Consider the following 72,089-nt stretch of genomic DNA (forward strand, 5'->3'; position numbering starts at 1 on the left):
GGGATCTTTTATAAGCACCATCCAAACAGACAGGATAGCACATACCACGGCCTTTGATATACCAGTTGTGGTTCACTAGCTAGAACGATAAATAGCCCAGTGGGAACACTGACAAGGATCGATCCTAGACTGACCACGTATCAGGTGTGTGCTTTACCACTGGGCTACGTCCCACCCCTGTCATGAAATATTATTGTCTTGTATGGCCTCGCTAAATTTTCTACAATTTTACGCTCGCTAACATTTCCTGATTTACAGTAAATAAATATCACTTATGCAGAACTACAATATGCCAACACATACAGGGTGTGTGAATACAGGACAGAATTAACATACAAACATACACAATAAGATATACGGTATATGAAACACCTGAATGATGTAAAACCTGAAGTGGGCCAAATGTTTAAAACACAAATAGGACCGCATGAATACAACTCTGACATAACATGTTTCATATAACTCTGACATAACATGTTTCATATAACTCTGACGTAACATGTTTCATATAACTCTGACATAACATATTTCATACATGTATATTAAAGCGAAACTGTCCTAAGTTTGCAGCCATTGTAAGATGTTTACCGGCCTCGGTGGTGCAGTGCTTAAGCCATCGGACTACAGGCTGGTAGGTTACAGGGTTCACATCCCGGTACTGGCTCCAACTCAGAGCGAGTTCTTAAGGGCTCAATGGGTAGGTGTAAGGCCACTACACCCTCTTCTCTCTCTCACTAACCACTAACCAACTAACAACTAACCCACTGTCCTGGACAGACAGCCCAGATAGCTGAGGTGTGTGTGCCCAGGACAGCGTGCTTGCACCTTAAATGGATATAAGCACGAAAATAAGTTGAAATATAAAGTAAGATGTTTGCGATAACAAATCCTTGTTGGTGACTACTATTTCATACTAAATACATTTTCTTGTTTAGAATACCAGTGTCTGTATATCGAATGTGTTTGTGGTCGTATACTAATGTTTGTAGCACTCAGATTTTACTTTAATTCGTGATATATATTTTTTTGTACGTACGAAGTTATTGGAAGGTCAAATCCAGTCAAGCATTAGGGTGGGATGTAGCCCAGTGGTAAAGCACTCGCTTGATGTGTGGTCAGTTTGGGATCGATTTCCGTCGGTGGGCCCATAGGGCTAATTTTCATTCCAGCCAGCGCACCATGACTGGTATATCAAAGGCTGTGGTATGTGCTATCCTGGTTGTATGATGGTGCATATAAAAGATTCATTGCTACTATAATGGAAAATTGTAGTGGGTTTCCTCTCTATGACTGTGTCAAAATGACCATACATGTATATTTGACATCCAATAGCCGATGATTAATAAAAAATCAATGTGCTCTAGTGGTGTCGTTAAACACACCCCCCCCCCCCCCCCCCCCCCCCCCCCAAAAAAAAAAAAACAACACAAAAACTATAAGCATTAATTATAGGACAGCAACAAACACCTTGTAAATATAGACACTGATATTTTAAATAAGAAAATATATTTCATATTTGTATGTTATGTCATCGTAAAGGTTTATTGGTCGGAAACATTTTACAATGGTTATAAACTCAGGACTGTCCCTTTAAACATTTTACAATGATTGTAAATTCAGGACTGTCCCTTTAACCAAAGTTGGTTAATATGTATAGTAATAAACATGTGTGACATATCAACAGACTGATGAATATAAAATTTATGTAGGATATAATGTATGAAAAACATGTAAACATAGGGCTGCAACATATGAAAACGGATGCCTACATGATAAATCTAGAATTGTTAGCATAATTATATAATAAATTATGGCATGCTGCTGGCACATCAACATATATTATATGTTTTGTAAATGCATGCTGCCAACCACATACACTTAAACAGTGGTCTTATGTCTAGCATAAAACCGATGTATTACGCATTGTAGTATATTACAGGTGTGTTATATTGCCAATATATTAATCAAGTTACGTATTATATACAACGGGTGAGCATATGTATATGACTATGAATTTATAAATTTGTCACAAATTTGGCTCATATATATAGTCAAAGACATACCATATATCTTCGCCTATAAGTCGAGTGTCTAATTTCAAGCCCTGAAAATGTAATTTTTTATTGGCCCCTTTACAAGTCGATCCATGAAAAAACATTGAAGTATTGAAGTATTTCTTATTTTCAGCACACGAGAACCATAACTTCGCTCATATGTACGATATCTGAACAAAAGAAAATTATTTTACAAAGTTTGGTTTTCCCCGTTTTGTACATCGCAATATACGTTAATTAGTCTGTAATCTGGTGGTGTTCCTGTCAAAATTAAAACATGAGTCAATTAAAGGCATATAATCTAGTAATGTTACAGTCTAAATAATGGAGATCCAAACAATATGTCTGGTGATCGATGTTACTGACAAACTACAATGATATAAAAAACACAGTCTTGTAGTGTTACCGTCTGAATAACTGATATCAAAGGCATGGTTTAGTGGTGCTGCTGTCAGAATTATGAGATCAAAGACACAGTCTGGTAGTGTTACCGTCTGAATAACTGATATATCAAAGGCATGGTTTGGCTGTGTTACTGTCAGAATACATGAGATCAAAGGTGTACATGTAGTCTGAATACTGTCAGGATAATGGAGTTCAAAGACATATGCCTGGTGTTTTAGTTACTGTCAGACATAGTCTGGTAGTTTTACACCGTCAAAATACATGAGATCAAAGATATATATGGTATAGTCTGAATCCTGTCAGGATAATGGAGATCAAAGACATATGCCTGGTGATGTTAATAGCTTACTGTCAAAATACAAGAGATCAAAGATATATAGTACAGTGGGTTTACTGTCGGAATAATAGAAATCAAAGACACATGTCTGGTGATGTTACTGTCACAATAACAGAAATCAAAGATACATGTCTGGTGATGTTACTGTCCGAATAACAGAAATCAGAGATACATGTCTGGTGATGTTACTGTCCGAATAACAGAAATCAGAGATACATGTCTGGTGATGTTACTGTCCGAATAACAGAAATCAAAGACACATGTCTGGTGATGTTACTGTCACAATAACAGAAATCAAAGACACATGTCTGGTGATGTTACTGTCACAATAACAGAAATCAAAGACACATATCTGGTGACGTTACTGTTGGAATAACAGAAATCAAAGACTCATGTCTGGTGATGTTACCGTCACAATAACAGAAATCAGAGACACATGCCTGGTGATGTTACTGTCGGAATAAATTACACAAAGGAACATATATAACTATAACGAAATTAAGTAACATGTAAAAGCTAGTAAAAGAAACAATTGAAATAAAATAAAACAACTAAATTTGTTTTTAAATAAAAAATAAAAAAATAAAAATACAATTAAAATATTATACATGTATAAATATTTTTAAAACCCCCCCAAAACTTGCAAAATGACAGAACTGGCAATCACAAATAGAAGTGATCCTACAGCCATGAACATGTCGAATTATAATTAAAAACAAAACAAAAAACTAAACAACAAACAACCCTAGCTGGCAACAATAAATGAAAGTGGTCCACTTTTGAGCAAATTGCAATAAAAATAAAAAGAAAGCAACACAAGATGAAAAAAACACACCAAAAAAACACACCCAAAAACCCCAACACCTGCTAGCACTAGAAATAAATATACTGTAAAACTACTATATTTTATAACATATTAATACTGTCTGTACTACACTGTTTTTACACAATGTTAATAATATCATTATAATAAAGAAACAACATAGATAAATTATATATGTATTGAAAAAACTTTTAAAAAAACATACTTGTGTAAAAACATTCAAAAACAAAAGACAAAAACAACACAACAAAACTTTAAATAAATAATACAAAATTCAAAGAATCACATATTGTTCAGGCCGGTGGGGATTGGTGAACTGTAAAAAAGAGGAAATCTAGAAGGGTCCTGAAAATTCTTGAAATCCTAGGTTAAAATCAGTGCCATCTGATACATTTTGGAGAAAAGGACGATTAAAATGTGAGGAAACACAACATTCCATGAGAGGAAAACAGCTGATCCGAGGAGAATTCCCACCCCTGACTGTTCTTTTATCCCCATAACAGAAGAAAAACAACAACAAAACTTTAAACAAATAAAAGAAAATTCAAAGAATTACATAGCTCTATGGTGTGCTTTTATCCCAGAATAGGTGTTTTTAAACAGAGATGAAGTGTGCAGCCAAAATATGGCAGTAAATGTTAAACCACGAGTATTTATGCTCCTGAATTTCTCTAGTTATTTAGCTCTGACTATAATATAAACTGTATTGTAAACTGATGGTGAGTATGTTCTGTATTATGATTGGTTAATTACATTCTTTTTCCAGGATCAAATGAAAATAACACCAGGAAAGCTAATGATGTCATTAGAAAGTGACGTCATTAGCAATTGGAACAGGCCAAATTGACAGTTCAAGGGTCTACAGTTAGATTGTAGCCCGGTATTTTTTTCAAGAAATGCAAAATACATGTATACAGTTAGTTCCGTAGAAAAACAATTCAGTTTACAATGGACATAATCATATGGAGTTTTTATATTTGTGGGTGTTATTGTCTATTTGATGCCCGTAAATGTTTCATTTTTCACCTCAGTCTAATGCCTTCGGTCAAAAATGACATTTGTTGGATCAAATAGGCAATAACAACCGCAAATCTAAAAACTCCATATGGTTATCTCCTAATTGTTTCAAGTATCCATGCAGACACCCCTATTGATGTCACATAATTTTATTAAATACTGTGACAAATCCAAAATTCGCTCGGACAATAAACGAAAGCCGAAATGAGCGATTAAAATGGACACAGGGGATATAAATTGGACAACAAATGAAGACATGATTTTTAAAAACATTTTGAAGAGGAATAATATTCATCCATGTTTCAGTCGTATACAAGGGGTGGGACATAGCTCAGAGGTAAAGCGCTCGCTTGATGCGCAGTCGGTTTTGGATCGATCCCCGTTGGTGGGCCCATTGGGTCATTCCTGCCAGTACACCATGACTGGTATATCAAAGGCCGTGGTATGTGATATCCTGTCTGTGGGATGGTGCATATAAAAGATCCCTTGCTACTAATGAAAAAAAGTAGCAGTTTTCCTCTCTATGACTGTCAGAATGACCATATGTTTGACATCCAATAGTTGATGGTTAATAAATCAATGTGCTCTAGTGGTGTTGTTAAAGAAAAAAAAGAAAACCTATAAAAAAAACCCACCTTTAAACCAAATATCAAATAGTATTCACACCAGTGATGTCAGAAGGCTGTCACTACCAATAAAGGGGAGACAACTTCCCTCAATCATTACCAATAAATATATATGAAAAGTTGTTGGAAACATGTTACAAGAAATGATTTATTAATGACGCACTCAAGACATTTGTATTGACAGTTACATGGCATCAGACATGCTTAAAGACCACAGATAATGGGAGAAGAAACCATAAGCCATCACACCATGCATCATCCAACAGACAGGATAGCACGTACCATGTATGATGGCTTTTGCTAATCCAGTAGTGTGGCTGGAAAATAACCCAATAGATGTACTGACAGGATTTATCCAAGAAAAATGTTACCAAAAAACAAAGAAGATAAAGCACATTGATTTCATTAATCATCGGCTGCTGGATGTCAAACATTTGGTAATTTTGACATAGTCTTAGAGAGGAAATCTGCTACATTGTTCCATTAGTAGCAAGGGATTCTCTATACATGTATGCACTATCCCACAGACAGGATAGCACCTACCACAACCTTTCATATATCGGGCGTGGAAAGATGTTACAATAACAGCAAACTCAACATAGTCTCTTCAACAACTCCATCATCATGGCTGTCTGGGACTGTTCTTTGGATGAGTTATACATAGGCAGCTAACTTTAGGCAGAAATCTAAAAAACAGTGCTAAAACTGTCAACCTTTTTGTCTTTTATCCCTGATTATCATACACAATTTGCAAGTGTTCAAAACTTTATTTACACACAGCAATATGGGTTAATATATACCCTTAGGGTTCTGCCAAGTATTCGGTGGTGGATATAGGCCTTAGCACCACTTTAAATTTCTGACCACGACATCATTCGAAGAAACGACCTTAGCACTAAGTTCACCTTAAGTGCATTAAGTAGTTATGCAGGTAAGGTGATCTTAGAGCTAAGATCACTTCGTAAAACGGTGCCCTGTACATCAATCTCTGAAGCGATCTTAGTGCTAAGATCATGTTAAGTGCACAAAGTAGTAATTCCCTTATCGTGATCTTAATGCTAAGATCACCTTAGGTGCATAAAGTAGTTATGCCTTATGGTGATCTTAGAGCTAAGATCACTTCGTAAAACGGTGCCCTGTACATTAATCACTCTAGCGATCTTAGTGCTAAGATCACCTTAGGTGCATAATTATCATATGCACTTAAGGTGATTTTAGCGTTAAGATCGCTTAGCGGAACAGGGCTCAGATCTATAGTGCTGTCGACCGTACTAACATGCTTGATTTCAGCATAATAAAGTCATGAATTTCAAACCTTAGTAAAGATTAATGCAGACCTGGGCCCCATTCCACGATGCGATCTTAGCACTACTATCGATCTTAGCACTACTATCCCTGTAAATACCTACCATCGCGACCGTAATGGTTTCCACGATCACCAGCCCGTTCCACGATGTGGCGTAGCTTACTATCATCGTAAATTAAAGTAAAAATTTAAAATAGTTACGAGGCAGTTGTAATCCACTAAAGTAGATGTCAAATGGCAGTTAAATGATGATTTTATCATTTTCTAAGGATACTAACTTTTTGTGCAAAAATGGATGTAATACATACCAAATACCTTTTATGAAACTCGGCGGTCGATGAAAAACATTCTAGGCCATACGACCGTTACACGAAAATACGGGAGAAAACTCTCCGTCTTATGCATTCGGCAATTATCACTTAGCAAATAAAGTGACAAAGTTACTTTATGGATGTCTGATACCAATGAATACATCCAAGATGTTCTGAAAAGTCCGTAACCAATTTATTACATATCTAATTCACATTTCTTCACAAAGAAGATTTTAATAATTAAAGGGGCACATACGACTACCATAAAGTTGCTTTGTGGAATGGCTGTAAAGTTTATGGTGCCAATTTACTGCAGTTGTAAAATTCATTTCAAGTCACTGCAATTAACCGTAGCTACGTTATTTTGTGGAACAGGGCCCTTGCCATATAAGGGGAGCTATCACACTGGCTCCCTATCACTCCCCTGAGACAAGTTCAAGGAGAGTAATTTTTAGCTCCCCTTAGCATGTGAATTTATATTGTTTCAATATGGTAATATCTTAAATGGCTCCCTACAATCTAAGTTAGGGGAGCAATTAATCACTCCCCTCAGTTGTTTTTCATGACAAGTCTGCTAGTGTGACGCGGTATTTTCACCACTGAAACATTTCAAGGCAGAACTCTGTACACTGTCATTGTTCTGTGAGTATCTACATGCACACATGTACCATGCGAATGTGTATATGTACATTTTATATGTCATCATTTTAAATAAATATATCTTTGTTTCCTCTTCAGTGTAACTGGTCTAGAGCAGCTGCTAGTTTCAACATGTCTATTAAACCCAGGTTCAACCGCTTCTCAAGGCACTGGTAGAAATATTCGGGCGCCTGAAATAAATATATAAAACTTAGTTAAAGTTTGTTTTGTTTAAAGAGACATTCCTGAGTTTGCTGCAATTTTTAAGATGTTATTGACTAACAGAGACGTTTTGACGACTGTAATTACATATCAAATATATTTTTCTGCATAACATATTAATGGCTGTATATTAAACGTGTTTCTGGTCGTTCTAATATTTTTTCTAAGTTAAAATTCATTTTATTCACAAACTGTTTTTTTTTCGTACGTACGAAATTATTTGAAGACAAAATCCAGTTTGGGCTTTTTACAAATATTAAGACGACCAGAAACACATTGAATATACAGACACTGATATTCTAAACAAGAAAATATATTTAATATGTAAGTTGAATCGTAGAAATATTTTATTAGTCGGAAACATCTTACAATGCAGCAAACTCAGGAATGTCCCTTTAATGATCGACACCACTAAAGCCTATTGATTTTTATTATTATAATTATTATTGATTGTGTAATTTTGAATATCACCAGGCAGGCTCTGACATGGAATCCACAAGGCAGAAGGAAAAGAGGCTGCCCAAAGAAGACATGGCGAAGGGACCTCCAGGGGGACACCAAGAAGACAGGATACACCTGGAAAACTTTAGTCAATGGCCTGGGCACCAGAAGGGACAACGGGCATAAGTAAGTAATTGAGAATTGATTAGATGGTGTTAAACTGATGCATGGACAGATCCATGATTTGTTGTAGGCGGAGGGGGTCTGCATAAAACTGTGTGTACTTAAATAAAATTTGCATATTAGTGGTCAATGCATGGAGGTCCAAACTCCGTCAACTTCCCCACCCTGGATCTGTGTCTGTGATAATCGATGAAAAAATTCCAAGTAATTCTAAAAACAGGCATCAAAATAAGTCGAGAACGGTGTTTCAGGTTACCACATGTAAGAAAAGTCGAGAATGGTGTTTCGTTCTCGACAACAATTTCAACGTAATAGTAGTTTTGTTTCCGAATGTACACCAGGCAATGTATTCCAGACTTCCGCATTTCATTTTCTCGTAAAGAATAGTATTGATGTTCGCGCACACTTGTGCAATTGCAAGCAATTATAGTCATTCCGTGTTTAAGCAGCGTCCACTAGATGAATTTACTTCCGCGTTTTGTTTTCTTGTACGAAATTGCACTGATGTTTGTGCACACTTGTGCAATTGCACGCAATTTCGGCAATCTGCATTTAAGCAACACCCACTAGATAAATTTACTTCCGGATTTTGTTTCTTGTACCAATGTTCACGTGCAACAATACAATTTCAGAAACGTCTGCTTTAAAAGTAGTAGTAACAGGAATTCAATTCTAACTTTTATATAGTTGTAGTAACCTGTAAATGAGTTACCAGACACAATGCTTATTTCGATGCCTGCAAACACTAGGTACGTGTAATGTCGGCATGCTAAGCTATATGTAAAATCAATAGCGGTGAGACATCTCAAGATATCTGAAGAAGTAATTCCAACACATGTGAAGCATATTGAAAGTCTAGTCACCTCCTGTTTCATTTCTTTGAGCTGCCAAACCAGTCGTCCATCAAACTGGTTGAATAATGTCATACAACTGTAAATAAATTTTAAAAATGAGTTAATTTTTGTTTTGTTAAATCAGTACATGAATCAACACAACAATAAATTTAAGAAAAAAGAAAGAAAATATAATGTCTTTATTTTTTATTTTTTTATTTTTATATTTTTTTTATCCCACTGCCCCCTTTCCTTTCTCTCCTTTGAATTCCATCTCATTTCTTCCCGATCTGGCAACTCCTATCTTTTAACTTCTTTCGCTGTCCACCTCCACATCCCAGTCCTTGTCTCTCCAGTCCTTGTCTCTGTGCCACACACCTGCCATTCCCCATCAGCTTTTAGCTGTGGACTTAGTCTGACCACTTCGGGGAGTGTTCAGTAGTTAATTCTGGCATTGTTAAGAGGCACTTGTAACTACCTACTATGCACCCTTACTACTGGCAGTCGTTAGTTAGTGCCGTGGGTCAGACCAGTTTTATTAGCGGCAGAGGACGAGGATGCCAGGTGGGTGCAGGGAAATACACAGAGACTGCACCCGTGGAAGAAGTTGAGACAGGTAGGCGATGGTCTATAATGCCTTTATAGAAAGAAGTTTGTTTTGTTTAACAACACCACTAGAACACGTTGACTAATTAATCATCGACTATTGGATGTCAAACATTTGGTAATTCTGACTCGTAGTCATCACAGGAAATCTGCTACATTTTTCTTAATGCAACAATGGATCTTTTACATGCACTTTCCCTGATGTCTTTCTAAGTACTAAAATGTAATGTTGGATTGAATGTTAATAATGTGATATTAAATGTCAGTAACATCGTCTGAGTCAACTTTCTGACACTAAGAATTATTTCACGACTGGTATATCAAAGGCCGTGGTATACACTATTCTGTCTGTGAGATGGTGTATATAAAAGATCCCTTGCTACTAATGGAGTAGCGGGTTTCCTCTCTAAGACTATATGTCAAAATTACCAAATGTTTGGCATCCAATAACCGATGATTACTAAATCAATGAGCTCTAGTGGTGTCGTTAAACAAAACAAACTTTAACTATAAGAATGAGGCTTTTGGTTGCATGCAGTTAGTCTTTCCTGTTAGAGTTAATGTGATTGACCCCTTATTTCTTTCCATACAAATATAGGTAAAATTATACCAAATACATATAGCATATCACCATGCATGCAGGTCAAAGTTCATAGTTCACATAACTTTGAATGTTGCATTATATAGAAAGAAAGAAAGAAATGTTTTATTTAACGACGCACTCAACACATTTTATTTACGGTTATATGGCGTCAGACATATGGTTAAGGACCACACAGATTTTGAGAGGAAACCCGCTGTCGCCACTACATGGGCTACTCTTCCGATTAGCAGCAAGGGATCTTTTATTTGCGCTTCCCACAGGCAGGATAGCACAAACCATGGCCTTTGTTGAACCAGTTATGGATCACTGGTCGGTGCAAGTGGTGTACACCTACCCATTGAGCCTTGCGGAGCACTCACTCAGGGTTTGGAGTCGGTCTCTGGATTAAAAATCCCATGCCTCGACTGGGATCCGAACCCAGTACCTACCAGCCTGTAGACCGATGGCCTGCCACGACGCCACCGAGGCCGGTCGTTGCATTATATAATTACTCTAAACTATCATAACAATTTGAAATCCCACACAAATCATATTTATCCTTTGATAATAAATATTATTTTATCTATTTATAAAGTTTTAAAGTAAAATATGTGAGTAATGAAAATTAAAAAGATTTTTTGTTTAATGGCACCTAGAGGAAGCCTGCAACATTTTTTTCCATTAGCAGCAAGGAATCTTTTATATATTTTTTATCCATTGACAGGACATCACATACCACAGCCTTTTATATGTCAGTCATGGATAGCTGGTTGGAATAAACAGTCATGTACAGGTAAGCAAAAGGTCAACATAGCCACATAATTTAAATAAGCAGCTTCCTAATTCAAAATATAATTATCATTTTTAAACATTCTATTATCCCCCCCCCCCCCCCCCACGCCCCCAATATTTGGAAAGCTTAAGTTTGTTTTGTTTAACGACACCATTAGAGCACATTAATTTAATAACCATCGTCTACTGAATGTCAAACATTTGGTAATTTTGACATGTACATGTAGTCTTAGAGAGGAAACCTGCTACATTTATTTTTCCATTAGTAGCAAGGGATCTTTTATATGCATCATCCTACAAACAGGAAAACACATACCATGGCCTTTAGTATACCAGTCGTGATGCACTGTCTGGAACGAGAAATAGCTCAATGGGCCCACCGATGGGGATCAATCCTAAACCGACCGTGTATAAAGCAAGCGCTTTACCACTGGGCTACATCGCGCAACAATATTTAGACTTACTTTTCTAATTGATTTCCCATGAGCCACTTCTGGACGTCATCCCTCGTCATCTGAGCATTTCCAGGGACAGCGCTACTCGTGTAAGGGTGGGTACTGCGGTGGGGGTTCGCCTTCAGCGTGTCCACTGTGGTACACACTTCTGAAGGGCCATCAACTTCATCTGAAAAACAAAATATCGTATATACGGTAAATGTTTCTGAGTAAAGTTTGTTTTATTTATTTAACGACGCCACTAGAGCACACTGATTTTTTTATCTTATCATCGGCTATTGGACGTCAAACATATGGTCATTCTGACACTGTTTTTTTTTTTTAGAGGAAACCCGCAGTCGCCACATAGGCTACTCTTTTACGACAGGCAGCAAGAGATCTTTAATTTGCGCTTTCTACAGGCAGGATAGCACAAACCATGGCCTTTGTTGAACCAGTTATGGATCACTGGTCAGTGCAAGTGGTTTACACCTACCCACTGTGCCTTGCGGAGCACACACTCAGGGTTTGGAGTCGGTGTCTGGATTGAAAATCTCATGCCTCGAATGGGATCCGAACCCAGTACCTACCAGCCTGTAGACCGATGGCCTAACCATGACGCCACTGAGGCCGGTCTACTACAAGTGAACACTGATTAAGAAGACAAATCTGGGGTGGATTTAGCGTGAGTATACAACCCAGAACTCCTTTTATGACAGCAAACTGTATAACACATAATGGTAAATAACCAAAGAAAAGTTAAAGTTTGTTTTGTTTAACAACACCACTAGAGCACATTGACTTATTAATCATCGGCTATTGGATGTCAAACATTTGGTAATTTTGACATATAGTCTATGAGAGGAAACCCGCCAAATGTTTTCATCAGTAGCAAGGGATCTTTCATATGCACTATCCCACAGACAGGATAGCACATACCATGGCCTTTGATATATCAGTTGTAGTGCATTGGCTGGAACAAGAACTATCCCAATGGGCCCACCGACAAGGATCGATCGCTTTACCACTGGGTTACGTCCCACCACACAACCAAAGAAATCCTACATGTAAGTAAATCTTTATGAATAACTCGGCATAATTTGCATTTAATAATTTCAAACAAGAATCCATGTCATAAAACAAAAATCTCCCAACCTACCACTCCAATCTTATATGAACATTCTTTTCTTCAGCAATTGTTGATATGATAAAGAGAGGAATGCAATATTTGCGTAACAACACTTCAGCACTTTGAGTCCTAGTAACTACCCTTAAAACATATGTGTAACTACCCTTAAAACATATGAGTAACTACCCTTAAAACATGTTTAACTACCCTTAAAATATATGTCTAACTACCCATAAACATATGTCTAACTACCCTTAAAACATGTGTAACTACCCTTAAACATACATATAACTACCCTTAAAACATACATGTAACTACCCTTAAACATACATATAACTACCCTTAAAACATACATATAACTACCTTTAAAATATATGTGTAACTACCCTTAAACATACGTGTAAACTACCCTTAAAACATATGTGTAACTACCCTTAAAACATAATTTGCATTTAATAATTTCAAACATATGTGTAACGAACCTTAAAACATGTGTAACTACCCTTAAAACATGTGTAGCTACCCTTAAAATATGTGCAACTACCCTTAAAACATATGTATAACTACCCTTAAAACATGTGTAACTACCCTAAAAACATATGTGTAACTATACCTATTCTCACCCACCTCCTCCCAAATTAATTTTGGAAACAGCCTTAATATTTTTATTAATTTAATTCTTACCAACGCTTGGCTCTACACTCAAATTTGCCTTCTGCCCTCGGCCTCGTAATTCCTTTAGTAATCCAGACATGGATTTTTCAAACGGGTATTTCCCGCTGAAGTCGAAGAAAAGTTTGGCTCCGAGGATAAGACCTAGCCAGCCGTCAGGTCGATATTTTTTCTGCATCATCAGTGGAATGTAGTCTTTCCGCAACTGGAACGTATACTCCGCCTCTGAAATATTAGAAAAACACATATTAGGTAAAAAATTATTATTTCAAAATACATATAAAGTTTAAAAAAACCAAGAGAGTATATATATACAGTGATAGAAATAAGAATAATTTTTTACTAGTCCACCGGATAAATACATCTAGAAATTACAGGTCCGCCAATATTTTAACTTGTCGATAGGTGGGTAGGTGGGTAGGTAGGTAGGTAGGTAGGTAGGTAGGTCGGTCGGTGGGTCGGTGGGTAGGTAGGTAGGTAGGTAGGTAGGTAGGTACGTAGATAGATTGGTAGATCGGTAGATAGATAGATATACATATACATATACATATACATATACATATACATATACATATACATATACATATACATATGAAGAGTTCAGGCGCAAAACGCGATATATCCATTTTTAATTTTCAGTAAAAAAAATTTTTTTTAATTGGTGTATATCGCGTTTTGATAAAAAATAATGGGATTTACCCAATACAATTTCATAAGGATCAATCACATTTTGCAGCAAATCAGCGGGCCTACGATTAGCCATTACTGACATAAATTAATGGCTTTAACTAAAAACTAGAAAGAAAATGGTTTATATTGCGTTTTGCGCCTGAACTCTTCATATACATATACATATATATTATTTCAACAACAAAAAAAAGACAGCCAAAAGATAAAAAAAGACTGCTGCAATAAGGAATATAATGAGCCAACCATCACTGATGCTTTGAAGAGTGTGATTTTTCATGTTTCTGTTTTTTTTTAAATACTCTCATATATATATATATAATTACCCAACTATAAATTTAGCAGGAATCATGAAAATTCTGTAATGTAGATATTTTGGGATTTGATCTCACAATCTTACACTTCAAAACCAAAATCTGAGATTCTCAAAAGCATGGAAACATGCTTAATTCATAGCCCGATTAATATCTTAATAAAACACACGGTCTAAGGGACAGAACTTTTTATGATTTACTAATATAGATTCTCAAAACAGCTATGCAGTTATTGGAAATACTCAGTGGACCACAACTTTAAACAATTTTCAAAATGTAAATTCGAAGAGATTTAACAACATAATAATTTATAAATAATGTGTGCACCAAAATAATTTATAAATAATGTGTGCACCAAAATAATTTATAAATAATGTGTGCACCAAATATAACAAACATTCTGAGAGTACTGCTAAAGCAATATATGGACAGACAGACAGACAGACAGACAGACAGAAATGAAACCTATATAGTTCTCTCTGGCTGAACCGGTAGGGGACAAATAAAAATCAACTGATAAAAACCAAAGGGACATATTATGTTGGGTACGACAGTTTGGACAAATAAAAATTGGCCAATAAAAACCAACAGGAGATATTACCTGTGTGACAGTTTGGACAATTTATAATTAATCGATAAAACCCAAAGTGATTACCTGTGCGCTAGTTTGGACAAATTATAATTGACCGATAAAAACCAGTGGCCAATAAAAACCAACAGGAGATATTACCTGTGCGACAGTTTGGACAAATTAAAATTGACCAATAAAAACCAAAGGGATTGATTACCTGTGCGACAGTTTGGACAAATAAAAATTGACTGATAAAAAGCAAAGGGACAGATTACCTGTGCGACAGTTTGGACTCTGTTTGTACTTCTCAGACATGCACACCAAGACGACGGCTGCGTTTTCGATGGCACCAGCCATCGCCTCTAACGTAGATCCGCCCATCTGCTCTATGTCGATCCACACCGAGTAACCTTCAGCCTGTAGAAAATACGTAACACCACAATATTACTGTAACAGGATGACTATTATTTACAAATAGGAGGTGATTAACTTTAAAGGGACAAACCCTAGTTTTTAAACACTAAGGCATATTTTTCACTATTAGAGCAGTTTATGATCATTAAAATCAAACATTACTTATATTTTATTGTTTAGATTATCCATTTCCGTACAACCGAAGTGTTTCTGGTCATCCTGGTGTGTGTAATACCACAAAATGCATTTTTAAATATTTTTAAAAACGCATGTGCATCTGAGAACCAACGGTTATGGAGTCGCGTTTTAGTCTATTTTTAAGGGTATTTCAACGTCACAGACTCTTGTCTCACTCTATGGTAACCAAATTTGTTACAGGTTTGTAAATTAACAAAACTTAGTGTCCATTTTTTACGGGTTGAAACTATAGAGTCTAGGTGAAAAATATGCCTTAGTGTTTAAAAACTAGGGTCTGTTCCTTTAAACTTCACTATCACGTTACATTAACATTTAACTGTACATCATTGTTTGTCCTATATACATCTTTAAAGGGACAGGCTATAGTTTGACATGTTATCTAAATCAAGTTAAGGTTGTTTTGTTTCACGACACCACTAGAGCACATTGATTAATTAATAATTGGCTATTGGATGTCAAACATATTATTTGGTAAATCTGACACACAGTCATAAGAGGAAACCTGCTACGTTTTTTCCTAATGCAGCAAGGGATATTTTTATATGCACTTTTTCCACAGACAGCAAAGCACATACCACGGCCTTTCACCAGTTGTGGTGCACTGGTTGGAACAAGAAAAAACCCAGTCAGCTGAATGGGTGCACCGAGGTGGTTCGATCCTGCGACGCAAGCACCTCAAGTGAGCACTCAACCAACTGAGCTACATGTAAATCCCCCCCCCCCCCCCCCCCCCATAGTCATCAGAGGAAACCAGCTACATTTTTTCTAATGCAGAAAGGGATCTTTTATATGCACTTTCCCACAGGCAGCAAAGCGCATACCATGCACAGTCTTTGTCCAGTTGTGGTGCACTGGTTGGAATGAGAAAAAACTTTATCTAGATCAGTGAAAGATGAAAACTAATGTCACAGTCTACATGTAGATACTTATGCAATTCAGACAGTGCATACCAAGGCCTTTCATGTACCAGTTTTGGTATCACTGGTTGACACTGCAAACTCCCACCCCCCCCCCCCCCCACCCCTTCCCACCCCACCCCTTCCCACACCACACCAACTGATTCATCAACTGAGGTGCATCCTGCTCACCCTCCCCCCACCCCCCCACCCACCCACCCACCTGCACCAGCTGATGGACAGATAGATTTGTTGGGAGTAAATCTCACCTTGAGTCTGTCGAGTATTTCCTTGGCTTGTTTCTGGTCAGTCCATGAATAGCTAATGAAAATATGACTTTTTGCTTTTACTGCCGATTTTGGACCTGGTATAAGAAATAAAGACATCATGAAGAAACACAATAATAATTATGACTGACTTTAATTTTAGCCAGCATTTTGTTGCTATAACATTTGTTAGACTGGTTTTTATATGCTGCACATTAAAACTGAATTAATGACCTCTTTGAGATAGTTGGCAAATGTTTAGAGGAAAAACTGCTAGATGAATGCTTTGTAGCCTACTTTTAAGATTCACCTTGACTAATTTGAAATTCAAGAAATTGTCTAAATGTTATACAGTGTGCAATTTTGAAGAGAGTCTGGAAGCCTGAGGCTCGCAAAAATCATATAGGACTCTCTAGCTTAGCTAGCATACGAGTCCACATGGCTCGTAAAAATTATATGTACAAATTACATTGATTCTTCGAAATGACACAGTCAACATACAATGTATATCTCAAAATCCTGGGAAGCCAGTCTTGAACAGCGAAACATTTATTTATCTTCTGTTCTACTGGAGACGCATGGCAGGGCTCACTGGGTTGGTGGCGGGTTCTAAAGATTTGCAAACAGGGAGTCCTTATGACACTTAAATTTTTTAAACCAGAATCGCACACTGTTATATTATCAATGTTTATTATTATAATGTATGTTATTTGTACATTGTATAATTCAGGTCATCATAATATTAATAAAGTTTACAATTTTTCATTCGGCAGCGATAGAAATAAGCAGAATTTTTATTTGTCCAACGGACAAGTACATCGAGAAATCTACTTGTCCAGCGCTTGTCCAAATAAATGTTTTGTTTTATTCAAGTACAAGGACAAGGACAAGGACCACATTTTTGATTTCTCAAAAACTTCACTGAACATTTTTACTTGTCTGCTGGACAACCATTGAGTAACATTTTGCTTGTCCAAGCAGATTTTCACTTGTCAGGACAAATGGACAAGTGCTTATTTCGAACACACCAGCCTCGGTGGCGTCATGGTTAGACCATCGGTCTAGAGGCTGGTAGGTACTGGGTTCGGATGCCAGTCGAGGCATGGGATTTTTAATCCAGATACCGATTCCAAACCCTGAGTGAGTGCTCCGCAAGGCTCAATGGGTAGGTGTAAACCACTTGCACCAACCAGTGATCCATAACTGGTTCAACAAAGGCCATAGTTTGTGCTATCCTGCGTGTGGGAAGCGCAAATAAAAGATCCCTTGCTGCTAATCGGAAGAGTAGCGGGTTTCCTCTCAAAATCTGTGTGGTCCTTAATCATATATCTGACGCCATATAACCGTAAAATAATGTGTTGAGTGCGTCGTTAAATAAAACATTTCTTTCTTCTTTTTTTATTTCGAACACTGTTTAAAATCATATGTAATGAAAAAAACACAGTGGATTATAATCTTGATTAGATATTTAGGCCTGCATACATCAAACAAATTTGCTTATTTATTTGTAGTATACTGACATGGTCATTGGTTTGTACGCGTCAAATCGTCCAATGACATTGTACGTTACACCAATGTATGACAATTTTTCATAGAGAAATTATGATTTTTATTTCCCCATTTATGAGTGTGTGTGTGTGTGTGTGTGTGTGTGTGAGTGTGTGTGTGTGTGCATGTGTGTGTGCATGTGTGCGTGTGTGTGCATGTGTGTGTGTGTGTGTAACGTTTCCCATGCTCATATACCACAAAGGTTTCGAGCATCTGGATAGCCAGATACCCAATCCGGAACAGACATTTATGAGTGCCCCCGTTGGCTGCAGTAATATTATTTTGTAGGTCACATCTGCCAGATTTATCAGTCACCTGAGATGAGGTGACTGGACATTTGATCACCCCTGTGAAATTGAAGAAGTTTGTTTTGTTTAACAACACCACTAGAGCACATTGATGATTAAATCATCGGCTATTGGATGTCAAACATTTGGTAATTTTGACACAGTCAAATTGAGGAAACCTGCTACATTTTTCCATTAGCAGCAAGGGATCTCTGATATGCACCATCCCACAGACAGGACAGCACATACTACAGCCTTTGATATACCAGGCTGGAATGAGAAATAACCCACAGGCCTGTAGCCAATGTGGGGTTTGTTTAACGACCCACCCACCCCCTACCGGTGACGTTTTTTTTCCAATATGCCCCCGGACCCCTGTAAGCAACTCAGGCACTTTGCGCCCTCGTGTGAGGCACTTTGTACCTCACCATAAGCCTAAATGATCCCCCCCCCCCCCCCCTCAAAATCCTAGCTACGGGCCTGACCCAATAGGCCCACAAATGGGGATCGATCCCAAAGCGACCGTGCATCAAGCGAGTGCTTTACCACTGGGCTACATCCCGCCCCCTGGGAAAATGAGCACAAAATAAACTTACGTTCACTGGTTGGGTCGATTTCTCCTTTAAGTATCCACAACGCACCACTGGCATTTTTATGCACCTCCTTGTCCGAACTGTCCGCCAGCTTTTCTAACGTGGGCACGAGATTTTGATAGTCTATAAATTTCTGTTTGACACCTTTGTCAAATGACAACGTCCATATACAACGTGCAGTTACACTATGTTCCCGTGGGTCATCGTGTAACAACATCTTCATAAACAACGGAATAGCACCTTCGTCAATGATCTGAAATTTAATTTAGCTATTTTAAAAAGTCCAAATCTCCATAAACAACGGAATATCACCTTCGTCAATGATCTGAAATTTAATTTAGCTATTTTAAAAAGTCCAAATCTCCATAAACAACGGAATATCACCTTCGTCAATGATCTGAAATTTAATTTAGCTATTTTAAAAAGTCCAAATCTCCATAAACAACGGAATATCACCTTCGTCAATGATCTGAAATTTAATTTAGCTATTTTAAAAAGTCCAAATCTCCATAAACAACAGAATAGCACCTTCGTCAATGATCTAAATTTAATTTATTGTATAGCTATTTTAAAAAGTCCAAATCTCCATAAACAACGGAATAGCACCTTCATCAATGATCTGAAATTTAATTTAGCTATTTTAAGAAGTTCAAATCTTCATAAACAACAGAATAGCACCTTCGTCAATGATCTGAAATTTAATTTATTGTATAGCTATTTTAAAAAGTTTAAATCTCCATAAACAACGGAATATCACCTTCGTCAATGATCTGAAATTTAATTTAGCTATTTTAAAAAGTCCAAATCTCCATACACAACGGAATAGCATGTTCGTCAATGATCTGAAATTTAATTTATTGTATATAGTGGAACCTGTCTAAACCAGACACTGTCTAAACCGGACACTGAACAAACTAGAATCCTGTCAAACTGGCCCAGTTCCGAAATCCCAAATTTTCTAAATTCTAAAATGTGACTTTAAACACAGGATCTTGTCTAAATGGGATAAATATTAGGTCCCCCTCCCCGGTGTTATCCGGTTTAGACCAGTTTCACTGAATTTATTTTAGAATATCCCAATCTTCATAAACAATGGAATAGAACCTTCGTCAATGATCTGAAAATTAATTTATTACAGATCTATTTTTTGTAAATATAACATGATATAAACAAAATGTGAATTCTAGAAAGTATTCACAAACAATGGAATAGCAACTTCAATAATCTGAAAGTTATTTTTATCATACATGTATATTTATTTTTTAAACATATAACATGATATCAACAAAATATGAATGGTACATTGTTCAATTCTGATGAATATTTTCATTCTAGAACTTATTGCCATATATGGACATTTCTTTCATTTGAAAATGTACATAAAAAAAAAAAAAAATACATCTCTGATTGAAATTCAGGGGCTAGCTCTGGGTGAGCAAAACGTTTTGCTTAATTTTCTAATAGACTTACAAAATTGCAGAAATCAATAGTTATTTTCTAATAAACTTACAAAATTGCAGAAATCAATAGTTATTTTCTAAAAAATGTCAATTAGTACATAATTTTTTATTTTTTTTGCAAATTAAAATAAAATTCACCAACTGTTTTCAAAATTCGCAATTGGCAAATTTGGCAAGTGCCAGAGCTATAGCCCTGAAATTCTATAAATTACAGGATCTTACAAAGGAAACTAACTTAGCTTCAATATACCAAAAAAAGTTAAAAAGAGAAAAACTTGAGGAACATTAAGTATTAAAAATATAGTTTACAAAACTCCTCCAAAGTAAAATAAAATAAAATAAATACAGAATGTCGAACGTACATTTGTGTATGTGTATGTTGAAAGCAAAAGGGGAAACAACTCATACAGATATTTGTTGACAGAAACAAACTATTTCACTATATATTGCAACCTTACTAACCTAAAAACCCACCAAATTTTAAAAGAACAGAAAGAAAGAAATGTTTTATTTAACGACGCACTCAACACATTTTATTTACAATTATATGGCATCAGATATATGGTTAAGGACCACACAGATATTGAGACAGAAACCCACTGTCGCCACTTCATGGGCTACTCTTTTCGATTAGCAACAAGGGTTCTTTTATATGCACCATCCCATAAACAGGGTAGTACATACCACAGCCTTTGATATACCAGTCGTGGTGCACTGGTTGGAATGAGAAATAGCCCAATGGGCCCACCAACGGGGATCGATCCCAGACCGACCGTGCATCGAGCGAGCGCTATACCACTGGGCTACGTCCAGCTCCAACCAAATTGTAATGTCCTTATACATGTATGTATTGGAAGTTTCTGTCTTCTTAAATTAACTCCTTGCATGGATTAAACTCTGAAGAAATGAAAACTGGATCTATTTATATGGGTATTTAAATCATTAAAGAATATGTAAGAACATGCTATATATTCAGTGGCTGTGTAATACAGAACACTATAATGCATGAACATACTAATGGTATAATAACTGTGATATTCAACAGGTGTGTAATACAGAACACTATAATGCATGAACATACTAATGGTATAATAACTGTGATATTCAACAGGTGTGTAATACAGAACACTATAATGCATGAACATACTAATGGTATAATAACTGTGATATTCAACAGGTGTGTAATACAGAATGGTCCACTCACCCGTGATTTGTTGCCATCATTGACAGCGAGTTTATCAAGTCCCTGAGTGAGTTCCATTGGACAGAAGCCTTTGAAGCGCCGCTTCGGACTATCTAGAGCTTTCTCTATCCATTGCACTATATTCTTGATAGTTCCTGGAAATATACACAGTAAATATCTATCATTACAACAGTACATAATATAATATATTCTTGATGGTTCCTCGAAATATGGACAATAAAGTATAATCTACCTACACCTTTCTCTATCCATAACACTATATCCTAGATAGTTCCTGGAAATATACAGTAATTTTTATTATTACAAAAGAAGATATAGTACAGTAAAAACTACCCAGAGCAGCAAGCATACATTAGGACCTTTTATATGTACCATCCAACATACAGGATAATTTGTCATGAGAAGGGCTCAGTGGAAAACCAGGTAAGGTACCACAGAATTTGTCTTGCCATCGACAATTTTAATGTCAGATTTTTTTGACACAACAGCAAGTAAGGAGGGTGACCACGTTCCCACAGTAAAATCACAACCTTGGGATGTCTCAAAACAATATGCATCAACAAAAACAAATACTGATGTTTATCAATTTTACTTCAGTTTCTATATATCGGCAATGCTGAATGCTGATGTAAACTGCGAGGGATGCATTACATAAAAACGTTGACGTAAACGATGACGAACCTGTTTCGTCTATGAGTTTGACGTTGTCTTCCTCCTCCACGATGTAGGCCAGTGTCAGCATGGCTAGCACCTTCAGCATATCGTCGTTCATCGTTATGAACGGCATGATCACCTGACACACAAGAGAAACAGGAAGTTACAAGTTGATTTTGTTAAATAACTACACCACTAGGTCACACAGCCATCGGACTTAAAGCTGGTAGGTACAGGGTTCACAGCCCGGTACCGGCTCCCACCCAGAGCAAGTTTTAACGGCTCAGTGGGTAGGTGTCTCTCACTAACAACTAACCCACTGTCCTGGACAGACAGCCCAGATAGCTGATGTGTGTGCCCAGGACAGCGTGCTTTAACCTTAATTGGATATAAGTACGAAAATAAGTTGAAAAGAAAGAGAAAAAATAGAATGGCTGCGAACTGATGATGGTCTGATCTCTTTACAATGGTGTTTCCTTCCTGATATATATAATGAAGGAGGATTACCTCTGAGGTTTTGTTTTCTTTGAAGTACGTCTTGGCTGTTGGATTTCTGGCAATATTGTGTAGAATACTCATAGACGCTTTTATCACATAGTAGACATTCTGAAACACAAAGGTACTAGTAACTATATACTCCTTAACAAAAATATGTCATGATAAACATAATTTCAGCTCAATATCTTGAGCTATTTCGAAAATAAATATCCTGAAAACACATTTTCGTATCTCCTTAGTTCAAGGGCCATAACTCAGTTAAATAGATTAAATCACCACTAAAGTCAAACTTGATCTGTAACAGTACATGATAAAGCTACACGCAAATATCTTGAGGCATTGTGGAAAAAGCATATGGAAAATTATATGTGGGACAGACAGACAGACAGACAGACTGACAGTCACAAATTCAGGGATCAAACTTAATGAATTGTAAAATTATTTGTCATAAAAATTGTCTCACAAAAGGGAGACCATTAAATTAAATGACTCATTAACACTGTGTGTACACACCTTGCTGTGAACTGCATTAAGATAAGGCTTGTGACCACAGCTGAGAGTTAGGTAGTCACTGGCTGCATCAGAAGGTTAATGTTATAATATTAAAACACTGTGTGTACGCACCTTGCTGTGAACTGCGTTAAGATAAGGCTTGTGACCACAGTTGAGAGTTAGGTGGTTGGAAGGTTAATGTTATAATATTAAAACACTGTGTGTACGCACCTTGCTGTGAACTGCATTAAGATAAGGCTTGTGACCACAGCTGAGAGTTAGGTAGTCACTGGCTGCATCAGAAGGTTAATGTTATAATATTAAAACACTGTGTGTACGCACCTTGCTGTGAACTGCGTTAAGATAAGGCTTGTGACCACAGTTGAGAGTTAGGTGGTTGGAAGGTTAATGTTATAATATTAAAACACTGTGTGTACGCACCTTGCTGTGAACTGCATTAAGATAAGGCTTGTGACCACAGTTGAGAGTTAGGTGGTCACTGGCTGCATTAGAAGGTTAATGTTATAATATTAAAACACTGTGTGTACTAACCTTGCTGTGAACTGCGTTAAGATAAGGCTTGTGACCACAGTTGAGAGTTAGGTGGTTGGAAGGTTAATGTTATAATATTAAAACACTGTGTGTACGCACCTTGCTGTGAACTGCATTAAGATAAGGCTTGTGACCACAGTTGAGAGTTAGGTGGTCACTGGCTGCATTAGAAGGTTAATGTTATAATATTAAAACACTGTGTGTACTCACCTTGCTGTGAACTGCGTTAAGATAAGGCTTGTGACCACAGTTGAGAGTTAGGTGGTTGGAAGGTTAATGTTATAATATTAAAACACTGTGTGTACGCACCTTGCTGTGAACTGCGTTAAGATAAGGCTTGTGACCACAGTTGAGAGTTAGGTGGTCACTGGCTGCATTAGAAGGTTAATGTTACAATATTTAAACACTGTGTACACACCTTGCTGTGAACTGCGTTAAGATAAGGCTTGTGACCACAGTTGAGAGTTAGCAACCTCACAGCATCTGCTTCTGCTAAATTCTGGAACATAAAATAAAGAAACCACACTTGTCAATATATCTAACAATGTTAATACCACTAGAGCACACTGATATATTAATCATTGGCTACTGGATGTCAGACATTTGGTAATTTTGACATATAGTCTTAGAGAAGAAACCTGCCACATTTTCCATTAGTAGCAACCAAGGAATTCTGTTATATGCACCATCGCAAAGACAGGATAACACACACCATGGCCTTTGATATACCAGTCGTGGTGCATTGCCTGGAACGAGACATAGTCCAATGGGTCTACAGATGGGGATCGATCCTGAACTGACTGCGCATCAAGCAAGCACTTTACCACTGGGCCTGCCCCTGTAATGAGCTAGATCCCACACCTGTTGATATCATGGTATATGGTTCACAGCTCAGTATGGCTCCCACCCAGAGGGTAGGTTAAGACCACTACTCACCGACTCACTGACTCATTCATTGACTCTGACTCTGACTCTGACACACACACACACACAGAGACACTAATCACTTCCTCTCTCTTTCTCTTTCCCTCTCTCACACTAACCACTCTCTCTGTTTCTCTCTCTCTCCCTCTCCTCTCTCTCTCTCACTAACCACTCTCTCTCTCTCTCTCACTAACCACTCTCTCTCTCTCTCACTAACCACTCTCTCTCTCTCTCACTAACCACTCTCTCTCTCTTTCTTTCTCTTTCTCTCTTGCTCTCTCTCTCTCTCTCTCTCTCTCTCTCTCTCTCTCTCTCTCTCTCTCTCTGTCACACACACACACACTAACACACAGTCCTGGACAGACAGCCCAGGTAGCTGAGGTTTGCCCAGGACAGCGTGCTTGAACAGGTAATTGTGTTTTGTGACTTACTCTGGCTAGTAGTTCGCTGCAGTCTGAATAGTTCCACGTCGTGTTGTATGTGTAATACGTGGGAAACCAGACATCGTCGTTCTTAAATATACCAATAGTGTTGAGACCCTTCAAGATCCGCACAGTGATCGCTGGAACAAATACAACAAGAATGAATGAATGAATGGATCGATCGATGGATGAATGAATGAATGGATGGATGGATGGATGGATGGATGGATGGATGGATGGATGGATAACTGGATATATGGATGAATGGATGGATGAACTGATAGACGGATGGATGGATGGATGAATGAATGGATAGATGGATGAATGAATGGATGGATAGAAGAATGGAATTAATGAAAAATCAATGAATAAATGAATGGGTGGATGGATAAATGGAACAAATGACACATGAATGCTAGGAAGGAAGGGAGGAAATGGTTATTTAATGATGCACTCAACACATTTAATTTACAGTTATATGGCATCGGACATATGGTTAACGACCATACAGATATTGAGAGAGGAAACCCACTGTCGCCACTTCATGGGCTACTCTTTTCAATTAGCAGCAAGGGATCTTTTATATGCACCACCCTATAAACAGGATAGCGCATACCACAGCCTTTGATGTACCAGTCGTGGTGCACTGGATGGAATGAGAAATATCTCAATGGGCTCACTGACAGGGATCAATCCCAAACTGTCCATGCATCAAGCAAGCACTTTACCACTGGGCTACGTCTCGCCCAAACATGAATGAATGAATGGATGGATGGATGGATGGATGGATGGATGTATGGATGGATGGATGGATGGATGGATGGATAACTGAGTAAGTGAAGCTAGCACCTTTTGACTCTAATGGGTTCACAATATGGAATGGCAGGTGTCATTAAATGGTCATAAAATAAAAGGTAAAAACCCCACAAAAATCCCACAATTTATATACCCGCATAACCGGCGTCTGCTATGGCGTCGCCGATCTGCTTGCGGTGTGAGGTATAATCCCAGTAGAAGTCACCCAGACACTTCTGCAGCTGCATCACCTCCGGCTTGTTAAACTCCTCGAACTTTTCCAGCTCGGCAACAACGGACTTGACCTTCTCCAAAACATCCTCTATGGGCAGGTGCTTCAGGTTCTTTCGGTCCTCGATCAGGCTTCCGTTGACTTCTGTTGAGTTTTGATTGGCCGACTGCTTGTCCATTTGCTGCTGACCCGATGTCTTGTTTTGATTGGACGAGGACAATGCAGCCTTGGATGCCGATTGGTTGCCTGCTGCATCCTGCAGATTTGTGTACATGCTGTTGTCTACAGGGTCTTGTACACTGACAGGACCATCTGAAAGGTAAAACAAAATAAATAAATTAATATAAGGTTGGCTTGGTGGATGGCTTGCTAGTTGGCTGGCTAGCTGGCTGGCTGGTTGCCTGGCTGGATGGCTGACAGGCTGGCTATCTTGATGGCTGGCTGGCTGGCTGGCTGGCTGGCTGGATGGATGAACAGAAAGGACAATGGAGGTGGATCGATTATGGGATGCAGTGATCATGATGAATAATTTCTATATGGAATGGATAGAAGATTGGATGGACGGAGATGGATGGATGAATTGAGATAGATAAAGGGACAGATGTATGTAGATGGATGGATATGGATGGATGGATGGAAGACTGGATGGATGAATAGTTTGATGGAGAGCTGGATTGGAGATGGAAAAAATAAAGGATGGATGGAAGGATGGATGGATGGATGGATGGATGGATGGACAGACAGATGGATGGATGGCTGGCTGGGATGGATGGTTGGATTGGAGATGGAAATATGGCTGGATGGCTGGATGGCTGGTTGGATGGCTGGCTGGATGAGTAAATAGGTAGATGGATGAAACAATGGATAGGTAGATGAATGGATGGATGTTACAAATTATATTCATACTGCTGAAGAATAACAGTTATAACTTGACTAACACGAAATCAATGTAATTCTTAAGCTGTAAATATATCAACAGTTCACCACCTGCTAATTTTGTTCACAAGAAATAAACCCCAATAATAAACAGATAATAATAAATAAATAAAATAAATAAATAAATAAACTAGCATAAAAGTAATTTTGAATCTTAACATACCAATCAAAAAGCTACATAAACAAGTATTTTGATATACTGCTAAAACAATACATTATCCCTACTACTGGCCCAAAAAGTGTTAGTATCTACATGTACTTAGTTTAAAGGCATATTGTCACAGACCACTGACCTATTTAATGGTCTAACAAAGTATTATCAGAACACAAATAATTTGATTTGTCCCTAAATGTACTTTATTCAACCATCTTCATAACCACCATACTCCATTTATTAATGATATTTGGTAAAAATAATTGAATTATGGCAATGGTCCATAATTCAAAAACTAAAATTGTTGAGAGGGTTTACATGGATTTCACTCCATCATGGTTCAGTTAAGGTGATGCGATAGCTAGATTTGGTTTCCAACAATTAATGTAATTTTTATTTATTATCCATTTTTAAAGAAATAAGGTCCTTAAATCTGTGACAGTATGCCTTTAAGAGCCATAACTCATAAATGGATATATATGCTGCCATGAATGTCAAACTTGATCTGTAACTGTACTTGATAAGGCTATATACAAAATGTCAGCTCAATATTTTGAGACACTAGAAAACCATATTTGGGACAGATGGACAGACAAACCAACAGACAGAGAAAGAAATGTTTTATTTAACGACACACTCAACACATTTTATTTTCGGTTATATGGCGTCAGACATATGGTTAAGGACCACACAGAGTTTGAGAGGAAACCCGCTGTCGCCACTACAGGGATCTTTTATTTGCGCTTCCCACAGGCAGGATAGCACAAACCATGGCCTTTGTTGAACCAGTTATGGATCACTGGTCGGTGCAAGTGGTTTACACCTACCCATTGAGCCTTGCGGAGCACTCACTCAGGGTTTGGAGTCGGTATCTGGATTAAAAATCCCATGCCTCGACTGGGATCCGAACCTAGTACCTACCAGCCTGTAGACCAATGGCCTAATCACGACGCCACCAAGGCCAGTACTACTTAGTTTAAGAGCCATAACTCATAAATGGATATATATGCTGCCATGAATGTCAAACTTGATCTGCAACTGTACATGATAAGGCTATATACAAAATGTCAGCTCAATATTTTGAGACACTGGAAAACCATATTTGGGACAGATGGACAGACAAACCAACAGACAGACCAACAGACAGACAGAGAGGCAGAGAGATGGAGATGAAACCTTTATAACTTATAACTGATTGAGATGAAAGCGATGACAATTAATGTTCTAGTATCAACATTATTTTCATATCTTATTATAGCGATGAAGATATTTTCAACCTGTGTGATAAATTTCCCTTGTATATACATGTATGTGCAATATGGACCTGAACTTTTTAATGGGAAAATATCTTTTTATTCTTACTGGAGTTTGCGCCTTTTTGTTGCATATGTTTTACAAGTATTTATTTACTTTATAAATGATTTACAAATTATATCACATCTTATTTCAAACTTACAGGCTTGGCCACAGAGTGTGGTTCTTAATATTAAAGGTGCAGCCCTAGTTTCAACCCGTGAAAATTAACACTAAGCTTAGTTAATCTACAAACCTGTAACACATTTGGATAAAGTTACAACAGAGTGAAAGAAGACTTTGCGACGTTAAAACTGGGAAATATCCTTTAAAAAATAGACCAGAACTCAAATCAATAACCGCTACTTCTCAGACACATGTGCATTTTTTAAAATATGCATTTTGTGGTATTAGAAACACCAGGATGACTAGAAACGCTTCGGTTGTATGGAAATGGATCATCTAAACAATAACATATAAGTAATGTTTGATTTCAGTGATGATAAACGGCTCTAATAGTGAAAAATATACTGTAGTGTTTAAAAACTAGGGTATGTCCCTGTAAGTAAACCTGTGAAAGGAGTATTAATCATAGATTTAAGAAAGAATAGTTCTGTCATACCTTTTGACGTTAAATTAAAAAATCTTTTCATACAAATAAAAGAATTAAGGTATGTAATAAAAAAAAATTTCACATATATTGTTTTCGCTTCCTATTTATTGCACTTTATTCTGCACAAGAACATACAACTCACAGGGCTTCTAGAATTTATTGCACTTTATTCTGCACAAGAACATACAACTCACAGGGCTTCTAGAAGTTATTGCACTTTATTCTGCACAAGAACATACAACTCACAGGGCTTCTAGAATTTATTGCACTTTATTCTGCACAAGAACATACAACTCACAGGGCTTCTAGAAGTTATTGCACTTTATTCTGCACAAGAACATACAACTCACAGGGCTTCTAGAATTTATTGCACTTTATTCTGCACAAGAACATACAACTCACAGGGCTTCTAGAATTTATTGCACTTTATTCTGCACAAGAACATACAACTCACAGGGCTTCTAGAATTTATTGCACTTTATTCTGCACAAGAACATACAACTCACAGGGCTTCTAGAATTTATTGCACTTTATTCTGCACAAGAACATACAACTCACAGGGCTTCTAGAATTTATTGCACTTTATTCTGCACAAGAACATACAACTCACAGGGCTTCTAGAAGTTATTGCACTTTATTCTGCACAAGAACATACAACTCACAGGGCTTCTAGAATTTATTGCACTTTATTCTGCACAAGAACATACAACTCACAGGGCTTCTAGAATTTATTGCACTTTATTCTGCACAAGAACATACAACTCACAGGGCTTCTAGATTTTTTATAAAATCCACTAGCCATGAGATCAGGGATTTAAAAAATTTACTAGCCATGATTAAAAATTCACTAGCCCTACTTTAAATATTTAAGTTAATACAATTTTACTAAATAATAGTAATAATCAGATGTGTCACCTAAAGAGGGGCATAGAGCTTAAAAATACTAACATTGGGGGGGGGAGGGGGGGGGGCAGGGTATTCATATTTACAAAATAAACTTACTGCAACATTTGACTAAAAACATTTCACTAGCCGTCGGGCATGGCAATGGTAGTTATTTACTAGCCCAACATTGAATATCACTAGCCATGGGAGTGGGGCTACCATAATCTAGAAGCCCTGACCTCAACTGCTACTGGGTCTCGTGGTATATATTCTTGCACACAATAAACTCGTGCAATAAATAGGAAGCGAAAACAACATATGTGAAGTTCTGTGTATGGATGTTGCAAAGTGGAAGGAAAATGTTGACCCAGTTTATCTATGAAAGTTGAGTGGCACTCTACATCAGCTTCCTGTCTCCGCCTGCAAGGAAACACTTGAAACTCAGGCTGCCCATATTGGAAATGAGGCCGTCGACAACTGAACCCAGAATTAATATTTGTATGACACCTCGGCACATTTTAAACTACGGCTATTAACTTCACCTCAGCACATTTTAAAATAAGGCTATTAACGTCACCTCAGCACATTTTAAACTAAGACTATTAACTTCACCTCAACACATTTTAAACTAAGGCTATTAACTTCACCTCAGCACATTTTAAACTAAGGCTATTAACTTCACCTCAACACATTTTAAACTAAGGCTATTAACTTCACCTCAACACATTTTAAACTAAGGCTATTAACTTCACCTCAGGACATTTTAAACTAAGGCTATTAACTTCACCTCAGCACATTTTAAACTAAGGCTATTAACTTCACCTCAGCACATTCTAAACTAAGGCTATTAACTTCACCTCAGGACATTTTAAACTAAGGCTATTAACTTCACCTCAGTACATTCTAAACTAAGGCTATTAACTTCACGTCAGCACAGCACATTCTAAACTAAGGCTATTAACTTCACCCCAGCACATTTTAAACTAAGGCTATCAACTTCACCTCAGCACATTTTAAACTAAGGCTATCAACTTCACCTCAGCACATTTTAAACTAAGGCTATTAACTTCACCTCAGCACATTTTAAACTAAGGCTATTAACTTCACCTCAGCACATTTTAAACTACTGCTATTAACTTCACCTCAGTACATTTTAAACTAAGGCTATTAACTTCATCTCAGCACATTCTAAACTAAGGCTATTAACTTCACCTCGGCACATTTTAAACTAAGGCTATTAACTTCACCTCAGCACATTCTAAACTAAGGCTATTAACTTCACCTCTTTAAACTAAGGCTATTAACTTCACCTCAGCACATTCTAAACTACGGCTATTAACTTCACCTCTTTAAACTAAGGCTATTAACTTCACCTCAGCATATTTTCAACTACGGCTATTAACTTTATCTCAGTACATTCTAAACTACGGCTATTAACTTCACCTCAGCACATTCTAAACTAAGGCTATTAACTTCACCTCGGCACATTTTAAACTAAGGCTATTAACTTCACCTCAGCACATTCTAAACTAAGGCTATTAACTTCACCTCTTTAAACTAAGGCTATTAACTTCACCTCAGCACATTTTAAACTAAGGCTATTAACTTCACCTCAGCACATTTTAAACTACTGCTATTAACTTCACCTCAGTACATTTTAAACTAAGGCTATTAACTTCATCTCAGCACATTCTAAACTAAGGCTATTAACTTCACCTCGGCACATTTTAAACTAAGGCTATTAACTTCACCTCAGCACATTCTAAACTAAGGCTATTAACTTCACCTCTTTAAACTAAGGCTATTAACTTCACCTCAGCACATTCTAAACTACGGCTATTAACTTCACCTCTTTAAACTAAGGCTATTAACTTCACCTCAGCACATTTTCAACTACGGCTATTAACTTTACCTCAGTACATTCTAAACTATGGCTATTAACTTCACCTCAGCACATTCTAAACTAAGGCTATTAACTTCACCTCGGCACATTTTAAACTAAGGCTATTAACTTCACCTCAGCACATTCTAAACTAAGGCTATTAACTTCACCTCAGCACATTCTAAACTAAGGCTATTAACTTCACCTCGGCACATTTTAAACTAAGGCTATTAACTTCACCTCTTTAAACTAAGGCTATTAACTTCACCTCTTTAAACTAAGGCTATTAACTTCACCTCTTTAAACTAAGGCTATTAACTTCACCTCAGCACATTCTAAACTAAGGCTATTAACTTCACCTCAGCACATTCTAAACTAAGGCTGTTAACTTCACCTCGGCACATTTTAAACTAAGGCTATTAACTTCACCTCTTTAAACTAAGGCTATTAACTTCACCTTGGCACATTCTAAACTAAGGCTATTAACTTCACCTCAGCACATTCTAAACTAAGGCTATTAACTTCACCTCGGCACATTCTAAACTAAGGCTATTAACTTCACCTCAGCACATTCTAAACTAAGGCTATTAACTTCACCTCTTTAAACTAAGGCTATTAACTTCACCTCAGCACATTCTAAACTACGGCTATTAACTTCACCTCTTTAAACTAAGGCTATTAACTTCACCTCAGCACATTTTCAACTACGGCTATTAACTTTACCTCAGTACATTCTAAACTACGGCTATTAACTTCACCTCAGCACATTCTAAACTAAGGCTATTAACTTCACCTCGGCACATTTTAAACTAAGGCTATTAACTTCACCTCAGCACATTCTAAACTAAGGCTATTAACTTCACCTCAGCACATTCTAAACTAAGGCTATTAACTTCACCTCGGCACATTTTAAACTAAGGCTATTAACTTCACCTCTTTAAACTAAGGCTATTAACTTCACCTCTTTAAACTAAGCCTATTAACTTCACCTCTTTAAACTAAGGCTATTAACTTCACCTCAGCACATTCTAAACTAAGGCTATTAACTTCACCTCAGCACATTTTAAACTAAGGCTATTAACTTCACCTCAGCACATTTTAAACTAAGGCTATTAACTTCACCTCTTTAAACTAAGGCTATTAACTTCACCTCAGCACATTCTAAACTAAGGCTATTAACTTCACCTCTTTAAACTAAGGCTATTAACTTCACCTCAGCACATTCTAAACTAAGACATTTATTTGTCTGACAATAACATTGTTTTGAAATGAATATGATTTTTCCTAGTGTATCTAAGAAATTGTAGACTTACTAATATTTTATAATTTACAATATTAGTTTTATTCTGTAATAATTACTTCTAAATCCATGTACATGTATTAAAGTCCACACTTGGTTTGATGCAATCAATTGGTCCAATGATTCCTTAGTGACCACTCACAAAAAATTATGAAACAAATTGAGATTTTACTGACATACATGTACTTAATCATTTGATTTAGCAGTAAACTTCATCAGTATCGTTACACCCCCCCCCCCCCCCCCCCCAGGGTTTCCTCCAAAGGGTAAAACGGTATGGTGCCATACCCAAAACATGTGAAAGATTTTTTTTTAAGTTAGCCTTTGACAAAATTAATTAGTGTATGATTTTCTTAACCCTAACCTTAACCCATTTTCTATCTGGGGCAGGGCACCCATAGCCCCTGTTGACTGTGGTTGCATTCAGTTCCATAGTGCCATACCTAAATGTGTTTTTTTCTGGCAGAAACACTGCCTCCCCTAGCTTATCAGAAGGTCCCTACATTTCAACAAGTCCAGCTTGTCGCTGGAGTAAATTGGAAAACATCACATATTTTCATGAAGACAATTTTCCGACAATCATAACTCTTTGTCTGATATCTCACGAAAGTTACTGAACTTGCCTTTTAATTTGAAGGGAAATAACTGCATCAATCAACTGTTAGACAAAAATGATTCTGTGGCTTGTAAACAACATTAATATAAAACAATTTGATTTATAACGACACCAAATTAGTGTTTGTGATAGGTTTGGAATGTTTTCGTGGAAATTGATGTTATACATGTATTAAAAAACAATTTTGGACATAACAAAAAAATATTTATGGTCGGCAGGTTCACATTCGGGTCAGTCGAGTAACCGGAAACAAACAATATTTTATGATACACCTAATCAAGATTTTGAAAACCAAATGTTGCCTGTGATAACTGAGATATAATAATATGCCCAGGACAATATGCTTGAATTGTAATTGGATATAAGTAAGAAAATGAAATGAAAAAAATAAAATAATAATAATTGTTTTGTTTAACGATACCACTAGAGCACATTGATTAATTAATCGGCTATTGGATGTCAAACTTTTGGTAATTCTGACACGTAGTCATCAGAGGAAACCCGCTACATTTTTCCTAATGCAGCAAAAAAGAATCTTTGATATGCACTTTCCCAGACAGGAAAGCACATATCACAAGGCTTTGACCAGCTGTGGTGCACTAGTTGGAATAGTTCGAATGAGAAAAAAGTCAGTCAGTTAAATGGATCCACCGAGGTGGTTCGATCCTGTGACACAAGCACCTCAAGCAAGTACTCAACTGACTAAGCTATAAATCCTGCCGCATAAACATTGAAATGAAACATTGCACATATTACATAGCCCACCCTGTAGAACCTCACTATATAAATATTACACTCCACACAGTAGTAAAGTACTTCAGTACTGAAGCAATTAACATTTAAGCTTCTATACTCTTCAAAAAAAGTAGGGGAACTCTAATAATAATTTACAATTGCCAAAATTGTAAGGTATATTAGCTGGTGGGAATGGTTATATGATAATAGTGAACTAATTGGGCAAACATTATAAGTGGAAGCTCAGTATTGCAGTACGTTTTATGACCACCAAAGATCTTGAAGGACGATTGGGGTCAGAAGTGAAATTTGAAAGTTGACGGTTTTTTTTACCAGTAAATTGCAAATTCAAACAATAAAAATGACTGAAAACAAAACAATAACAACTGTATGATCAACAGAATGAAAACGATTGACAGAAATAATGTTCCACAGTGTTTAATGGGACCTTCCTGGAAATTGTCAAAATCAAGAATGACACCCCACGCACGTGTACTGAGTGATGCATGTGCAAACTATGGAATATGTTTCGGTGTGTTGATAAACAGACCTGAGCGTTCTTTACTAGGATGTCTGTGGTCAAAATGTATGTTCGGTCTAATAGTTGATATACCAGCCTCGGTGGCATCATGGTTAGGCCATCGATCTACAGGCTGGTAGGTACTGGGTTGGATCCCAGTCGAGGCATGGGATTTTACTCCGCAAGGCTCAATGGGTAGGTGTAAACCACTTGCACCAACCAGTGATCCATAACTGGTTCAACAAAGGCCATGGTTTGTGCTATCCTGCCTGTGGGAAACGCAAATAAAAGATCCCTTACTGCTAATCGGAAAGAGTAGCCCATGTAGTGGTGACAGCAGGTTTCCTCTCAAAATCTGTGTGGTCCTTAACGATATGTCTAACGCCATATAACCGTAAATAAAATGTGTTGAGTGCGTCATTAAATAAAACATTTCTTTCTTTTTTAATAGTTGATATTGACATTAATATATCAGGTTCCCCTACTTTTTTTTTAACAGTATATATTAAATGTATGTCAAGGATTTGAGCCAATTCACATCCTTTACGATACAGTGTGTAGTCAAAGACAGTTAATTTCACCTACATGTACATGAGGAGATCTGGTCTGCCTACAACAGCCTGACAAGGATGAGGCTTTCGACCAATATTCTGTTCACAGTGGGGATCATCATACTGCTGGCATCACCAGAGATCTTCAGTCAGAGGGCCAGACCTCGAAACAGGGGTCAGAATGGGAACCGGGGTCAGAGCGGGAACAGGGGACGCAACCCAGCCCGCCGCCAAAACCATCGCCGATGTCAGAAGATTCAAGTGCCAATGTGCAGAGGGATGATAGGGTACGTGTGTGGTTCTTATTCAAGTTAAAATCAAGGTTTGTTTTTGTTTAAAGACACCACTAGAGCACATTGATTTATTAATCATCGGCTATTGGATGTCAAACATTTGGTATTTCTGAGATATAGCCTTAGAGAGGAAACTTCAGCATTATTCCATTAAAAGAAAAAGTTTGTTTTGTTTAATGACACCACTAGAGCACACTGATTTATTAATCATCGGCTTTTGGATGTCAAACATTTGCCAATTCAGACATATAGTCTTAGAGAGGAAATCTCAAAAAATTTCCATTAGAAGAAAAAGTTTGTTTTGTTTAATGACACCACTAGAGCACACTGATTTATTAATCATCGGCTATTGGGTGTCAAACATTTGGTAATTCAGACATATAGTCATAGAGAAGAAATCTCAACATTATTCCATTAGTAGCAAGGGATCTTTTATATGCATCTTCCCACAGACAGGATAGCACATACCACAGCCTTTGATATACCAGTCATGGTGCACTGGCTGAAATGAGAAATAGCCCAATGGGCTAGGGGTGCAACGATACGGTCAAAACCGTATTGCGATATATTGCGATATAAGAAACTGTATTGCAATATAGTTGATATTATTTAAATTTAATATTTATGGGTTGGGTTTTTTAACGAAAACAGAAGGCATAAGCTTTTTAATGATCTTTGTTAGTTTCAGCTGTCAGACTAAATGTTTTAGGCCCTATTTTTATTGTTTAACACAATGCTAGTCTACTACAACACCAGTGTGACTATGTGAAACTATTTATAAATTGTCACATTCGGAAATCCTTACTATTGGGCTTTTCCGTTGCTGCTCGCTTGACATGGAAATGTACGTATTGAGTTGCAATGTTTCGGCAGATCGACCAAACCAGTGCCGAGGTATTTTGAACGATCGGTCGAAGTATTCCGAGTTCAGTGAAAAACAGCAAAGTGCGATTCTGACTTGTTGATTTATTTTTTGAAGATGATAGCCATAGCCGTATTCCAACGAAAATGAACAATGAATGATAATGAGTAAGTAACAAAACATTTATTTGTAATTATCGTTAACTGGTTATTTTCATTGGACTTTTAACACATTTTGTTTAGAAGTTAGAACCAAGTATAACCGACCTATCACTTCGTATGCCAACAAGTAAGCTGACTACGCTTGACATGATTGTTACATTTCCTGTCATCACCAATTAATAAAATGATGTAGGTTTTTGTTTATTTGCCTATTTCAGGTCAAATACAAATGTAAGATACACGGAAAAAAAATAGCGTATAAAAATCACGATATGCAAAACTGTACCGCGGTTCATATCGAGCTGATCAATTATCGCGGTATACCAGTATACCGGTTTATCGTTGCAGCACTACAATGGGCCCACCGACGGGGATCGATCCCAAACTACATGTAACTGTATATAGTCTAAGAATTAGTTAGTTTGTTTTGTTTAATGACACCACTAGAGCACATTGACTGTTTAATCATCGGCTATTGGATGTCAAACATTTGGTAATTTTGACATACACATGTATAGTCTTAGAATTAGTTTGTTTTGTTTAATGACACCACTAGAGCATCCATCCATCATCAGCACTAGCTGGTTGGAACGAGAAAAAACCCAATCAGTTCAATGGATCCACTGAGGTGGTTTGACCCTGCAACCCAAGCACCTCAAACAAGCAATCAACCATGAAAAAAAAATTCTGCAAAGAATTCCGCATTGCCAATTGCTGTAGGTAATTGCAGTGGTTATGATTGTAATTTACCATGAATGGTTTTTGTTTTGAAAGCATGAAATGGACAAACAGGTGAAATTATAGATGTCAAAAGGAAAACAAAATGAAATATTTGTCACCTGGTGTAAATATTTCATCCATCCATCCATCCATCCATCCAAACCCATACAACCATTCAAAACCCAAACTAACGCACCCACCCACCCACCCACCCATCCATCCATCCATCCAAACCTATACCACCCAAAACCCATCCATCCATCCAAACCCATACAACCACCTAAAACCCAAACTAATGCACCTACCCATCCATCCATCCTTCCGTTCATCCTTCCGTCCATCCATCCATCCATCCATCCATCCAAACCTATACCACCCAAAACCCAGCCATCCATCCAAACCCATACAACCACCTAAAACCCAAACTAATGCACCTACCCATCCATCCATCCTTCCGTTCATCCTTCCGTCCATCCATCCATCCAAACCTATACCACCCAAAACCCATCCATCCATCCACCCATACAACCAACGCACCCACCCACCCATCCATCCATCCAAACCCATACAACCAACGCACCCACCCACCCATCCATCCTTCCGTCCATCCATCCATTCATCCATCCATCCAAACCTATACCACCCAAAACCCATCCATCCATCCAAACCCATACAACTACCTAAAACCCAAACTAACGCACCCACCCACCCATCCGTCCGATTTTCATCCACCCATCCGTCCATCCATCCATCCATCCATCCGTCCGTCCGTCCATCCATCCATCCATCCAAACCCATACAACCACCTAAAATCCAAACTAACGCACCTACCCATCCATCCATCCTTCCGTCCATCCTTCCGTCCATCCATCCATCCATCCATCCAAACCTATACCACCCAAAACCCATCCATCCATCCAAACCCATACAACTACCTAAAACCCAAACTAACGCACCCACCCACCCATCCGTCCATCCATCCATCCATCCGTCCGTCCGTCCGTCCGTCCATCCATCCATCCATCCATCCATCCATCCATCCATCCATCCATCCATCCATCCATCCATCCATCCATCCAAACCTATACCACACAAAACCCATCCATCCATCCAAACCCATACAACCACCTAAAACTCAAACTAACGCACCTACCCATCCATCCATCCATCCATCCATCCATCCAAACCTATACCACCCAAAACCCATCCATCCAAACCCATACAACCACTAAAACCCAAACTAACGCACCTACCCATCCATCCATCCTTCCGTCCATCCTTCCTTCCATCCATCCATCCTTCCGTCCATCCTTCCATCCATCCATCCATCCATCCAAACCTATACCACCCAAAACCCATCCATCCATCCATCCATCCAAACCCATGCAACCACCTAAAACCCAAACTAGCGCACCTACCCATCCATCCATCCTTCCGTCCATCCTTCCGTCCATCCATCCATCCATCCATCCAGACCTATACCACCCAAAACCCATCCATCCATCCATCCAAACCCATACAACCATACTAAAACCCAAACTAACGCACCTACCCATTCCATCCATCCTTCCATCCATCCATCCGTCCATCCATCCATCCATCCATCCAAACCTCCATCCTTCCACACAAAACCCATCCATCCATCCATCCATACAACCATAAACCCACCTACCCATCCATCCATCCATCCATCCATCCATCCAAACCCATACCACCCAAAACCCATCCATCCAAACCACTAAAACCCAAACTAACGCACCTACCCTCCATCCATCCTTCCGTCCATCCTTCCTTCCACATCCATCCATCCATCCTTCCGTCCATCCTTCCATCCATCCATCCATCCATCCAAACCTATACCACCCAAAACCCATCCATCCATCCATCCATCCAAACCCATGCAACCACCTAAAACCCAAACTAGCGCACCTACCCATCCATCCATCCTTCCGTCCATCCTTCCGTCCATCCATCCATCCATCCATCCAAACCTATACCACCCAAAACCCATCCATCCATCCATCCAAACACATACAACCACCTAAAACCCAAACTAACGCACCTACCCATTCATCCATCCTTCCGTCCTTCCGTCCATCCATCCATCCATCCATCCTTCTGTCCATCCTTCCATCCATCCATCCATCCATCCAAACCTATACCACCCAAAACCCATCCATCCATCCAAACCCATACAACCACCTAAAACCCAAACTAATGCACCTACCCATCCATCCATCCTTCCGTCCATCCTTCCGTCCATCCATCCATCCAAACCTATACCACCCAAAACCCATCCATCCATCCAAACCCATACAACCAATGCACCCACCCACCCATCCATCCATCCAAACCCATACAACCAACGCACCCACCCACCCATCCATCCTTCCGTCCATCCATTCATCCATCCATCCAAACCTATACCACCCAAAACCCATCCATCCATCCATCCATCCAAACCCATACAACCACCTAAAACCCAAACTAACGCACCCATCCATCCATCCATCCGTCCATCCTTCCGTCCATCCATCCATCCATCCATCCAAACCTATCCATCCTTCCATCCATCCAAACCCATCCTACCTAAAACCCAAACCGTCCATCCTTCCGTCCGTCCGTATCCTTCCCATCCATCCATCCATCCATCCATCCATCCACATCCATCCATCCATCCATCCAATCCTATCCATCCATCCATCCAAACCCATACAACCACCTAAAACCCAAACTAACGCACCTACCCATCCATCCATCCTTCCGTCCATCCTTCCGTCCATCCATCCATCCATCCATCCATCCAAACCTATACCACCCAAAACCCATCCATCCAAACCCATACAACCACTAAAACCCAAACTAACGCACCTACCCATCCATCCATCCTTCTGTCCATCCTTCCGTCCATCCATCCATCCATCCATCCTTCCGTCCATCCTTCCATCCATCCATCCATCCAAACCTATACCACCCAAAACTCATCCATCCATCCAAACCCATACAACCACCTAAAACCCAAACTAGCGCACCTACCCATCCATCCATCCTTCCATCCATCCTTCTGTCCATCCATCCATCCAAACCTATACCACCCAAAACCCATCCATCCATCCATCCATCCAAACCCATACAACCACCTAAAACCCAAACTAACGCACCTACCCATCCATCCATCCTTCCGTCCATCCGTCCGTCCATCCATCCATGCATCCTTCCGGCCATCCTTCCGTCCATCCATCCATCCACCCATCCATCCATCCATTCAATGATCTGTCTATCCATCTTATATAAACTGCTTGAAATAAATGTATTTATCCATTTTGACATTTATCCATGCACTTTCTTACATGTAAGCTGTATGAAATAAAATGTATTATTTATCATCAACATTTTAACATGCGTGGAATGAATAATATGCAAGTGATAAAAAGGTACAGGCATTACCCCCACCCATCTAGAATTAATGCATGGCTCCACAGCTGAAAATCAAATTAATAAAATACATAGTTTCTCCACTCCATATGAAATCTCGTTCCATGCAGCTAGTGCACCACGACAGCTGGTTTTCTCTCTATATATCTGTGTGGTCCTTAACCATATGTCCGATGCCATATAACCGTAATTAAAATGTGTTGAGTGCGTCATTAAATAAAACATTTCCTTCCTTCCTTCCGTAAGAAAAGTCCTAGAATGGCACATGGTACATGTAGAACATCCTTTTCATTTCATCTCTGTATTTATTAGGGGTGGGACATAGCCCAGTGGTAGAGCGCTCGCTTGTTGCGTGTTCGGTCTTGGGTCGATCCCCGTCAGTGGGCCCATTGGGCTATTTCTCGTTCCAGCCAGTGCACCATGACTGGTATAAAACATTTCCTTCCTGTATTTATTATCTTTGAGTAACCTGATAGGTGATGTAGTTTTTTTATGCTGGGGAAGAAGGAAGGAAGGAAATATTTTATTTAACAACGCACTCAACACATTTTATTCACGGTTGTATGGTGTCAGATATATGGTTAAGGACCACACAGATATTGAGAGGAAAGCCGCTGTCGCCACTTCACGGGCTACTCTTTTCGATTAGCAGCAATGGGTCTTTTGTATGCACCTTCCCACAGACAGGGTAGTACATACCATGGCCTTTGATATACCAGTCGTGGGCCACTGTATGGCTGGAACGAGAAATAGCCCAATGGGCCCACTGATGGGAATCAATCCCTAACTGACCACGCATCGACCAATCGCTTTACCACTGGGCTACTCTTTTCGATTAGCAGTAATGGATCTTTTGTATGCACCATCCCACAGACAGGGTAGTACATACCACAGCCTTTGATATACCAGTCGTGGTGCACTGTATGGATGGAACGAGAAATAGCCCAATGGGCCCACCGATGGGGATCGATCCCAGACTGACCGTGCATCAAGCGAGTGTTTTACCATTGGGCTACGTTCCGCTCTAAAGGGAACATTACCACATCTAAAACAACAATGTTGGTGGGCTCATTGGGCTTTTTTTTTCCGCTGCAGCTAGTGCATGGCGACGGGGATCAATCCCAGACTGACCGTGCATTGAGTGAGCACTCTACCACTGGGCTACGTCCCGCCCTAATGCCACCATTTTTTATGTGTCACTATAAACATCATTAAATTCCTCTTTCAGGTATGGATTCACCAACCTGCCTAACAAATACGGCCACAGGACTCAGCTGCAGGTCTACCGCGCCCTCGAGTACCTCTGGTCTTTCATGGATATCGGCTGTTCCTCCAACTTCCGTCTGTTCGTCTGCAGCCTCTACCTTCCCAAATGCACCAGACGCACACTGCAACAATTGCCCTGTAAAGAAACCTGCACCAGGGCGAAGAACGGATGCGAAGATAGGATGGAGGAGCTCCAATCCAGCTGGCCTAGCCACTTCAACTGTTCGTCCTTGCTTCCACGCCGATCCAAAAAATGCATCGGGCCAAAACCGAACGGACGGTCATGCCAACAGCACGTGATCTGTCGCCGTAACCAGATCCCGATTTGTCAAGGGTTGACCTTCAGTCGCGGGTCACTGCCCAACATGTTCCTGCAGTGTTCCACAAGGGAGATAACTACGGAGCTTCGGCAGTTTGAAGGTCTCATCCAGTCGAACTGTTCATCACACCTGAGGTTCTTTCTCTGTGGGATATATATGCCATATTGCATCAGGGCGGAAAATCCATTCGCTATGCCGTGCCGAGAGTTGTGTGAAGGGATTCGGCGAGACTGCGAGGCTACGTATTCCAGGCTTCATGGCCGGTTGCCATGGCCATCAAAATTTCAGTGTCACCGATACCCAGATTCGACCAATCACCAGTATATGTGCGTAATGCCAAGCGATCACCAATTGGAGTTTGAATCGAGGATACAACAACATATTAGTCAAATAAACCAAAATGAAGGTGAAGAATCAGTAGATGAATCAAACGATGAGGACAACTGAATCAAAAGTATTCCACTGGAACTTAAACTTAATATACATGTATATTATGTTATTACAGTTTTACAACCGCATATGATAGTCTTATTTGAATCCACAGTATATAGCATGGAAAATCACTACATTTATTACAAGATGATTGTGAAGAATCAGAAGAATTAATGAAAATAATAGAACCCACAAAATATTTTACATTTATTCAGAAAATTATAAAAAAATCAAGAATCAACCAACGAAAACAGCTGAATCCATGTTAATCCATACCTGTGATGTTACACTATTGTTCCAACTGTGGTTTACTTTTCAAGAATCTATACAGCTGTGAATTCACAATGCCAACCATGCAACAACAGAATTTAATAGCCAAACCATTCAGGTTAGGTCTGAAAACATGTAGTTTTGGGTTACATGTATTATTTTTGTAAATATTATAACAGCTATTTGAACCACTGTTTCATTAAAAAACACAAAACAGTATTACATGTCGTTATTTTCAATTGGTAATCATGTTAAAACATTTAATGGATAATGCGTTAATTTGGAGAATGCGTTAAAAAACTATGGATTCGTGAAAAATCAAAAGTACTACTTGTCAGTAAAAAAAAAGAAAGAAATGTTTTATTTAATGACCCACTCAACACATTTTATTTAAGGTTATATGGCATCAGACATATGGTTAAGGACCACACAGATTTTGTGAAGAAACCCGCTGTCGCCACTACATGTGCTACTCTTTCCGATTAGCAACAAGGGATCTTTTATTTGCACTTCCCACAGGCAGGATAGCACAAACCATGGCCTTTGTTGAACCAGTTATGGATCACTGGTCGGTGCAAGTGGTTTACACCTACCCATTGAGCCTTGCGGACACTCACTCAGGGTTTGGAGTCAGTATCTGGATTAAAAATCCAATGCCTCGACTGGGATCCGAACCCAGTACCTACCAGCCTGTAGACCAATGGCCTAACCACGACGCCACCGAGACCTGTACTTGTCAGTAAAAGACTGATGAATTATTTTTCACGAATCCACACTTCCTCGTACATTTTCCACTATATTGCAGTGGAATTTCAGTTTGTTTTGTTTAATGACACCAGTAGAGCACATTGATTTATTAATCACTGGTTATTGGATGTCAAACTTTTGATTATTTTGACATAGTCCTAGAGAGAAAACCAACTACATTTTTCTACTAGTAGCAATCATGGGATCTTTTATATATGCACCATCCTAGACAGGGTAGCACATACCATGGCCTTTGATATACCAGTCATGGTTCACTGGCTGGATAGAGACATAGTGCAATAGAGCAAACAATGGGGATCGATCCTAGATGGACCATACATCAGGCGAGCACTATACCACTGGGCTATGTCCCACCCTTTGCTTATGGTAAAGAAAGAAATGTTTTATGTAACAATGCACTCAACACATTTTATTTACGGTTATATGGCGTCAGACATATGGTTAAGGACCATACAGATTTTGAGAGGAAAGCCGCTGTCGCTACTACATGAGCTACTCGTTCCGATTAGCAGCAAAGGGATCTTTTATTTGCACTTCCCACAGGCAGTATAGTACAAACCATGGCCTTTGTTGAACCAGTTATGGATCACTGGACGGTGCAAGTGGTTTACACCTACCCATTGAGCCTTGCGGAGCACTCACTCAGGGTTTGGAGTCGGTATCTGGATTAAAAATCCCATGCCTCGACTGGGATCTGAACCCAGTACCTACCAGCCTGTAGACCGATGGCCATACCACGACGCCACCGAGGCCGGTTGTGCTTATGGTAAAGACTGTGGTGTATATTCCATTATATATTACACTACATGTGCATGTGTATACTATATCACACACAAAAATGTGAATCATGTATGAAGATTTAGTAGAAGTCTCAATCAATAAAATCAACCAAATCAGTCAGGGGTGGGAATTGGTGAACTGTGAAAAAAGAAAGAGGAAATATAGAGGGGTCCCGGAAATTCTTGAAATCCTAGGTTAAAATCTGTGCCATCTGACACATTTTGGAGGAAAGGACAATAAAAATGCGAGGAAACGCAATGTTCCATGAGAGGAAAACCGCGGATCTGAGGAGAATTCCCACCCCTGATCAATAGTATTCCTCTGGAGTAATAGTTTGTGGGACAAGCTCCTTTAAATTAGTATGGCATCAGGTTGTTTTTCCCATGCAGCTATAATTAAATTTGGTGTCATTTAAGAATCAGTGGCTTGGCTACATTGAATACTGACTTGGATAAACATTCCTTGATTTAATTAACCACATCAAACAGTCAGAGACAAATCTAATATTGCAAATTTGATCATAATTTAAGCACTGCGCTATACAGTGGATACTCCCCGAGTGTCTTGTGATATCATAATTTATTATCAATGCCGAGTGCTGAAAAATTATGATATCACAAGACACGGGGGGGGGGTGTTATTCTTTTTATCATCCATTATCTTTCTTTTCATTTGCGACAGTTGTAAACAATGTCAGTAATGTGAGTTGAATGTCACTATATTTGGAAGCTGTAGACTTGTTAACTAGCAAAATGGCAGTAGCGTGATGTCACTAATGGTAGGTTTAGCACTGAAACAGTAACGTAACAAAACATTGCCTTGTGATTAAAATTTGACCAATCAAAATTATAGTGCCAGCGATATCTCCTTTAATGGATGGTAAAGCTAGCTATTGGTTCTTTTAAAGACTTAAATATTTAATTTAAAGCTAGGGTCAGACTATCAACTGTCACGACGAAGTTGGCCAACTCAAATTGGTTATGTTGTAATTTTCCAATTCTCGACTTGCACTCAGATTAAGAACTAATTAGTCGTAGAAGTTACACATTTTATGCAATCAGCAATTTACTGAAATTGATTAATCCATACCTGTGTAAAGTTAATCATAAGAAATAGAAAAAAAAAGAAAGAAATGTTTTATTTAATGACACATCACTCAACACATTTTATTTACGGTTATGTGGCATCAGACATATGGTTAAGGACCACACAGATATTGAGAGAGGAAACCCGCTGTCACCACTTCATGGGCTACTCTTTTCGATTAGCAGCAAGGGATCTTTTATATGCACCATCCCACAGAGATAGTAGCACATAGCATGGCCTTTAATATACCAGTCGTAGTGCACTGGTTGGAACGAGAAATAGCCCAATGGGCCCACCGACGGGGATCGATCCGAGACAGACCGTGCATCGAGTGAGCACTTTACCATTAGGCTACGACCCACGCTCCATAAGAAATAGATGTACGGTATTTAAAACGCATATTTTATGTAATCAACTATATACTGAACTCATTAATCCACTATATACTGAACTCATTATAATCCACTATATACTGAACTTATTATAATCCACTATATACTGAACTCATTATAATCCACTATATACTGAATTCATTAATCCACAAATACAGTTTCAGTTCAACTTATTTTTGTGCTTATATCCAATTAAGGTCCAAGCACGCTGTCCTGGGCACACACCTCAGCTATCTTAGGCTGTATTTCCAGGACAGTCAGTTAGTTGTTAGTGGTTAGTGTTAGTTATTAAAACTCGCTCTTAGTGGGAGCCGGTACCGGGCTGTGAACCCAGTACCTGCCAGCCTGTAGTCCGATGGCTTAACCACGACACCACCGAGGCCGGTACAAACAAATACAAGTAAGTCATTTAAAAGACTAGTAATCAACAATTTACACAAAACTGATTAATTCATTCTTATTTGTGACAGACGTTTATCATAAACAATTCCCGTGAGTTGTTAATTGTATATTTAAAGTAATCAACAATTTACTGAAACTAATTAATTACCTACCTGTGTGTCGAAACGCTGATGAATATGTATCGCAACAGAAACCACTCCGATCAATAAACTCACAATATAATGTATCAACAGTATATACCGTTGTTAAGTATAAATTGTATTCAACACTGAACATACAACCTACATATGTATTGTACCATTCAATTTCCTATATATAGTATATAGTACACAAGAGAGGATCATGGCAACAATACCAATAGAAAGTATTATACTGTAATTTTTTTCATGTCTTTGGCAGAGCACTCTCGACATGCAGGCAAGGTTAATCCATTCGTTGCTTGTTGCTCGCACGAACGAACGCTACAACATATGACACATATTGAATGAGTGCTCATACCGACCAACAGTGTGGGTTATAAAGATCTGTTTTGTGTCATTAACGGTTGCTGTAGTCAGGGGAAGCTGCCAGCTATTCACATAAATCTATTAGCTATATTAATTGATTAATCAGGATATGAAATTGGTTGGGGTTTTTGTGTGCGTTTTTTCTTCTTGATTTTTCTTGTTGTTGTTTTGGTTGTCTTTTTTTGCCACAGGAAATTCTAGTTGTGTTACCTGATATAAATATTAAATATGTCAGCTTAAAAAGAAATGGAAAGCAATGTCTGCAGGCCTGTAGGAACAGTATATGAAGGAAGGGGGGACACAATAGCGGGGAGGGGCACAATGTCTAGTGGGTAGGCACAAGGCAGATTTTTTGTCTTTATTTATAGAGTATTTAAAAAACGAGAAAAAAAAGAGTAAAGTTTGTTTTATTTAATGACGTCACAAGAGCACCTTGATTTTTTATCTTATCATCGGAGCAAGGGATCTTTTACTTGCGCTTCCCACAGGCAGGATAGCACAAACCATGACCTTTGTTGAACCAGTTATGGATCACTGGTCGGTGCAAGTGGTTTACACCTACCCACTGAGCCTTGCAGAGCACTCACTCAGGGTTTGGAGTCGGTATCTGGATTAAAAATCCCATGCCTTGACTGGGATCCGAACCCAGTACCTACCAGCCTGTAGACCGATGGCCTAACCACAACACCACCGAGACCAGTTTGACACACAAAGTCTCTCCATTAGGTGAATCATTTCTGAACCACGACCCTGTAATATATAAATATGAGCAACAGGTTGGTACGAAGTGTTTGCATTCATTCATCAAATATCACATTCATGTAAGTGACATGGTCGTTAAATATAAACACAGTACGGATAAAGTCGGTAAAGTTTTCATCATTAAAACCGGCAGCTGATGAAGAATACCTGTAGGAATGAAAATGTAATTCCAATGACCCAGTGCACAACAGTGTTACACCGCCGGCGTATTACTCACGTAGTTTACACCTGAAACAGGTGTCACATTAGTAACGGATCAATGGTTACAGGTGTTACCTGTCGCACACTCGACCACTGGCCATGCCAGAGATTGGGTGTGGGAGAGACGTGTCTCACTGACCTCATTCCTTCACTCTTTCATTCCTTCAGCCATACATCACATCACCCATTCATTGGCTCCTCCACTCATATAGCTCTTTATTGATCAGGGGCAACCGGCTTCAGTGACGTCGTGGTTAGGCCATCGGTCTACAGGCTGGTAGGTACTGGGTTCGGATCCCAGTCGAGGCATGGGATTTTTAATCCAGATACCAACTCCAAACCCCGAGTGAGTGCTTCGCAAGGCTCAATGGGTAGGTGTAAACCACTTGCACTGAGCAGTGATCCATAACTGGTTCAACAAAGGCCATGGTTTGTGCTATCCTGACTGTGGGAAGCGCAAATGAAAGATCCCTTGCTGCTAATCGGAAAGAGTAGGCCATGTAGTGGCGACAGCAGGTTTCCTCTCAAAATCTGTGTGGTCCGTAACCATATGTCTGACGCCATATAACTGTAAATAAAATGTGTTGAGTGCGTCGTTAAATAAAACAATTTAATTTTTTTTTGGATCAGGGGCAGGACGTAGCCCAGCAGTAAAGCGCTCGCTTGATGTGCGGTCAGTTTGGGATCAATCCCTGTCAGTGGGTCCATTAGGCTATTTCTCATCCCAGTCAGTGCACAACGACTGGTACATCAAAGGCCGTGGTATATGCTATCCTGTCTGTGGGATGGTGCATATAAAAGCTCTGATTCCTTGCTACTAATGGAAAAAATGCAGCGGGTTTCCTCTCTAAGACTATATGTCAAAATTACCAAATATCCTTTTATTGACTCCTCCATTCATTCATGTGTTTATTGATCCTACTAACTGGCCTCCATGGCATCGTGGTTAAGTCATCGGGCATAAGGCTTGTTGGTAATGGGTTCGCAGCCCGGTACCAGCTCCCACTCAGAGCGATTTTTAACGACTCAAGGAGTACACCCCTACAATTGTAAGCTTCATATAGTCATAGGACTGATATCTTCAGGCAGTAACTATTTATTCTCTCTATATATACTGGCCTCAGTTGTATCGTGGTTAATCCATTGGACATAATTAGGCTGGTAATTGCTGAGTTCACATCGCGGTACAGGCTCCCACCCAGAGCGAGTTTTAATGATTCAATGGGTAGGTGTAAGACCACTACACCCTCTTCTCTCTCACTAACCACTAACAACTAACCCACTGTCCTCGACAGACAGCCCAGATAGCTGAGGTGCGTGCCCAGGAGAGCGTGCTTGAACCTTAATTGGATATTATTGTTAAAATAAGTTGAAATGAAAATGAAATGATCCCACTTACCATAATTTGACAGTTGATGTATTTTTCATTCATTAATTTGTTTACTGATCCATCCATCCATCCATCTATATACTCAACAACCACTGGACCATCCATCCATCCATCCATCCATCCATCCATCTATATACCCAACAACCAGTGGACCATCCATACATCCATCCATCCATCCATCCATCCATCCATCCATCCATCCATCCATCCATTCATTCATCCATCTATCCATCCATCCATCTATATACTCAACAACCACTGGACCATCCATCCATCATCCATCTATCCATCCATCCATTCATCCATCTATCCATCCATCCATCTATATACTCAACAACCACTGGACCATCCATCCATCATCCATCTATCCATCCATCCATTCATCCATCTATCCATCCATCCATCTATATACTCAACAACCACTGGACCATCCATCCATCATCCATCTATCCATCCATCCATTCATCCATCTATCTATCCATCCATCTATATACTCAACAACCACAGGACCATCCATCCATCTATCTATATACTCAACAACCACTGGACCATCCATCCATCCATTCATCTATAGATTCAACAACCACTGGACCATCCATCCATCCATTCATCCATCTATATATTCAACAACCACTGGACCATCCATCCATCCATTCATCCATCTATAGATTCAACAACCTCTGGACCATCCATCCATCCATCTATCCATCTATATATTCAACAACCACTGGACCATCCATCCATCCATCCATCCATCCATCCATCTATATATTCAACAACCACTAGACCATCCATCCATCCATCCATTCATCTATATATTCAACAACCACTGGACCATCCATCCATCCATCCATTCATCCATCCATCCATCTATATACTCAACAACCACTGGACCATCCATACATCCATCTATATATTCAACAACCACTGGACCATCCATCCATCCATCTATATATTCAACAACCACTGGACCATCCATCCATCCATCCATCCATCTATATTTTCAACAACCACTGGACCATCCATCCATCCATCCATCTATATATTCAACAACCACTGGACCATCCATCCATCCATTCATTCATCTATATATTCAACAACAACCACTGGACCATCCATCCATCCATCCATCTATATACTCAACAACCACTGGACCATCCATACATCCATCTATATACTCAACAACCACTGGACCATCCATCCATCCATTCATCCATCTATCCATCCATCCATATACTCAACAACCATCCATCCATCCATCCATCCATCCATCCATCCATCCATCCATCCATCCACCCACCCATACACCCATCCATCCATTCATACATCCATCCATCTATCCATACATCCATACATCCATCTATCCATCTATATACTCAACAACCACTGGACCATCCATCCATCCATCCATCCATACATCCATACATCCATTCATCCATCCATCCATCCATCCATACATCCATTCATCCATCCATACATCTATATACTCAACAACCACTGGACCATCCATCCATCCATCCATCCATCCATCCAAACCTATACCACCCAAAACCCATCCATCCATCCAAACCCATACAACCACCTAAAACCATCCACCTATCCATCCATCAGTCTCTATATCTATATACTCAACAACCACTGGACCATCCATACATCCATTCATCCATCTATCCATCCATCCATTCATCCATCTATCCATCCATCCATTCATCCATCTATCCATCCATCCATTCATCCATCTATCTATATACTCAACAACCACTGGACCATCCATACATCCATTCATCCATCTATCCATTCATCCATTCATCCATCAATCCATTCATCCATTCATCCACCTATCCATCCATCCATACATCCATTCATCCACCTATCCATCCATCCATCCATCCATCCATCCATTCATCCATTCATCCACCTATCCATCCATCCATACATCCATTCATACATCCATCCATCTATATACTCAACAACCACTGGACCATCCATACATCCATTCCACTATACAATGGTTGTTCCTTCCACCCATCCATCCATCCATCCCTTCATTTATCCCTCCATCCACCCACCCATCAATTCATTCATTTATTCTTCCATTTATCCATCCATTCATCCATCCATCAACCCACCCATTCACCCATTTATAAATCCATCCACCCACATATCCATCCACCCCTTTATCAATCCATCCATCTATCCATCCACCCATCCATCCTTCCACCCACATATCCATCCATCCATTTATCAATCCATTCATCCATCCATCCAACCACATGTCCTTCCACCCCTTTATCAATCCATCCATCCATTCATCCACCCACATGTCCTTCCACCCATTTATCAATCCATTCATCCATCCACCCCTTTATCAATCCATTCATCCATCCATCCACCCCTTTATCAATCCATTCATCTATCCACATATCCATCCACCTCTTTATCAATCCATCCATATATTCATCCACCCCTTTATCAATCCATCCATCCATCCATCCATCCACCCACCCACCCACATATCCATCCACCACTTTATCAATCCATTCATCCATCCGTCCACCCACCCCAATATCCATCCATTTTTCAATCTACTATCTACAGTTTACCATTATGTAACAAATAGATTTTAGATCGAACCGACAATTATTATTAATTTTTTTTAATGTTTATATACATATATATTCAAAAATATAACACTACACTTGTGTCCATCGTATAGGTCATTCATTTTACAACTCCTTGTTCAAAAATATAACACTACACTTGTGTCCATCGTATAGGTCATTCATTTTACAACTCCTTGTTCAAAAATATAACACTACACTTGTGTCCGTCATATAGGTCATTCATTTTACAACTCCTTGTTCAAAAATATAACACTACACTTGTGTCCGTCGTATAGGTCATTCATTTTACAACTCCTTGTTCCAAAATATAACACTACACTTGTGTCCGTCGTATAGGTCATTCATTTTACAACTCCTTGTTCCAAAATATAACACTACACTTGTGTCCGTCGTATAGGTCATTCATTTTACAACTCCTTGTTAAAAAATATAACACTACACTTGTGTCCGTCGTATAGGTCATTCATTTTACAACTCCTTGTTCAAAAATATAACACTACACTTGTGTCCGTCGTATAGGTCATTCATTTTACAACTCCTTGTTCAAAAATATATCCAACTAGGTTTTGCTCATTTGATACATTCTGAAGCAAATTTTTGTAAGAAAAGTTTAAAGTTTGTTAATCATCGGCCATTGGACCGGCCTCGGTGGCGTCATGGTTAGGCCATCGGTGTACAGGCTGGTAGGTACTGGGTTCAGATCCCAGTCGAGGCATGGGATTTTTAATCCAGATACCGACTCCAAACCCTGAGTGAGTGCTCCGCAAGGCTCAATGGGTAGGTGTATACCACTTGCACTGACCAGTGATCCATAACTGGTTCAACAAAGGCCATGGTTTGCGCTATTCTGCCTGTGGGAAGTGCAAATAAAAGATCCCTTGCTGCTAATCAGAAAGAGTAGCCCATGTAGTGGAGACAGCGGGTTTCCTCGCAAAATCTGTGTGGTCCTTAATCATATATCTGATGCCATATAACCGTAAATAAAATGTGTTGAGTGCATTGTTAAATAAAACATTTCTTTCTTTCTTTCATCAGCCATTGGACTGGATGTCAAACATTTGGTAATTGTGACTTATAATTATCAGACAATTGTAAAGCCCGTTAAATCTTTCCACTAGCAGCAAGGGTTCTTTTAAATGCACTTCCTCACAGACAAAAGAGCACACAGCATGGCCTTTGACCACATACACGTGATGTCATAACTCATGGTTCTGTATCATTGTTTTAAAAATAATAATTAATAAATTAATATTTTTAACTTTATACTTACTGTTAAGTAATTGTTACATTTTTATGTCATTGAATAAGGTGGACTATATTTTTTCACGTATAATTAAAGGAAAGAAAGAAAGAAATGTTTTATTTAACGACGCACTCAACACACTTTATTTACGGTTATATGGCATCAGACATATGGTTAAGGACCACACAGATATTGAGAGAGAGGAAACCCGCTGTCGCCACTTTATGGGCTACTCTGTTTCAATTAGCACCATCCACAGACAGAGTAGTACATATCACAGCCTTTGATATACCAGTCGTGGTGCACTGGCTGGAACGAGAAATAGCCCAATGGGCCCACTGATGGGCAGGGATGTGAGTGACCAAATGTCTAAAACTCTGAAAATTGTTCAGTGGTGTCTGGGTCCGACAGGCCCCGATTAGGGTCTAGGGGCAAAATGCAGGCTAATTGTCTAACGCTATACACGGTTGGCGAAAACGAACCAATGAAATGTCACCTAATAACAGAAAACCTCGGCAAACCTCATTACTGTTTGGTGCGGGAAGGGAGATAAGTCGAATGACTTCCGTGTTGATTAAAGGACGGAAATACCGGTAAAAAGCTTAAAAGTCGGACAAAACTGTTAAATTTATATTTTTATTTATTCGCGGAAAAATATTTTAAAATGTGGAATTTGGGTCATGAAAACGCAGAATTCAGCGAAAACTCGGAAATCTCACATCACTGGATGGGGATCGATCCCAAAGCGATCGCGCATTGAGCGAGTGCTGTACCAATGGGCTACGTCTCGCTCCTATGAGTAAAGGAGCCTGTAGGTGAAATGTTTACAAATCATTAAATACAATAAACAGACCGTACGTAGCTTACACAATTAATCCTTTGTTTCTGTAATTAAATGGGCAAGAGAAAGAATCAATCACCGTTGTGAGGTATACATTGTAGATAAGGCACTTCCAACCCTCAGGACACAATGTTTTATTAAGGGCCAAGGTTTATATTTTGTCCCTCGGGTTGGAATTGCGTTATCCATACCTCACAACAGTGATAGATTGTATTATTATTACCCATATGGTTAAAAATATCTTGGTACATATCAAAGTGATACGTCCCACTAGAACTCCAAGTGGGACCTAACACTTCTGACGTCATCGACTGGCGTACTACAACCTTACAGGAACGTCAACGAAACGAGATGAGTGATAGAAATTAAGATCGATCATGGGTAATAAATAGGATATTAACTCTCATGAAATAATTTTCAATTGAAAAATATTTCTCTCGGGACATAAACATGATACGAAATGAAAGCTTGTTTAATATCATATAAATCCCACATGGGATATCATGCGCTTGCGTTTAACACGACACCACCTACCGTCAACACATTTTTTCTCAAAGGAATCCCAGTGCGAAAGCAACAGCAATATATTGGCTGGCCTCTGTTTGGTCGTGTGAGGAAATACCCTCTGTTTAGAACCAGACAATACGACACTCTCTTCCACATTGGCCACATACACGTCAACTGGAGTGGAAGTCTTTGGTTCGGTGCCCAGAATATTGTACAAAATATTTACAGTTCTTTGCTTTGCTGAACTTTTTAAATTAGACTCATTCTGTTTTTGTGCGCTCGATTCTAAACTATTATTTCTGTTGTCGGTTTCTGTTCTTCTTTGCCTGTTCGGTGATCTAGTATCTGAACTAATTGCTGCAGATCTTTGCTTTGTTGAGCTTTGCAAGTTAGACTCATTCTGTTTTTGTGCACTGGATTTTAAACTATTATTTTTGTTGTCAGTTTCTGTTCTTCTTTGCCTATTTGGTGATGTAGTATCTGAACTAACTGCTGCAGATCTTTGCTTTGTTGAGCTTTGCAAGTTAGACTCATTCTGTTTTTGTGCACTGGATTCTAAACTATTTTTTCTGTTGTCGGTTTCTGTTCTTCTTTCTCTATTCGGTGATGTAGCATCTGAAATAACTGCAGATCTTTGTTTTGTTGAGCTTTGATGGTCAACCAGTCTTTTCACATAGGTTTCTATATCTACTTGCTGTGTTTCTGATATTTGCCCATGTGGTGATTTAACATCATATCTAGTAAATACAGATCCTTGTTTTGTTGAGCCTTGTATACTAGATTCAATCAGTCTTTCAGTTTGTGATTGAACACTGGTTTCTAAGTTTCTCTGGCCAGCATTCAGCACCTTCGAAGTTCTATCAGAATCGAGAACGTCAGAGCTTTGCTTTGTTGAGTCTTGTGTGATAGGTTCAGTTCTTGTGCTAATGTCTGGCTGCCTACGACTCTCTCTGTGTGTCTGCTCAGCATCAGTGTTTGCTCTTTGCCCATATGATTCAATGGGAGAATTAGTAATTGCATCATGAGTAACCACAATAACAGATGACATATTACTATCGGTCTCGGAACAAGTACCAGATGAACTTATTGGTTCTGACCTATCCTCAGAAGTGGATGCTGATTCATCAGATCCAGAACGACGAGGATGATGGTTTTCAGACCTTATTTTACCAGTTTTGGTGACAATGTTAACCAAATCACAAGACTGACAGTTTCTTTTACTGATATTCAAGACAATGTCACCTAAATCTTCACCACTTTTTGATTTTATTCTTCCAATTTTTGATGCCAGATCATCTAAGTCACCAGTTTGAGATCCTGGTTCATTATCACACTGAATCCAGTCACCTAGATGACCTGAAACATCACTTTTTGATTCTATTTCACCAGTTTTTGATTCTCTTTCACCAGTTTTTGATTCTCTTTTACCAGTTTTTGATTCTCTTTCACCAGTTTTTGATTCTATTTCACCAGTTTTTGATTCTCTTTTACCAGTTTTTGATTCTATTTCTCCAGTTTTATATTCTATTTCACTTCCTTTTAATGAAGTTTTATCTACATCACAAAGTCCAAATTCTTCTTCAACACCAGAGTGAATAACTTGACCTAAAACATCAGCTTCAGACCTCTGATCACCAGAGTGCAGTAAAGATTCCACAAGGTCCCCACTTCCATACCTCTTGTCACTAGCTTTTGAACCAGTTAAGTCATCCAACACTCCAATTTCAGAATCTTTTTTACCAGACTGTGAACCAAACTGGCCTACAATCCCAGCTCGAGACCCTTTTTTACCAGTCACTGAATCAAACTGATCTGTAACGCCCATTCCAGACTCTTCTTTACCAGCCACTGAATCAAACTGATCTGTAACGCCCATTCCAGACTCTTCTTTACCAGCCACTGAATCAAACTGATCTGTAACGCCCATTCCAGACTCTTCTTTACCAGCCACTGAATCAAACTGATCTATAACACCTGTTCCAGACTCTGGTACAAATCCACCTGAATCACTGCTTTCTGTTAACCCTTCAGTCCCAGTCTTCAAAACATCGCTCACAAATCCAGTCTCCATTTCTGCCAACCGCAATTCCTCTGCTGTGAGAATGGGTCCACGCTCCACTTTCCTAAATCTGGCAGTTCTCCTAGCAGTGGCTGGAGAATCTACCAGAACTGGTCCATCAACACAATATGATGATGACAGATCTGGAACATCCATCACTTCTACTTGAAAAACAATTTCTGTATTCAGAAACTAAAGTTTTATCTTAGGTTTCAGTATAACCATAAAAAAGATGTTCACTGGATTGGGATATTAATAATTAATCCTCCGATTTGTAAAGTTTATTGTATTTGTAACTGGCTACAATTATGTGAAAACATTGAAAGATGGTTATATCTATGTAAACAGCTAGAATTTACTGGCATACAAATTGATATATTGTATATCACCAATGATCCAAAGTGCATAATGCCAATGATCCAGATTGCATAATGTCAATGATCCACACTGGATGTTATTAATCCTGTCAACCAATGACCCAGATTGCATTAATGTCAATGATCCACACTGGATGTTATTAATCCTGTCAACCAATGATTCAGATTGCATAATGTCAATGATCCACACTGGATGTTATTAATCCTGTCAACCAATGACCTAGATTGCATCACCGATGATGCAGATGGAATATATTACTAGCTATGTCAGCATATACAGACCAATATCAAAATCTGTCATCAAAAGTAAATGAATATACAACCTAACATCATAGATCTCTATTTGGATATTTCCCGCATACTGGCACAGCTTTAGTTTGTTCACAAAACATTTCTAGTACACTACATATCTAATATCATAATATTTATCTGCATATTTCCAGCATATTGTCACAGCTTTAGTTTCTTCACAAAACATTTCTAGTACACTACATATCTAATATCATAATATTTATCTGCATATTTCCAGCATATTGTCACAGCTTTAGTTTCTTCACAAAACATTTCTAGTACACTACATATCTAATATTGTAATATTTATCTGCATATTTCCAGCATATTGTGTCACAGCTTTATTTCTTCACAAAATATTGTTGGTGCATACACTACATGTCCAAAACATTGTTATTGTTATGATGGTAATAATTCATTAATGTATTTAATTATCACATTCATCACCCACATAATGCAAGATTGTTCACACATGGTCCAATGTGTGTTTCCATAGTTTCTGACAAGCTGTTACCACCATCCAGTATTCTCACCCATTAGACATTCCGAATCATTCTGTAACATTTTTCAAACAAAACTTTCCATGTACGAATGTGTAGAAGTAATGGTATAAAACAATCCTTCTGGCTAATATTGGAAATGTCTGTATTAGCGCAACCAGTAAAGCTATTCTCTCACTGAGGGTCCACAGTTTGAATCCTTTCAGCAGAGGTAGATGTGTAAAATATGTATGATAAAATATGCTACTCTGATACAGATAAACTGTTACTTATCATCACCTTGATAAAGATGATGTGATAAATTACATTTCTAAAACAAACTGCTGCATTTCGTACTCCTATTGACAGTAGCTTAACATATTGTCACAGTGCCAATTTCCGTATTAACTTTGTCACTGACATGATTCTCTCACAGAGGTCTCTGGTTCGAATCCTTTCATTGGCAGTTGATTTATCTGCAATAAACTATGTACCACTGGCAAACTGTTATCACCACTGTGTCATGGATGCTCCAATAAATTATTTGAAACAAATTCCTGAATCAAAAATATATTTAAAGACTTCTGAAAGATGCTCTAATAAATGATTTGAAACAAATTCCTGAATCAAAAATATATTTAAAAGACTTCCAGAAAAATCGAGATGATTTTCGTTTCTTTTACATTGTCCCAAAACAAATTATTTAATCATTATTTCATCAGTTGTCACCAAATGTTTATACATCACCAAGCATTGATTCCTGGTGCTGGTAGGGCTGAAGCTGTTGTAGAATGACCTCGTTCACACTACAATGTCATGATCCTAAAATATACTGCTGAATCATCACATTTTCTTTCCTGGCCCTTAAGGACTTTTAAGCTGCTTCTTCTCTCACAAAGACGGCCTGATGATTTGAATTACACATCCAAAACAAAAAAACAGCTTCATCTTTACCTTTCTTCTTCTTGTTCTGTTTTCTTTGTTTCTTTTTAACACTTGTTAGCAAGCAATTTTACAGACAGTCAAATAGACATCTGTAGATCTAATGCTCACACAGTATTATAGTCTTGTTTATAGCAATGTTCTGTAGTTATGCAAATTACACATCCTATACAAACTACTGAATCATCATTACCATGATCTGAACAAAATGAGCCTAGTACCACTGTTACACAGTCAAACAGACATCAGTGGATCTAAATGCAAACACAGTATTATAAGTCTTGTTTATAACAATGTTCTGTAGATATGCAAATTACACATCCAAAACAAACTGATGAGTCATCATTACCATGATCTGAATAAACTATGTCTAAGTCACACAGTCAAATAGACATCAGTAGATCTAAGTGCTCCTCAAACTGGTATGGCTTCTTTTACAGCAGTGTTCTGTAGTTATGTATATTTATATATACATGTATATCCAAAAGAAACTGCTGAAGCATCATTACCATGATCGGAACAAAATGAGCCTAATACAGTGTAGTAAATAGACATCAGTAGACCCAAATGCTCATCAAACTGGTATGGCTTCTTTTACAGCAGTTTTCTGTAGTTATGTATATTTATATATATATATATATACATCCAAAACAAATGACTGAATCAACATGATCGGAACAAAATGAGCCTAGTACCACTGTCACACAGTCAAATAGACATCTGTAGAGCTAATGTGCACACAATAGTATGGCCCCTTTTATAGCAGTGTTCTGTAGTTATGTATATTTATATATCCAAAATGAATGGCTGATTCACTGTTATAACATTTGTCTGGACGATGTGAATAAACTAAGTCTATAGAACCACCGTCTTCGCAAAGATATTCCGGCACACGATGCATCAAAATGGAATAACCACAAATTTGTCTAGCAAAACAAAAAAGAAGGAAAAAAAAGTAGTAAACCCCAAAAGCCCTGGCACCACATTCTTCCATCATTGGACAATTAAGCTTTCCTAGTCGAACAAATATGCGCACACGTTATTATTCCTACGGCTTAACAAATTACGAGTATATCTCACCAATTACTGCCCCATTACCATTACCAAAGCATGCATTAGTAATATTAGTGAAACGAAAACTCTTGGACATTCGGCTGGCGTCGTGTGACTGCCATTTCAGACGGAATAAATAACATATTCCCTATGAGCCTCACCTTTCCTGGAGGGTTACAGAATAACTCCATTTGCGCTACGTAACGTCCACTTCCCAAGTTTACACGATTCTCGACGGGCCAGACTTTGCACTGGAATGCGATCGTACATGATTCTAACCCTGGCGTCGTTCGTACAGTTGAGGGAAAACAATAATTATATGGTTTTGCCATCCATCAGTATTAAAAATGATTGCAGTCCATTTTGGAGATGGGCCAATTCCCTAGCTAACCGTCGCTGGTCAAAAGTGTAGCAATGTTTGCGAACTAAATGACTGTTAATATGTTTAGTTTTTGCTACACATTTCTAATCGATCATCATATAAGTCGTAGACCGTTTGCTGAAGATGAATTAAAATAATTGAGTTTGACAAATGTATTTGATGATGTGTCTGCTTGAAAGAGCTAATTTAGGACTTGGACGTGTTTAATGTCCTCTATAGTCCTATAGAGGGAATTCATAGAACTGAATGTTTTTACAAGTGTACAATTAATCTCAAGCACTTCTGGTTTCGCAGGGGGCGAGACGTAGCCAAGTGGTAAAGCTCTTGCTTGATGCGTGATCGGTTTGGGATCAATCCCCGTCAGTGGGCCCGGACTATTTCTCGCTCCAGCCAGTGCACCACGACTGGTACATCAAAGAGCATGGTATGTGCTATCCTGTCTATGGGATGGTGTATATAAAAGATCCCTTGCTGCTAATCGAAAAGAGTAGCCCATGAAGTGGCAACAGTGGGTTTCCTCCCTCAGTATTTGTGTGGTCCTTAACCATATGTCCGACACAATATAACCGTAAATAAGAAATGTGTTGAGTGCGTCGTTAAATAAACCATTTCCTTTCTTCCTTCTTGCTTTGCAATACTCAGTCTCCTCCGAAAAGTGTACATCAAATATTAATTCCTGTCCCAAATCAGGCGCCCAATCATGTCGGAGGTCGGACCCAGTGGTAGACATGTATATGAGCAAGTAAAACTAGTTACCAGGGTTTCTGCCAGAGGGTAAAACAGATACAGCGTCATACCCAAATTTGTCTGCAGATTTATTATTTTTTTGTTAACCCTTTGACAAAATTAATGACTCTTATCATTACTGTATGTTTTTCTTAACTCTAATGCTAAACCTAACCCATTTTCTTTCTGGCGGAGGCCCCCCATACCCCTTTTTGACTGTGGTTGCATTCGATTCCATAGTGCCATACCCAAAAACATCTTTCTGGCAGAAACACAGGTTACCTTCCGACCTACCATCAAATAGTGCTGACCTGTAGGGTTATTTTTGGTTCTCTTTTTTTTTTTCATTTTAAAAGTGTGTATACTAGCATTGCATGGCCCTCCCTACTCCATCCCAGTGTATGATTAGTGCATTCATAACAATGATCATTGTAAAAGGTCTATTAATTCTCTCTCTTTTTTTTGGCATCAAACAGATTTTCGTTTTTAAAAATCTAAATCAATATGAAATTTATACAGTAATTTATATATTTTTTAAATCTGTCAAGTCAACAGTATTATTGTTAAAGGGACATACCCTAGTTTTTAAACACTAAGACATATTTTTTTACTATTAGAGCCGTTTATGATCGATGAAATCAAACATTTATGATTACTTATAATACATTACGTATATTTTATTGTTTAGATTATCCATGTCCGTACAACCGAAGTGTTTCTGGTCATCCTGGTGTTTCTATCACATAATGCATTTTTACATATTCTTAAAAACGCATGTGTGTCTGAGAAATAATGATTATTAAATCACGTTTTAGTCTATTTTTAAGGGTATTTCAATGTCACAGACTCTATTGTATCTAAATTTGTTACAGGTTTGTAAATTAACCAAACTTAGTGTCCATTGTTATGGGTTTAGGTGAAAAATATGTCGTAGTGTTTAAAAACTACGCTCTGTGCCTTTAAACATGCAAAAAAAAAAACCCCCAAAAAACAGAAAAAAAAAAGAAAGAAGAAAATTCAGGGTTACCTCTGGGTGATTTGAAAATTTTGCCAAATTACCTCAGAAATGGAAAACCTATACCTATTTCCTCCCAAAATATCAATTATTACCACTTTCTTTCCCACCAAATTAAAATAATATTCGGCCATGGTTCTTAAAATTTGCAATTGGAGAATTTGGTGAATGGCAGAGCTACACGTAGCCCTGAAAATTATTAACTTTCTTAAATTAAAATAATTAATAACAACGCATTCAATACATTTTATTTACGGTTGTATGTGCCACCTCCATACAACCCATCAGTAACAACCAGCAAACACACAAATGCATGCATGTACACATACACACACGTGCATACACACACATACACACACACCACACCACACACCCACACACACACAACACACATAATGTACACACACATACGTGTACACACACACACATAAATGTACACACACACACCACACCACACACACACACAACACACATAATGTACACACACACACACACACAACACACATAAATGTACACACACACACCACACCACACACAACACACATAATGTACACACACATACGTGTACACACACACACATAAATGTACACACACACACCACACCACACACACACAACACACATAATGTACACACACATACGTGTACACACACACATAAATGTACACACACACACCACACCACACACACACACACAACACACATAATGTACACACACACACACACACACAACACACATAAATGTACACACACACACCACACCACACACACACATAATGCACACACACACACACATACATGTACACACTCACACATAAATGTACACACACAACACCTAAACAGGCAAGTTATGGTTTTTATGGTCAGCTTAAAAAAATAAGTGATTCTTTTCTCACAAGCCTTAGTTAACACTGATCTTCAAACATGTTTTCAAAACCATACCATTAATGTATTAAAAGCAATGTAGGCCAATCTCATGAAAAAGGCGAAATGGAACAAAAAAGTGGACCAGTATATACGTGGCAAAAATACACTACAGATTTTCATTGTTAAAATGAGAAAAATTGTTTTAAAAACATTTGCATCCCACCACCACAAAAAATAAATAATTAAAATATCACCTACTTTATGTCAAACAAAAATATCATTGCTGAATACGAAAGATATAGGTTATACACAAGTAGTACATACCCACCTGTTCTAAAACCCAACCACAAACTTTTCTTTTTAAAATCACCTACTTTATGCCAAACAAAAATTATATCTGAATACGAACGATATAGGCTACCCATGTGGTACATACCAAGGTTATAGCACGTCTTGTCAAAAGAATCCCAGTGCGACAGAATCAAAGAAATTCGGTTTGGTCGTAGGTGCGAACTTGGCATCTGAACCAAACTTTCCGTAGTCATGGCCGATAGCAACTGTTACATTAAATCGTAGCACGTTCCATAAATCTCTGAGCTCAAGAGAATGAGACAAACTTTCTGCATTTTCCACGTACCAAATCTTGCAGGTCAAAACATCTTGTTGGTCATCAGTTAATTAGACAAATGTATGAAGTAACACCAACAGCAGAAGGTTCTGGTAGTATTTTAGTTCTACCTTTTTCTTTGTATATACTAAACACTGTTTGTCAGGTTACAGATTAAATAGTTTTTGTTTGTTTGTTTTTATATCATTTAACCAAACATTAATACTGTTAATTCAACACATAGAAGCTAGATATATGATTTATGATCACTGATGAATTATGAAGATCAGTATCTTACATAAGAGATATCTACAATAATATTCTGCGAATCCTGAACTTTCACACTACGCACAGTCCTGTATGGGTTCCAGAAATATGACTATATATAGACATTGAAATCCACGAACATGTAGATGAATATTAAAGACTGATAATCAAAACAGATCGAAGCCAATAACCTAACTCCAATTTTACAAACAGCACATCAAAAATGATGAAGCCCAAGCCAAAATGATTTCACAGACAGAGCGATATCTAATTTGAAAGAAAAAAAGAAAAGATATATGATTCAGTTGTACTAACCCTTGCTCTCCTAAAACACAAAAACCAGACATCAGAGACATCAGAAGATGATATATGGTAGTCAAAGTGATTGGTGGGTGGGTGGGTGGGTGGGTGGGTGGGGGGAGACGAATTATATATTAATTTAATTCTATCAGTATATCAGGAGGAAGACCAGTCCCCCCCCCCCCCCCCCCCCACCCACCCACCCTGACCATGCTTCTACACACTTCCAATGCCTATGAACATCAGTGATTTTATGCCATGCTGCTGGGAAGGTTGACGAATGACTTCAGAAACTAAAAGGGGGAGGGAATGTAATATCAGTAGAGAGACCAGCCCCCCTCCCCCAACCATGCTTCTACACATTTCCAATGCCTATATGAACATCAGTGATTTTATGCCATGCTACCTGGAGGGTTGATGGATGACTTCAGAAACTAAAGGGGGAGGGAATATAATATCAGTAGGGAGACCAGCCTCACTCCCCACCCCCCGCCCCCATCCCCCCACCCCCGATCATGCTTCTACACACTTCCAATACCTATGAACATCAGTGATTTTATGCCATGCTGCCTAGAGGGTTGGTGGATGACTTTAGAAATTAAAGGGGGAGGGAATGTAATATCAATAGAGAGACCAGTCCCCCCCCTCCATCCCCCACCATGCTTCTACACACTTCAATGCCTATGAACATCAGTGATTTTATGGCTGCCTGGAGGATTGATGGATGACTTCAGAAGCTAAAGGGTTAAGAGATCTAGCTGTTCAGATTGAAGGACTAGAGGTCCTGACCCCGAATGCTCAGTCATGTACGATGACCCATGAGGGAGGATGATTTACTGAGACGAGATTCCATCTTGACGAGGGAGAGAACGTGATCAATGGACTTATGGAGGGAAATATGCAACGACATGTAAGAATTCTATTAGAGTTTACATTGCAAGCCTGTATGTGTGTATGTCTGAGATCACTGCAATTTACATGAAATGTTGGAGAAAAAAAAAGTTCACATGTATGCATCTTAAAGGAATGAATTGTATGTGTGTGTATGACTTAGATCATTGCAATATACAGGAAATGTTGAAGAAGAAAAAATTCACATGTATCATCTTAAAGGAATGGAATGTATGAAGGTCTGTCTGTCTATCTGTCTGTCTGTGTGTGTGTGTGTGTGTGTGTGTATATGTGTGTGTGTGTATGTGTGTGTGTGTATGTGTGTGTGTGTATGTGTGTGTGTGTGTGTGTATGAAGGTCTGTCTGTGTGTGTGTGTGCATATGTGTGTGTGTGTGCGTGTGTGCGTGCGTGCGTGCATGCTTGCGTGCGTGTGAAATCATTACAATTTACATGAAATGTTGAAGAAGAAAAAAAATCACATGTATCATCTTAAAGGAATGGAATGTATGAAGGTCTGTCTATCTGTCTGTCTGTCTGTCTGTGTGTGTGTGTGTGTGTATGTGTGTGTTTGTGTGTATGTGTGTGCGCGTGTGTGCGTGCGTGTGCGTGAAATCATTGCAATTTACATGAAATGTTGAAGAAGAAAAATATCACATGTATGCATATTAAATGAATGAAATGTATGAATGAGGGGTTCTAAAAATGACTATCCAACACAAATGAAAAACAATGATTAAAGCCTTTTTGTTTAACCACACTACTAGAGCACATTAATTTATTAATCATCAGCTATAAATTGGATGTCAAACGTTTGCTAATTAGACAGGAAACGGGGCGGGACATAGCCCAGTGGTAAAGCGTTTGCTTGATGCACTGTCGGTCTGGGATCGATCCCCGTCAGTGGGCCCATAGGCTATTTTTCGTCACAGCCAGTGCACCACTACTGGTATGTCAAAGGCCATGGTATGTGCTATCCTGTCTGTGGGATGGTGCATATAAAAGATCCCTTGCTACTAATGGAAAAATGTTTCACATTCAATAGCCGATGATTAATAAATCAATATGCTCTAGTGGTGTCATTAAACAAAACAAACTTTACTTTTAGACAGGAAACCTGCTACATTTTTCCGTTAGTGGCGAGGGATCTTTTTTTTCTTCTTTTTGTTTGCTTAAAACCCCGTTCTCACTTGAATGATTTTCTACGCGAATTCCGTGCGACCACCAAATCGTACAGGGCGTGCGGGAGTCGCACGGCAGCATGTTGATGATTCGCACACGTTGTAGGGGTGTCGTGTGTATTTCGGACATGTCGCATGCCGGTGCGACATTTTTCAAATGTTTAAAATTATCGTACGGCTGTCTCTAGGTTTGCACAGTTCGCATTAGTCGCATAGAGGTTGCACAGCAGTCGCATGGCAGTATGATAGGTCGCACGGCAGTATGATAGTTCGCACGGGAGTCGTACATGAGTCTTAAGGGAGCCGAGATGTGCGACTCCCAGCGGACCCCCTGCGACTCCCGTGCAACATCCATCAGACTTCCGTGCAACTGTCATGCAACCTATGGCAGTTGCACAAGTGAGACTGCGCTGGGGGGGGGGGGGGGGGGAGAAACACCCTAGGTAATTCGTATGGGAATCGCATGGCTGTACAATCTTTTAGTCGCACTGCAGTTGTATGCAAAATCGTTCAAGTGAGAACTGGGCTTAAGACAAGTGTCATCATAATAGCTATATATGCATGGTATCGTGGTCTATTAGAGTGTGCCTTGTGGCCCATTACCTCGTATTTCAGCACTCAAGATTTCTCTTGGGGTTACCTCACCCATAGTCCATATTAATCCAATCTCTAACCATCGACCAATCCAGCTTTGGTATCCCTAACAGTAGCCGAAACTGAGACATATACAAGCCCTCATCATATCAAGGCTTGGACCATGAAAGAAAGAAAGAAATGTTTTATTTAACGATGCACTCAACACATTTTATTTACAGTTATATGGCGTCAGCCACTACATGGACTACTCTTCCTTGGACTATGAAGGAGAGGGATCTTTTCCATGCACCATCCTACAGACAGGATAGAAAATACCACAGCCGTTGATATATACAAGTCACGGTGCACTAACTGGAGCGAAAAATAGCCCAATGATCCCACTGTGGTTGTTGTTTTAGATGTGGTACTGTTCCCTTTAGGGCAAGGCGTAGCCCAGTGGTAAAGCGCTCGCTCGATGCGCGGTCAGTCTGGGATTGATCCCCATTGGTGAGTCCATTGGGCTATTTCTCGTTCCAACCAGTGCACCACGACTGGTATATCAAAGGCCTTGGTATATGTGTTGTGGTATGTACTACCCTGTCTGTTGAATGGTGCATATAAAATGATCCCTTGCTGCTAATCGAAAAGAGTAGCCCATGAAGTGGCGACAGTGTGGTCCTTAACCATATGTCTGACACCATATAACCGTAAATAAAATGTTTTGAGTGTGTCGTTAAATAAAACATTTCCTTCCTTCCTCTCTCAATATCTGTGTGGTCCTTAACCATATGTTCGACGCCATATAACCGTAAATAAAATGTGTTGAGTGTGTCGTTAAATAAAACATTTCCTTCCTTCCTCTCTCAATATCTGTGTGGTCCTTATAACTATATGTCTGACACCATATAACCGTAAATAAAATGTTTTGAGTGTGTCGTTAAATAAAACATTTCCTTCCTTCCTCTCTCAATATCTGTGTGGTCCTTAACAATATGTTCGACGCCATATAACCGTAAATAAAATATTTCCTTCTTTCTTTCTGTTGCCTTTATCTAAAATTTCTCACCTGTCATTCACTGTCCTCCTACCACAGTGTATTTGCAAATGGAAACCAAGGCCCGCCTGCATGATGCTAAATACAGTTGCTGTAGTCAGCGCCATGTCCATTACAACTACACATATTGACAAATCAATTACACGTCCATCAATAGCAGACACTGGTCAGTCATAAAATCATTCCTTGCATGTTCAGGACATTTACACGTTCTGTCTTTAAATATACTCTTAAAAAAAAGTAGGGGAACCTGAAATATTAGTGTTACACTGGACATACGTTTTGACCACAGACAGCCTAGTAAAGAATGTTCAGGTCTGTTTATCAACACACCGAAACACATTCCATAGTTTGCACGCGCATCACGCAGTTGCCCCATACACATGTGCGTGGGGTGTCATTCTCGATTTTGACAATTTCCAGGAAGGTCCATTAATCACTGTGGAACAATTATTTCTGTCAATCTTTTTGATTCTGTTGATCATACAGTCGTTATTGTTTTGTTTTTAGTCATTTTTATTGTTTGAATTTGCGATTTACTAATAAAAAAACATCAACTTTCAAATTTCACTTCGGCATTACCCGAATCATTCACTATTATCATATAACCATTCCCCACAGCTAATATACATGTACCTTACAATTTAGGCAATTGTAAATGCTTATTAGAGTTCCCCTACATTTTTTGAAGAGTATATATCATGTCCGAAATGAGTGGTCAAGTTGATGAGTGAATTAAAGAAATGTAGCTTAAATACTATCAAGTCTGAAGTGAGTGGTCAAGTCAACAACCGAAGGAAGGAAGGAAGGAAGGATTGTTTAACGTGCACATTCAGAGCAAGCTGTTGTAGCACACACCTGTCTTGGGCACAGGCACAAGCCTCAGCCAGTTTTTCTGTCCAGGACAGGAAATGTGTGTGTGTGTGGGGGGGGGGGGGAGAGGGGAGTGTTGTAGGAGAAAGGAACGACTGCACTGGCAGATGCAATGGAGCACAAGCAGTCCGACCGTGGTCGGTAGCAAGCGAGGGGTGGTACAGTGCTATGGAATTTGGAATGTCCCATAGGATTAAGCCAAAGAGAAAGGGTGCACATTTTTTATGGAGGAATTTAGGTGCAATTTGGAATGGTTGGTCTAACAGGAAAAATGTTTGATGAGCGAATTAAAGAATGACTTAAATACTATCATGTCTGAGCTAGCTGGTCAGTTTGATGAGCGAATTAAAGAATGACTTAAATACTATCATGTCTGAGCTAGCTGGTCAGTTTGATGAGTGATATCAAGAATGGGAAACCGTGTAATTACTATGAGGCTGCAGAAAGTACTTGCCTGCTCACCAAATGCGAGTAAAAATTCCGATGGACGGAGTTAAAAAATGCAACTACCAGTCCGATTGTCTATCTGTCTTTTTGATTTTTCGTTTGAGACATAATATTGATCACTTACCAAGTGTTATTAATAATGCTTAGTCAATATATCTATATAATATCATATCATTTGAAGACTCGTGAAGACACTTATATTATAATAACTGTTAATAATATATTGTTCTACAGGCTGGCAGACTAGTAGAAAGGATAACTATGTAAGCATCATCTGTCCGTCCGTCCATCCGTCCATCCATCAATGCAAGTATTACCATATGTATCAATGATCTGTCTGTGTGTCTGACTGTCTGTCATTCCATTTATCCAACCATCCATCCATCCATCCAACCAACCAACCACCCAACCACCCACCCACCCAACCATCCATCCATCCACCCACCCACCCAACCACCCATCCAACCATCCATCCATCCAACCATCCATCCATCCACCTACCCATCCATCCAACCATCCATCCAACCACCCACCCACCCATCCACCCATCCATCAATCCATCCATCCATCCATCCACCCACCCACCCACCCACCCATCCATCCATCCAACCATCCATCCATCCATCCATCCATCCACCCACCCACCCACCCAACCATCCAAACATCCATCCATCCATCCATCCATCCAACCACCCAACCACCCATCCAACCAACCATCCATCCATCTAACCATCCATCCATCCATCCACCCACCCATCCATCCAACCACCCAACCATCCATCCATCCAACCAACCAACCATCCATCCATCCATCCATCCATCCATCCATCCATCCATCCATCCATCCATCCATCCATCCATCCATCCATCCATCCATCCATCCACCCATCCACCCATCCACCTAAGAAAGAGTATATTACAGGACTTATTTCCTGACTTTACCAGGATTCTTTGCTTCTGCAAATCCCAGATTTGGGTAAGATGGATAAGATGAGATGTACATGTAATCCCAAAAATATCTATTAGAGTACGGTATACTAAAGTTACCCAGTTACTATGGTATACTACGGTATACTACAGTGTACTACAGTATACTATGGTATACTACAGTATACTATGGTATGCTATGGTATACTACGGTATACTATGGTATACTAAAGTTACCCAGTTACTATGGTATACTACAATATACTACAGTATACTAGTGTACTACAGTATACTATGTTATACTATGGTATGCTATGGTATACTACGGTATACTAAAGTTACCCAGTTACTATGGTATACTACAGTATACTATGGTATACTACAGTATACTATGATATATTATGATATACTATAGTATACTACGGTATACTATGGTATACTAATGTCTTACCTATAATTGCCAACTGTTAGTGTGTATTTCTTCTGAAAGAAAGCTACTACAGTTCTGCAACAAGTTTGGAACATAGAAAGTTCTACCAAGATAACTGACAGCATTAATAACAGAGTTTAGTCTGAAATCCATATGCTGACAAAACACACGTATTTTCAATGAAATATTCCAAAAAAAACGATAACGAATGTCACCATGAAAAAACACTTCTGATATGAAAATGGTGTATCTGAATGCAGCAGTTTTAACCCACACATTTTCAAGGATTTCCATTAATTTTTAAACAGTGAGCTAAGTTCATAGATCTCGGTCAACAAAGTAATGTAAACGTCTTGTTATCTGTAATGCCAGCATACCATTATTATATGTCATGGGTTCACCTTGCTTTACAATCTACATTTTTATGATTATTCGTATACAAGAGTGATGTGGATGCTTACTGCTATGATGTGGATGCTTACTGCTATGATGTGGATGATTACTGCTATGATGTGGATGCTTACTGCTATGATGTGGATGCTTACTGCTATGATGAGGTTTTACTTTGATATACATTTCATGTGGATGATTATACTGCTAGGGTGAAGTTTTATTTTGATTTGTATGGTTTCATGTGGATGATTATACTGCTGGGGTGAAGTTTTATTTTGATTTGTACAGTTTCATGTGGATGATTATACTGCTGGGGTGAAGTTGTTGTTTTTTTGTACGGCTTCATGTGGATGATTATACTGCTAGGGTGAAGTTTTATTTTGATTTGTACGGCTTCATGTGGATGATTACTGCTAGGGTGATGTTTTATTTTGATTTGTACAGTTTCATGTGGACAATTACAGCCATGGTGAAGTTTTATTTTGATCTGTACTGCTTCATGTGGATGATTATACTGCTAGGGTGAAGTTTTATTTTGATTTGTACAGTTTCATGTGGATGATTACTGCTAGGGTGAAGTTTTATTTTTATACTTAAGCTAAGACCGGTAACAGTAAATCACATCATGTGTATTTCATTATTTAGGGAGTGGGATTTAGCCGAGTCGGTCTTTTTTAAAATGAAACTTCACTCCCCCTCCCCCATTATATGGTTGCTTGCACTTTTGACACTCAAACTGAGAGCAACTCCAGAGATACCCCTCCCCACCCCCTCCCCACCCCCACCCCCC

The 72,089-nt window shown here is 38.8% G+C and overlaps 3 protein-coding genes across 3 annotated transcripts; 1 reads left to right on the top strand and 2 right to left on the bottom strand.

Moving 5' to 3' along the window:
- Positions 1-6,764: 6,764 nt before the first annotated feature.
- On the bottom strand, positions 6,765-26,729 carry LOC121373745. The gene is made up of 13 exons (XM_041500499.1): positions 26,343-26,729; positions 25,403-25,533; positions 24,466-24,546; positions 23,013-23,111; positions 22,533-22,644; positions 21,852-21,985; positions 19,191-19,440; positions 16,763-16,857; positions 15,261-15,402; positions 13,426-13,638; positions 11,643-11,802; positions 9,228-9,294; positions 6,765-7,709 (listed from the first exon to the last, which is right to left on the bottom strand). The coding sequence occupies exons 1-13, from the start codon at positions 26,692-26,694 to the stop codon at positions 7,614-7,616; spliced, it is 1,932 nt and encodes a 643-aa protein (XP_041356433.1). The 5' UTR covers positions 26,695-26,729; the 3' UTR covers positions 6,765-7,613.
- A 9,175-nt stretch (positions 26,730-35,904) lies between these two features.
- LOC121373222 (atrial natriuretic peptide-converting enzyme-like) lies at positions 35,905-43,883 on the top strand. The gene is made up of 2 exons (XM_041499712.1): positions 35,905-36,192; positions 42,605-43,883. Exons 1-2 carry the CDS (start codon positions 35,984-35,986, stop codon positions 43,407-43,409), a joined length of 1,014 nt encoding a protein of 337 aa, XP_041355646.1. The 5' UTR covers positions 35,905-35,983; the 3' UTR covers positions 43,410-43,883.
- An 11,254-nt stretch (positions 43,884-55,137) lies between these two features.
- Positions 55,138-57,381, bottom strand: LOC121373034 (sericin 1-like). Its single transcript, XM_041499477.1, has one exon. It carries the CDS (start codon positions 57,379-57,381, stop codon positions 55,138-55,140), a length of 2,244 nt encoding a protein of 747 aa, XP_041355411.1.
- Between the last annotated feature and the right edge of the window lie 14,708 nt (positions 57,382-72,089).

The sequence above is a fragment of the Gigantopelta aegis genome, chromosome 5, assembly GCF_016097555.1.
Source record: "Gigantopelta aegis isolate Gae_Host chromosome 5, Gae_host_genome, whole genome shotgun sequence".
Taxonomy (NCBI): domain Eukaryota; kingdom Metazoa; phylum Mollusca; class Gastropoda; order Neomphalida; family Peltospiridae; genus Gigantopelta; species Gigantopelta aegis.

Bases quoted from the DNA above. Each gene is read 5' to 3' on its own strand.
- LOC121373034 (XM_041499477.1), bottom strand. From the start codon at position 57,381: ATGGATGTTCCAGATCTGTCATCATCATATTGTGTTGATGGACCAGTT.
- LOC121373745 (XM_041500499.1), bottom strand. From the start codon at position 26,694: ATGTACACAAATCTGCAGGATGCAGCAGGCAACCAATCGGCATCCAAG. The intron at 13,639-15,260 runs GTAATCTGTCCC...CTAATATTTCAG, and splicing joins GAGTCCAAACTGTCGCACAG to AGGCGGAGTATACGTTCCAG. The intron at 9,295-11,642 runs GTAAGTCTAAAT...ATTTATTTACAG, and splicing joins ATGGGAAATCAATTAGAAAA to TTGTATGACATTATTCAACC.
- LOC121373222 (XM_041499712.1), top strand. From the start codon at position 35,984: ATGAGGCTTTCGACCAATATTCTGTTCACAGTGGGGATCATCATACTG. The intron at 36,193-42,604 runs GTACGTGTGTGG...TTCCTCTTTCAG, and splicing joins ATGTGCAGAGGGATGATAGG to GTATGGATTCACCAACCTGC.